General features: G+C 42.9%; 1 protein-coding gene across 2 annotated transcripts; it reads left to right on the top strand.

Moving 5' to 3' along the window:
* Nucleotides 1–41,292: 41,292 nt before the first annotated feature.
* Nucleotides 41,293–58,910, top strand: INSIG1 (insulin induced gene 1). 2 transcript variants are annotated; one of them, XM_049863171.1, is made up of 6 exons: nucleotides 41,293–41,475; nucleotides 42,385–42,829; nucleotides 46,694–46,818; nucleotides 48,434–48,600; nucleotides 49,009–49,108; nucleotides 57,079–58,910. In XM_049863171.1, the coding sequence occupies exons 2-6, from the start codon at nucleotides 42,415–42,417 to the stop codon at nucleotides 57,106–57,108; spliced, it is 837 nt and encodes a 278-aa protein (XP_049719128.1). In that variant the 5' UTR covers nucleotides 41,293–41,475; nucleotides 42,385–42,414; the 3' UTR covers nucleotides 57,109–58,910. The 2 variants fall into 2 exon arrangements, with proteins under 2 accessions (XP_049719128.1, XP_049719127.1); XM_049863170.1 differs by having other exon boundaries at nucleotides 41,295–41,471.
* The last annotated feature ends 13,179 nt before the right edge of the window (nucleotides 58,911–72,089 follow it).

The raw sequence follows: 72,089 nt of genomic DNA, 5'->3' as shown, positions 1-72,089 counted from the left end.
GTAGAACTGTGCTCCATAGGGTTTCCAATGGCTGATTTTTCAGACGTAGATCACCAGGCCTTTCTCAGGAGTCATTATTGCTGGAAACACAAGATCCCGCCCAGCGAGACACAGCCAGTAAACAAGAGGCCGAGGTGGGAGGTCAGAAATACAGCTTTATTTTTTGCTCAAGGAAAGGAACAGTTGGGGCTGGTGCCTCCAATACTGCTCAAGGATAGGGTTTAAGGAGGTCGATTTTATAGGGCTTACAGGCAAGGGAATCACGTAAATTACATCAGCAACATCATTAATCATTTTGTGAAAGTGAAGTAAGGGTAATATATAACTTCATACATCACATGTTCAAAAATGGCTGCCTGTCTCTGTACAAAAGGCAGGGAAGTTACTATGTATAAGGTACTTAATGAGCTAAAAGTTTACCTAGAATGTCAATATGGCACCTAAACCAGTTTCAGCCAGTTTTCCCCAGTTCTGGGCACCAGTTAAGGAAAGGGCAACCAGGATGTTAATGTAAATCTACTTGGGCTCCCTATGAAGTAAGCTGCTTGAGGCAGTGCGAGTTTCTGCGGCCTGGGGACCTCTGTCTTAGCATCTCTGGGTGGACTGGATTCTCCAACCTTATGGTTAGTAGCCGACCATGAAAATCACTATGAGATACCACTTCACTACCCCCAGATGGCCATCGTGATAAAAATAGAAAACAACAACAGAAATTGGAAACTTCATCCATTGTTGGTGGGATTGTAAAATGGTGTAGCCCCGATGGGAAACACTTTGGTGGTTGCTCAGAAAGTTAATCATAGAATTACCATGTGATCCAGCAATTCCACTCCTAGGTATATACCCAAAAGACTTGAAAGCATGGACTCAGACAGACAGTTGTACACTAATGATCATTGTGGCATTATTCACAATCATAAATTAAGTTCCAATATATGCTATGACATGAATGATTCTTGAAAATATTATATTATACTGAGTGAAATAAGTCAAATGCAAAATGACAAATATTGTATGATCCCACTTATATGAAATATCTAGAATAGACAAATCCATAGAATCAAAATTATATTAGTCGTTAGGGGGTGTGGTGAGGAGTTATTGCTGAAGGGGTACTGAATTTCTGTTTGAGGTAATGAAAAATTTTTAGAAACAGATAGTGGTGATGGTAGCACAACATGGTGAATGTAATTAATGTCATAAATGTTATACTTAAAAAGATTAAAATGGCAATCTTTGTTATATGTATTTTAAAGTAAACACATATACACACGCTTCCTTAGATGTGGACATATGGAATGTTCTAACAAGTAAGAGTAACATACTAAATATGACTCTTGAAAATATTCCAGTGAAAGCCTGAATACAGAGATGAATCTTGCTCTTCTTCCTAATTTCCTGCTCTGCTAAAAGAGAAAGGATGAGGACTAATTTATACCAAATATATTATTCTACTGCCTCTGCAAGAATCTCACAACTGAGATCCATTTATAAAAATATTTAGAGCTTTTCAAGGAATGCTATGGAAATAGAAATGTTTTTAAATAAACTAGAAATATAAACCATAATGCAATACTTACTATTTAAAATAGCATCCAGAGCCTACTAGTAGAAGATTGCAGAAGAATAATGTAACAGGCCCCATAAAGAAAACATCCCTAAGTGGTGGTCTCATGAAGTGGTTCTCAAAGTGTAACCTGTGGCCAGTAGCACCAACATCATCTATGCAAATTCCAGGATCCCACCCTGAACCTCTTGACTCAGAAAGCCTGGGGGTAGGGTCCAGTAATCTGCATTTAACAAGCCCTCTTTGTGATTCTCACACAGGTTAAAGTTTGAGAACCTCTGATCTGATCTAAGGTTTGTGACTTCTGTCTAAGGGAAGGCTAAGATAAGTGCCGTGACCGCAGTGGTTTGATTACATCCTTTACACTGGCATTTATGATGGTGATCTTCTTCACCCCTATGAAGAACAGTCTCCTCTCTGATTAAGAACATTGTTATTCAAATCAGTGACTGAAGTGTTAGTAACAAAATCAGATAATTTTACATCAACATGATTTATTATCATCAGTGTTATGTCTTAATAACAATTAAAAACATAACAAATACAGTCGTGAAATATTGCCTCACTCTGAGACAGGTAGCCTCAGAGTCCAACTCTTCTAAGAAACACCTGCTCTGGCTTATCCTCCTACCCAAAGCATAATAACCTGCACATTCTTCTGAAATGTCCTTGACAAGATAACCACAGAACGGGCCGTAGATGGCCTCAACCCACCTCTATCGTAGAGACTTAACATTTTATTGAAAGAAAATCAACCTTTTCCTCCATCCTGGGGATCCAACCATTGTCTAAAGAAAATGCATAGTCATCCCCAAGCTCTGAGCACCTAAGTGAAGGTCAATCCTGAATACTTGTGATGAATTTGCATTTCCTTGTCGGCTCTCTGTAAAAACCCACTTCCCCAAGCTGCCCGCAAGTAGTCTTGAAGGCAGCAGCCCCAGCTGTTTCCTTCCCTGTACAACGAAATAAGTGTGTCTTTCTGATCTCCTACCCTTACGGGCTGTGACAACCCATGCAGAACAAAACCTGGGGTTTCTGACCAGCGACAACTCCAAACCAAGAATCCAAAAATAAAGACCTAATAATAAACACTTAGATAATAATTCTCAGGTTCCCAGAGCACACAGGAAGAGGTTTAAGACACCAATAACTGAAAGGCTACTCCTTTGGGGCCCAGGCCCATTGAGTCAGAATCTGCATTTTAACCAGATTCCCCGGGACCTGTGTGCACATTCAAGTTTGAGAGGCACCCTTTACATGCAACTTGATGAGTATTTGTTGAAGCTGTTGAATCTCCTACCCTTTTGCCTTCTTTATGCAATGAAAACCAACTGCTGTCAAAAAGATTTATTAATATCAGTAACAGTATCTGGCAATTATTAAATACTTTCTGTATGCGTGCTATTGTAGTAGGTACTTTAAAAAAAAAAAAAAGGAAAATATTTTATCTTTCTAAGTTAAATAAAAATAACAATTGAAGACTTATGACTTATTTATACGTGGGAAGGAAATTTTGAAAAGCCTCTCGCAGAAAGACGTCTTCACCAAATTTAAGTTAAGGGGTATTTGAAATGTAGAAACTGGAGGAAAGGGAAATTTTGAAGGTACAAGAGGGAGTGGATTACTGAAAGAACAAGATGTTTTAGGAGAGAAGGGATGAAGTCACAGGTCTCTCCAGACCAAAAAGAAACCACAAAACCAGGGCGAGCTGGAGAAAAGTTGAGGAGGAAAGTAAGTAAACAGAAAACTCCAGTGTGCCAAATGGCCTCAAGCTGACCAAGTCGGTGCTGAGCTCATTTGCAAAGCCGAAGGGATTGGGCCCCTGTAGCGAGGGTCACGGGACCCGCCAGGGCTACGCGGGCGTGGGGCAGCGGGCTGGGCCGCGCTGACAGCGCGAACCTGAGACCAGAATCGGCCCAGGCGCTGATTCTCCCAGCGCTGCTCAGAACCGCAGCCCAGACAGCCGCGGGCTTTGCGAAAGATGCAAACCCTTGTTTTACTTTGTGAGGATTCAAAGGCGGTCCTGCTGAGAAGCCGAGTCTTCTCCGTTGGGTAGTTGTACTCTACTTCACAGTAAATGTACCTGTAATATTCTCTTTAGTGGGAAATGTGCTCAAACCCACTTTTTACATTTTTCATGGCTTTCCTGGGGACTTGCTTATTATTCTGATGTCTCTGATAGTTTCATCTTTTCATTTGCTTGCAGGTTGATGATTTTCGATTTCTGCCTTCGCGTTGGGGACACAGCGCCTTGCTTGTGAGTCAAAGACCGGTGGGTCCCTGGTTTAAGAATAAAATAACGTTCAGGCCCCCGCGCTCTCCTCCTGCACGTGTGTTTGTTTCAGAACCAGTTTGGATCAAGCACATCACCTTCGGAGAGAAGCTTCGCAAACCGTCTGTGACAGCTCCCCTTTCAACAACTGCTGACTGTGCTCAGCCGACAGGATTGTTAAGATTGCTATGAGGGTTCCATCCCCCTCACCGTGCTTCCAGGGCGCTAATTACCCAGCGCTGGGCGAGACTATAGGGTCGCTATGAGTTGGAATCGACTCGGTGACAACGGGTTTACAGGTGGGGGAGATTGAGGAGACCGGCTGGGAGCCCACACTGGAAGGCAGCAATGGAAGACCCAGAGACAGCTGTGTGCTTACATATGGCTGTGTTTGCTCTTAATTTCTTTATAACATATGTGACTATTGCGAAGTCCCTGGGTAATGCAAATGGTTGACACAGTGGGCTGATAAAGATTGGAGGTCTGAGTCCACCCTGAGGCACCGCTAAAGAAAGTCTGGGCAATCTATGTCCCAAAAAGCAGCCTAAAAACCCTACGGAACACAGTTCTACTCCGACACACATGGGGTCACCAGAGTCAGAGTCAACTCGACAGCGACTAGTTCTACGGCTGTTTAGATAAAAAAAATTATAACACTGTATTGGGTTTCTGCGTATGTAGATGTAATACAGGTGGCACCTATAGCATAAGGGAAGCTGTGGTAAATGGATGTTGTACGGTTGCAAAGTTCTAACATTTATATGAAGTGGTATAATATTAACTCTAGATTGTGATGAGTTAAAGGTGTGTAGTACAATCACTAGAGCAACCACTAAAAAAAAAAAAAGATATATCTTAAAAAGCTATATTAAATTAATATCGGAGTTAAATAAATTAAAAATGGACTTCTAGAAAAATCAATCAACCCAAAAGAAGGCAGGAAAGAAAGAGGAACAAAAACAAAAAAAAACCCGAGGAACAAACAGAAAACAAGTAGCAAAATAGTAGGCCTCAAGCATATCAATAATTACATTAAACGTAGTGGATTAAACTCTCCACAGAAAAGGCAGAAATATTCAGGGTGGACGAAAAAAGCAAGACGCTATGCTGTCTACAAGAGACACACTTTAAATATAAAGCCACAGATAGGCTAGAAGAAGACATGCCATATAAGCAGTTAAGTGTAAGAAGGCGAGAGGGGCTGCATTAATATCGGATGCAGGACCCTTGAAGACAAAGACTGTTATCAGAGAAAAGGAGGGATATTTCATAATAACAAAGAAGTAAATTTATCAGAAAGGCATAACAAACATAAATGTGTATGAACGCAGTAAGAGAGCTCCAAAACACGTCAAACAAGAATTGACAGAATTAACGGGAGAGGCAGACAGATCCAGCTGTAGCTTCCTCGGGATGCGGCCACACAAGGCACCGTGATGGTGCACACACAGTGCTCCACATCAGCGCCTAGCTGTGCATGTTCCTGCTTTTAATTGCCCACAGATCAAGAGAAAAACCCTTGTCCCCTGTTGTAATCGGAGATCCCAACCAGATCTGGGTAAACTCACCAAATCACAGGAAATTCTCCATTCTACCCATCATATTGTTTTTATCCAGAAGGAAAAATTGGCAGGTAGGTCCATTGTAATAAGCTTGTTCTTAAAGGTTTTAAGGTTTTTAAGCTTCTCACTGTACCACTGCTGAATGGGTCAGGCAGGTAAGCCGACACCTGACTCCAAGCTGTCCATGCTTGATCAGAGGTAAACCCTGTTCCTGTGGAGTCGACTCGGACTCATGGTGACCCCATGTGTATCTGAGTAAAACTGGGGTCCACAGGGTTTTTAATGGCTGATTTTTCAGAAGCACATCACCAGACCTTTCTCCCAAGGCACCTCTGGGTGGACTTGAATCCCCAAACTTTTGGTTAGCTGCCAAGTGTGTTAACCGTTTGCACTACCCAGGGACTCCTGCTTAGAGGTGGAGGTACTCTATTCCTTTGGCAAAGTCACATAACAGCCACACACTCCAACTCCTAACGGAGTTAGGTTTGGTTTTGGCCTTCTGGTCAGAGGATGACCAGAAGGATGGCTGAACTATTTCTGGGCAGGGCAAAGCCAAAGAAAACTCTGATGGAGGTCCGTAGCAGTCCTGATATGCAAATCTGTCATCCAACCTGGGTATGGGGTGACAGGCTAATCGAAACATCTAGTAGCTGGTTCCTTCCAAAGAAGCTTCCCTCAACTTCCAAAGAAGCTTCCCTCAGGGTAGCTGGCACTCGCACATTTTCAATCCACCCAGTTTTATTCAGTAAAGCCAATGATTAGAGGCCTTGGGGCTGAAATGATCTCATTCTCAACCTATTCTCAGACTTAAAAGGGTAAGAAACCCGGCTCCCTGGTGTGGAATGTGAGTGCCTAGGGGGCCACATTTGGTAAGCAAAAGCTGCCCTGCCAGATGGTTTCTCTTTGGTCTGGAGAGACCTGTGACTTCATCCCTTCTCTCCTAAAACATCTTGTTCTCTCGGTAATCCACTCTCTTTTGCACCTTTAAAGTTTCTCTTTCCTCTAGATTCTACATTGCAAATATCCCTTAACTTAAAGAGATTTGGTGAAGACATCTTTCTTCAAGAGGCTTTTCAAAGTCTCCTTCCCACATATAAGTGGCCAATTGTTATTTTTATTTAACTCAGTCTATTTAATTTTTTTTTTAGAAAGATAAAATGTTTTCTTTTTTTTTAAAAAAGTGCCTACTACAATACCATGTGTATAGAAAGTATTTAATAATTGGTGTTGATATTAATAAAACAGCAGTTAGTTTTTCATTGCATAAAAAAGGCAAAAGGGTAGGAAGTTCAACAAATACTCATCAAGTTTCATGTAAAGGGGTGCCTCTCAAACTTGAATGTGCACACAGATCTCAGGGGATCTGGTTAAAACACAGATTCTGATTCAATGGGCCTCGGCCCCAAGGGAGTAGCCTTTCAGTTAGTGGTATCATTAAACCTCTTCCTGTGTGCCCTGCGAACCTGAAAATTATTATCTAAGAGTTTATCGTTAGGTTCTTATTTTTGGATTCTTGGTTTGGAGTTGTTGCTGGTTGGAAATCCCAGGTTTTGTTCTGCATGACTTGTTACAGCCAGTAAGCAAGAGGCTGAGGTGGGAGATCAGAAGCCTTTATTTCATTGTACAAGGAAATGAGTGCAGGCAGCTTGGGAAGGTGGGTTTTTACAGAAAACAGACAAGGAAATATAAATTCATCATGAATGTTCAGTATTGACCTTCACTTAGAGCTCAGAGCTTGGGGATGACTACGCATTTTCTTTAGACGAGGGTTGGATCCCCCAGGATGGAGAAAGAGGTTGATTTTCTTTCACTAGAATGTTAAGTCTCCACCCAGAGGCAGAATGAGGCCATCAGTGGCCCATTCTGTGGTTATCTTGTCAAGGATAATTTCAGAAGAATGTGCAGCTTATTCTGTTCAGTGTTGGAGGATAAGCCAAAGCAGGCATTTCTTAGAAGGGTTGGACTCTGAGGCTGTTAGTACTAAGAGACGCCCTAAGAGATCTCCTGTATTCCAGACATACTCTTTTTTTACTTCCATTATGCAAGATCAATCCTATTCCTCATTGGTATTCAGGGTCAATCACACTGCCAATATGGTAACTCCCTTCTTTGCCTGTTGATCCAGAGGCGTGAGGAGCCCAAAGTGGTCAGGTGAGATTCTTAACTTCCTGTTCAATGGAATTAGTGTTGTGTCTCCAGGCAGGAGCATTTCTCCCTTTGGAAATAAGACCACCAGACCCACGGAGCATAGGGTTGCAGGATCAGGAAGCAAAAATTTTATGAATGGATCACCAGTGGTGGTAGTGAGTGGTGCCACTCCCATCTCCACACCTTGGTTCCTGGAACCATGAGTCCTGGCTATGGGAAAAAGAGCACCTTATATTGGATGCTGGTTTTGAGCATACACAACCTCCCAGAAAACATTGCCCCAACCCTGCAAGTGATGCCACCTAGTTGGCACCATAACTATGTCTTTAGAAGGCCATTCCATCATTCTACTTAGCCAGTTGCTTCAAGATGATGGGAAACATGGTAAGACAAGTGGATTTCATGAGCATGGGTCCATTGTCATACTTCATTTGTTGTTAAGAAAGTCCCTTGATTCAAAGTGATGCCATGTCAGATACCATGCCTTGGATAAGGCATTCTGTGAATCCACAGATGGTAGTTTTGGCAGAGGCATTGCATGCAGGGAAGGCAAATCTGTATCCAAAATAAGTGTCTGTCCCAGTAAGGATGAAAAGGTGCCCTTTCCGTGAAGGAAGAAGCCCAATATAATCAACCCGATACCATGTTGCTGGCTGATTGCCTGGAATTTGGTGTCATGTCCGGGACTCAGTGTTGGTCTCTGCTGCTGCCAGATTGAGCACTCAGCAGTAGCTGTAGCCAAGCTGGCATTGGTGAGTGGAAATCCATGTTGTTGAGCCTATGCATAACCTCCATCCCTACCACCATGGCCACTTTGTTCATGAGCCCATTGGACAAGGGTGAGAGTAGCTTGGGAAAGAGGATGACTGGTTTCCACAGAACACATCACCCTATCCACTTGATTATTAAAATCTTCCTCTACCAAGGTCACCCTTTGGTGAGCATTCACATAAGACACAAATATCTTCACTTCTTTGTCCCATTCAGAGAGGTCTATCCACATACCTCTCCCCCAAATCTCTTTGTCACCAATAATCCAATTATAATTTGTTATGGATTGAATCATGTACCCCAAAAATGTGTGTAAATTTGGCTAGGCCATGATTCCTAGTATTGTGTGATCATCCACTATTTTGTCATCTGATGCAATTTTCCTATATGTTGTAAATTCTACCTCTATGATGTTAATGAAGCAGGATTAGATGCAGTTATGTTAATGAGGCAAGACTCAATCTACAAGATTAGGTTGTGTCTAAAGTCAATCTCTTTTGAGATATAAACAAGACAAGCAAGCAGAGAGAAAAAGGACCTCATATCGCCAAGAAAGCAGCACTGGAAGCAAAGCGTGTCCTTTGGACCAAGAGTTCCTGTGCTGAGAAGTTCCTTCACCAGGAGAAGATCAAGGACCGTCCCCCAGAACCAACAGAAAGGGGAAGCCTTCCCCTAGAGCTGGTGCCCTGGATTTGGACTTGTAGCCTCCTAAATTGTAAGGGAATAAATTTATCTTTGTTAAAGCCATCCATCCACTTGTGGCATTTCTGTTATAGCAGCACTAGATGACTAAGAATTCTTCCAAGACCCTGACCATACAGCCAAGACATTGGCCACAGCCTAGGAATCATTATACAGTCACACATCTAGCCATTTCTCCTTCCAAGTGAAGTGTCAACCAGATGCGCTGCTCAAATTTCTGCCCACTGGGAAGATTTTCCTTCACCACTGTCCTCAGGGAGTTCCCAGAAAGGGTCCCCAGTGCTGCCACTGTCCACTTTTGAGTGGTGCCTGTGTATTTCACAGAACCATCTTTAAAGCAGGCACAATTTTTCTCTTCCTCAATCAACTGATCATAAGGAACTCCCTGTGAGGACACAGGTGCAGACTGAGAGAGGGCAGGTCATGTGGCAGGAGTGGAGACCATGGGCATTTGAGCCACTTCCTCACGCAACTTGTGCCTTCAGGTTCTACTCAAGCCCTGTCTCGTGTATATATCACTTCCATTTAATGATGGAGTGCTGCTGTGCACATCCGACTTCATGATTATGTCAGTCAGACAACATCCAGCTCATGATGGGTAGCTCAGGCTGTATGGTGAGTTGGTGGCCCATGGTCAGACGTTTAGTCTCTGCAATGGCCCAGTAACAAGCCAAAAGTTGTTTCTCAAAGGGAGAGTAGTTATCTATAGATAATGGGAGGGCTTTACTCCTAAATCCTAAGGGTCTGGGCTGTGATTAACCAATAAGGGCATACCAAAGACTCCAAACAGCATTTCTCTCTACCACTAACACTTCAAGCACCATTGGATCAGCTGAATCATATGGCGCCAGTGGCAGAGTTGTTTGCATGGCCACCTGAACCTGTTGCAGAGCCTTCTCTGGTTCGGGTCTCAAAACCAGCAGTTTTTTGTGTCACTTAGCAAAGAAGCCAGAGTAGCACACCCAAATGAGAAATATGTTGCCTCCAAAATCCAAAAAGTCCCACTAGGCATTGTGAGTCCTTTTTAGTTGTAGGAGTGGTTAAATGTAACAATTTATTTATTTTTTTAGAAGGAATATCTCAACATGCCCCACATTACTGGACTTCTAGATGTTTCACTGAGGTATAAACCAACTGAATTCTTGTGGGATTAATTTCTCACTTTCTAGTACACAAATGTTTTACCAATAAGTCCAGAGTCATTGATACTGCTTCCTTACTATGTCTAATCAGCATAATGTCATTAATGTAATGGACAAGTGTGACATCTTGAGGAAGAGAAAGGTGATCAAGTTTCTTCAGACTAAATTATGACATAGGGCTGAAGAGTTGATATACCTCTGTGGTAGGACACTGAAGGTGTACTGTGGCCTTGCCAGCTGAAGGTAAACTGTTTTTGGTTTTTCTTCAAAACACATTAGAAAAGTTGAGCAGTTCATTTGAAGTACAGTGTACCTCCTCCTGAGTCACACTTGTACTTCACCTTTGGGGCTCACTGGGACTTAAGTCTAGTTATGGGTCTAGAAGCAAGAATGTGTGGTGGGAGGGCCCTGGGAACATTCAGCAATGTCTTGTAAGGCATCTACCTCAGATAGTACCCCAGGCAATGCCCCAGGAACCGCCTTAGGCAATATCTCAGACAAAGCCTCTTCAGACACAGCCAGGTTAACATCATCAGATAGGGGCGGAAGGGATAATGATTTTACTGTGGAGGGTGGCTTAGCAGACAAAGATGGAGTGATCTTTTCAGGTTGGATTAAGAGGGCTAGTTCTGTTGGCAAGAATGATTCAGTGCAATTTTGTGGCTCAGTGCCCCCAGCTTCCTGATTATCTGCCCAAATATCCCCATCTAAAGTTTCAGAATCTTGTTTCTTCACAATCAATGCCCTTATTTTAAACTTCAGGCACAATTCGAGGTTGGGAATTCAGCTGTTGTTGTAATTCAGCCACTCTTACAATAAGACTCTGGGTTGGGTTTCCAGCAATATCAGCTCTGTTACTAGAAGAAATAAGGCTTTCTTTCAAGGCACAAGTGGACAGGACCACAAGAGCCTGTAGGACAATATCAAAAGGTCTAACATTTGGAGAGTCTCTTCAATAAAAGGTGTTGGGAAAATTGGATTCCCACATGCAGAAAAATGAAACAGGATCCATGCCTTACACCATACACAAAAAACAAATTCAAAATGGATTAAGAACCTAAATGTGAAAACTAATACCATAAAATTCTTAGAAGAAAATGCAGAGGCAATGCTATTGGGCCTAGCTTTTAGCAATGGGTTATCTAATAATATAACAAAAACACAAACAGCAGAAGACAAAATAAATAAGCAATATTTCATAAAAATTAAAACTTTTCTTAATCAAAAGACTACCAAAAAATGTGAAAAGACAAGCTATTGACTGGGAGAATATCTTTGGAAACCATATATTCCATAAGAATCTAATAACTGAAATATATATAAAATTTTTGACTCTTAACACCAAAAAGACAACCCAATCAAAAATGGGCAAAGGACTTGAATAGATATTTCACCCAAAAGGGCATTCAAAGGGCTACCAAATACATGAAAAGATGCTCAATGTCATTAGCCAACAGAGAGATGCTTATCAAAACCACAGTGAGGTACCATTTCACTCCCACTAGGATGGCTAAGATAAAAAAAAAAAAGAAAACATACAAAGAAAGAAAAACAGAAGATAAAGTGTTGGTATGGGCACCATGGTTTCAGTGGACGTCTAGGTCAATTGGCATAACAAAGTTTATTAAGAAAATGTTCTGCCTCTCACTTTGGTGAGTGGCATCTGGGATCTTAAAAGCTTGCAAGTGGCCATCTGAGATGCATCAATTGGTCCCAACCCACTTGGAGCAAAGGAGAATGGAGAACACCAAAGACACAAGGAAAATACTAGCCCAGGAGACAAAAGGTCCACATAAACCAGAGACTCCATCAGCCTGAGACCAGAACTAGATGGTGCCCAGCTGCCATCAATGACAGGGAACACAACAGAGAGTCCTGGACACAGTGGGAGAAAAGTATGGAGCAGAACTCAAATTCACATAAAAAGACCAGACTTAATGGTCTGACTGAGACTAGAGGAACCCCTGAAGCCATGACCTCTGGGTGCTCTGTTAAGCCACAACTAAAACCATTCCTGACGTCCACTCTTCAGAGAAAGATTAGAGTAGACTATAAAACATAAAATAATACTCGTGAAGAGTGTCCTTCTTAGTTTAATCAGATACACGAGACCAAATGGGCAGTTCCTGTCCAGAGGCAGGATGAGAAGGCAGGAAGGGACAGGAACTGATTGAATGGACACAAGGCCTGGGGTGGAAAGAAGGAATGTGCTATCACATTATAGGGATTGCACCCAATGTTACATAACAACGTATGTACAAATTTCTGTATGAGCTGTAAACTTTCACCTAAAGCACAATTTAAAAAAAAAATAGTTGGCTTGAATGTGGGGGAATAGGAACCCTTATCCTTTGCTGATGGGAATGGAAAAAACTAAAGATAGAACTACTGTAAAAACCAAAACCAAACCCGTTGCCATTGAATCGATTCCGACTCATAGCGACCCTATAGGACAAAGTAGAACTGCCCCATACAATTTCCAAGGAGTGGCTGGTGGATTTGAACTGTCACCCTTTTGATTAGCAGCCTGAATTCTTAACCACTGTACCACCAGGGCTCCAGAACTACCATATGACCCAGAAGTTGAAATCAGAGACTCAAACAGATACTTGTACACCAGCATTCCCTGCAGCACCGTTCACAATACCCAAAAGGTAGAAACACCCTAAATGCCCATTGTCTGAGTCATCCAGTGTTGTTATAAAAGAAATACCACCAGTGGGTGGCTTTAACAAAGAGAAATTTGTTCTCTCACAGCCTAGTAGGTTACAGGTCCAAATTTAGGCTGGCGGCTCCGGGGTAAGGTTTTCTCTCTCTGTCTGCTCTGGAGGAAAGTCCTTGTCCTCAGTCTTCCCATGGTCAAGGAGCTTCTCAGGCACAGGGACCCCGTGCCCAAAGGATGCACTCTGCTCCTGGTGCTGCTTTCTTGGTCGTATGAGGTCCCCAAATCTCTGCTTGCTTCCCTTTCCTATTATCTGTTGAGAGATAAAACGTCGTGCAGGCACCACCCCAGGAAAACTCCCTTTACATTGGATCAGGGAGGTGACCTGAGTAAGGGTGGTGTTACAATCCCACCCTAATCCTCTTTAGCATAAAATTACAAATCACAAAATGGAGGACAACCACAGAATACTGGGAATCATGCCCTAACCAAATTAACACATATCTTTGGGGGGACACAATTCAATCCATGGCACCCATCAATAGATGAACGGATAAACAAAATGTGGTACATACACGGAAACCCTGGTGGGCGTAGTGGTTAAATGCTATGGCTGCTAACCAAGGGGTCAGGAGTTTGAATCCGCCAGGTGCTCCTTGGAAACTCTATGGAGCAATTCTACTCTGCCCTATAGGGTCACTATGAGTCGGAATCGGCTCGAAGGCAGTGGGTTTGGTTCTGGTTTTTTGGTACATACATACAATGGAATGCTACTCGACCAGTAAGAGAAACGCAGTCTTTTGATACACGCTACAATATGGATGGAGCTGGAAGACATTATGCTAGTGAAATAAGTCAATCACAAAAGGATAAACTCTGTATTACCTCACTTATATAAAAAGACAAGACAAGGCAAATGGATAGAGTCCAAAGTTTCTTAGTGGTTACTAGGGCTGGGAAGGAGCGGGGGGAGTTATTGTTTATGAGGTACTGAGGTCTGGATTATGGTGATAGAAAAATCACATTGATTAAGAGTAGGGTTGCACAGTCAATTAATGTAATTGCTGTCAATAAATTGTAGCCATGTAAAAAGTTGAACTGGCAAAAGTTTGTAGGATACATTTACAATGATGACCAAAAAAACAAAAAAAGAGCAGTTTCTGAGGCTGCTCACAAACAAACACCTCATGAGATTTGGTATTTTGGTTTGGAGGTTTAGGATCATGGGTTCATGATAAATCCCAGTTATTTGGCCTAATAGCATGTTTAGTGCTTCTGTTCTACCTCCTAGTTCATTACATAATGCCTATGGTCTTTAAAGTTTGCAAGTGGCCATCCAAGGCACAACAATTCATCTCTATTTGCCTTCAGCAAGAGAGGAAAAAGGAGAGTTGCGAACAGGAGGGGGGATACAGAACGTGTGGCTATTTGCATCCATGAGGAACTGCCTCCTTTGCCGTGAAACCAAAACTGGATGGTGCCCAGCTATCATTACTGAACATTTTGACCAAAGGTTCCATAGAAGAATCCTGATCAAAAGGAGGAAAATGCAGAACAGAATTTCAAATTCTCATGGACTCCAGACTTTCTGGAGCCATGAAATTTGGATGAACCTCTGAAACTATTGCCCTGAGATAATCTTTAAACCTTAAACCAATAATATCCCCTGAAGTCTTCTTCAAACCAAACAATAGTTTAGCTTAACTAGTAAAAAATATCTGCCTTGAGCATTATGCTGTTTTAAGAACTGTCTATATGGGATCAAACTGATAGCAGCAACTCAAAAGATTAGATAGAAACCTTAGGGGGCAGTGAATTTATGTTAATAGTGGAGGAACAGCTCAGAAAAAGAGGGTGAGAATGGTTACACAACTCATAGAATGTAATCAACGTCATTAAGTGGTACATGTAGGAACTGTTGAGTTGATGTATGTTTTGTTGTGTATATTCTCAACGCAACAAGAAAATAAATATAATTATATTAAAAAAAAAAGAAGCTTTGTTGTTATCACTAGTGACCTAAACTGACAGCAACCAGGCTTATGTTGCTATCTTCTTAGCTCTTTCCGGAAGCCTCTTAGTAGAGGGGAAGAACAAGAAAAAGTAGGTGAGGGTGAAAGAGCCAGATCCAAACAGGAAGCAGAATTCTCCCCAATCATTTAATGAAAAAATCTTCAATGAAAAGACTATTTAAAGAGGTGTGGCCAAGGTTTCAAGAACAAATGAGGGAAGATGAGGCATCTGAAGACAAGTTGCACCACCCCCCGGGGTTGAATGGGTCAGGGAGGAGGCCAGAATTGGGGAGAGGGGCTGACCAAGGAAGGCGTACCTCTGACCTGCTGCCAGGGCTCTGCTGGCCAAGTCCCACCTGGAGGCAGAGGGCTGGCAGTCAGGGGGCACCTCTGAGCCCAGGTAGCAGAGAAGGCAGAGAAGCGTGGGGAGGATGAGAGCGGCAGAGGTGATAGCCAGCTCTGGAGAATCGTCCTTAGAGAACTCAACCGAGGGGACTGTCCCTAAAAAGTCATGGGACCACAGGTGACCCAGAGAGTAGACAGAGAATAAGACCCAAGGAGAATTATTGTCACAGCCCACCTTCCAGCAGTTGTTCATATTCAGTGTCCAGAGACAATTAAAGTGCAGAGCTGAACTTTGGGAGAGTAAGGAAGAAAAGCCAACGAATACCAAGGAAAAGAAGATACTTAATAAAGGCCTTCCTATCATTCTGATTATGCTCTAGTTTATAGCAACTGAAGGTATAAGCAGTGTTGCACAAGGTGGTAGGACTCCTCCCTCTCCCCTCTGTTTTTCTGGCCTTTCTTTGTTGCTTCCACACTCCAACCCCGGGAAGCTTGAATGTTAACTCTGGTGTAATCAAACACAAAAGGAAGAGTCAGGCCAAAGAAATTTCTGCCATCTTCCAACTTACACTTTTTTTTTTTACTTTAAAAAAAAATTATTGTGGTAAAATATATATAACAAAATATTTGCCATTTTAACCATTTTTAAGTGGACAATTCAGGGACATTAATTACGTTCACCACACCGTACAACCATCACCACTACCCATTTCAAAAAGTTTTCCATCACCTCAAACAGAAACTCAATACTCCTTCAGCAATAATCACCCATTCCTTCCTCCTGCCCCCCACCCCCAGCCCTTGGTAACCACTAACAAACTTTTGTTGCTGTTGTTGTAAAATACCTTCCAGTTGATTCCAACTCATAGCGACCCTATGTACAAAAGAACCCAACACTGCCTGGTCTTGCACCATCCTCACAATCCTTGCTACGCTGGAGCCCATTGGGCAGCCACTGTGTCAATCCATCTCACTGAGGGTCTTCTTCACCTTTGCTGACTCTCTACCCTATAAAACATGATGTCCTTCTCCAGGAACTGAGAGGGTCTATGTATTTGCCTATTCTGGATATTTATTTCATGTAAACGGGATCATATAATATTTGTCCCTTTATATCTGACTTATTTCACTCAGCATAATGTTTTCAAGGTTCCTTCATGTTGTAGCACATATTAGAACTTCATTTCTCTTTATGGTTGAATATTATTTCATTGTATTATACCACATTTTATTTCTCCTCTCATCTGTTTGTGAACACTTGAGATGTTTCCACCATTTGGCTGTTGTGAATAATGCTGTAATGGACACTGGTATATGTGTATCTGTTTGAGTCCCAGTTTTCAAGTTAGGGTATATACCTAGGAGTGAAATTGATCAGTCACATGGTAGTTTTATGTTTAACTTTTTGAGGAGTTGTCCACATGGCTGCACTGTCTTACATTCCCATCAGCAATGCACAAAGATACCAATTTCTCCACATGCTAGCCAATGCTTGTTATTTTCCGTTTTTCTGATAACAGTTATCCTAGTGGGGGTGAAGCAGCATCTCATTGTGGCTTTTATTTGCATTTCCCTAATGACTAATGAGCAACATCATGATAAACAGAGATAAGATTGAAGTTGTCATGGTTTTAATTTTACTTGGATCCACAATAAACAGCCATGGAAGCAGCAGCCAAGAAGTCAAATGACGCATTGCATTGGGTAAATCTGCTGCAAAGGACCTCTTTAAAGTGTTGAAAAGCAAAGATGTCACCTTGAAGACTAAGGTGCTCCTGACCCAAGCCATGGTATTTTCAATCGCATCATATGCATGTGAAAGCTGGACAATGAATAAGGAAGACCAAAGAAGAATTGATGCCTTTGAATTGTGGTGTTGGCAAAGAATATTGGATATACTATGGACTGCCAAAAGAACGAACAAATTTGTCTTAGAAGAAGTACAACCAGAATGCTCCTTAGAAGCACCGATGGCGAGGCTGCATCTTACATACTTTGGACATGTTGTCAGAAGGGATCAGTCCCTGGAGAAAGACATCACACTTGGCAAAGTACAGGGTCAGCAGAAAAGAGGAAGACCCTCAACAAGGTGGATTGACACAGTGGCTGCAACAATGAGCTGAAGCATAACAATGATTGTAAGGATGGCGCAGGACCAGGCAGTGTTTCGTTCTGTTGTGCATAGGGTCACTACGATTTGGAACTGACTCGACAGCACCTACCAACAACAACGACTAATGACATTAAACATCTTTACTTGTGATTATTGGCTGTTTATATACCTTCTTTAGAGAAATGTCTATTCCACTCTTTGCAATTTTTGTTGTCGAGTTGGAGTTCTTTTATTTTATTGTGCTTTAGGTGAAATTTACAGCACAAATTAGTTTCTCTTTAAAAAATTTATACACAAATTATTTTGTGACATTAGTTGCAATCCCTGCAACTTGTCAGCACTCTCCTTTCCACTCCAGGCTCCCCATTTCCATTTGTCCCATTTTCCTGTCCCTTCCTGCCTTCTTGTCCTTGTTTTTGGGTAGGTGTTGCCCATTTGGTCTTGTATACTTGATTGATCTATGAAGAATGTTTCCTACATGTGTTATTGTTTGTTTTATAGGCCTATCTAACCTTTAGCAAAAAGGTGGAATTTGGGAGTACCCACTTTAGGAGTACCCAGGGGTCATAGTCTCGGGGGTTCCTCCAGTCTCTGTCGTACCGATAACTCTGATCTTTTTTGTGAATTTGAATTTTGTTCTATATTTTCCTCCAGCTCTGTCCAAGACCCTCTATTGTGATACCCGTCAGAGCAGTTGGTAGTGGTAGCCGGGCACCATCTAGTTCTTCTGGGCTCAGGCTTGTGGAGGCTATGGCTCATGTAGTCCATTAGTCCTTTGGACTAGTATTTTCCTTGTGTCTTTGTTTTTCTTCATTCTCCTTTGTTCCAGATGGGATGGGACCAATAGATGTGTCTTAGATGACTACTTGCAAGGTTTTAAGACACGAGATGCTACTTACCAAAGTAAGAGGTAGGAAATTTTCTTTATAAACTACATTATGCCAACTGACCTTGCTATCCCCCAAGACCATGGTTCCCAGCCCTCAGCCCTGGTATTCACTTCCTTAAAGTGTTTTCATATGTGTAGGAAGCTTCTGTGACTGTGTGCCCTTTGTGCTCTATTAAATATATAAGTATACCTGCTGTTCATACAAATATGTATGTGAAAATATCCTCAGCCTAACCTATATATGTATGTGGGTATACTCCTATAAGTCCTCCTTCCTCTATTCAGCATATGTACCTGCCTATGTATCTGCTTCTAGTCATTACTTGCTTTTACTGCTGTTGTAGTGTTGTATATGCTGTAGTATTTACTGTGGCTGCCTCTTTTTTTTTTTCTTCTTATGTTCCTGTAAGTGTCATCTTTTCCCTTGGTCAAGTTGTACTGACTTCCCCTATATTGTTGTCTCAGATATCTAGTGCCGCTGTAACAGAAATACCACTGGTGGGTGGCTTTAACAAAAAGAAGTTTATTCTCTCACAGCTTAGGAAGCCAGAAGTCTGAACTCAGGGAACCAGCTACAGGAAAGGCTTTCTCTCTGTCGATTCTGAGGGAAGGTCCTTGTCATCAATCTTCCCTTGGTCTGGGAGCTTCTCTGCTCAGGGACCTCAAGTCCAAAGGAGGCACTCTGCTCCCAGAGCTTCTTTCTTGGTGGTATAAGGTCCCTTTCTCTGCGAGCTTGTCTCTCTTCTGTCTCTTGCAGGATAAAAGGTGATGCAAGCCATACCCAAGGGAAACTCCCTTCACATGGATCAGGGCTGAGACCTGAATAAGACTGTTGCATCCCACCCTAATCCTCTTTAACATAACCTAATCTTGCCTCATTATCAACAGACAAAGATGAGAATTTACAACACATTAGGAAAATTACATCAGGTTACAAAATGGAGGACAACCATACAATACTCAGAATTACGACCTAGCCAAGTTGACATATATTTTGGGGGGACACTATTCAATCCATGACAGTTGTGTATTGTCTTTCCCTTCACCAAAGTTAACACTTGTCTACTCTCTAGTTAGTGAATTCCCCTCCCCAGCTCTCCCCTCCCTCATAACCAAAGATTGTTTCTTTCTGTGTGTAAACTTTTTCTTGAGTTTTTATAATAGTGGTCCCATTTTATACATTTTCTTGTTGAAATCTGCTGTGGTCCACACCCCTAAATACCCAACTACCTTCTAGTCGTTAGTCCCTTAATAAGCATCTCAAATGCACGTGTCTTATAGCAGACTCATTCTTTCTTCCCCCACCTTCCCACAGCTCTAAGTGATCTTCCACCAGAAAGAGTTCATGAGGTTAATGGCAGCACCATCCACCCAAGCCCAGAGCTGGCAACCTCAACTCCCCCTTCTGCCCCTTTCCATTTTTAAGCATCCTGGGCCCCTTTCATGTCCCAGAAATATTGCCTGGCCTTCCTTGCTTGCCTCTCCTCTTTATCACTACTATCACCCACTTTGAGGTTCTGTCCCTTCCCCCCAAACCTGGCTGCAAAACAGGATGAGGTTTTTCCACTTTCCCTCCTTCCTGTTAATCCTGAACAAAGCCAGACAATGAAAGCCTGTTGTATTTTAAAGATGTCGTTGCCAATAACTACAGAGAAACTGACAAGAGATTAAGAAAAAAAAATCAGCAAACGAAAGGAAGTTACAAACATCCTACAATCTTTTAGAGTTCTTATAGTGGTTGTGCTTTGCCTCTAGTTCCTGTTCACTGCTGAGTTGCTAAGTGGAAGCCAAGACCCTTGCCATCTTCGGTTCTGAGAATGGAGCTCTCTGGCCCTGCCTGGTCTCCTGGGCTCAGTCTGGAAGACACAACCTGCTCAGAATGATCATCTGGTCATTTTCTGACCAAATCTGTAGGGATTCTTCTTTGCAATTCCGTGAGTTAAACACAGTTTTTTCTACTTTAGCCACCAATGAGTGTCTTACAACCAGGAAAAAAAAAAAGCTAAACAGATTTTTTGACTGAGAACAACTCTATAGGGAAACTTCCTCCCAACAAGGTGACTCAGACAGGGTTCTTTAACGTTTGTCCCTAAATAGTGTGTTACAAACAAGAAAAAGCACAGAACATTTTCTGTGACTGATAAAGCCCTATAAGGATATTCTTTTACTGCTTGAGTTAAACTCATTTTACTTCTTCCCAGACCCTTCCTGGACCTCAAAAGCCAGCAGCATGGACTATGAGCTGTGCATATGTGGAGAGCCTCCAGTGGTGTGGCCCTCAGCCTGGTGGTCACCACCTCTCACCACACTGGCACCTTTGTCTAGGTGGACTGTGGTGAGCAAAGGCATGTCCAATCACCATATCCTATCTCAGAGCTTTCAAATCAAGCACCTGCCCCCTCTCTGCCGCAGACTCCCCCAGCACAGTCTTCCTTCCCACAGCTATCACATCTCTCCCGGTCTCCTCGATCCTGATCTCGGCCATACAAATCTCCTCCCTATGGCTACTTATCTTCCAAAGCAAACATCACGAGCATTCCAGTCCTGTGCTTAAAAGACTTCCCACTGCCGACTGCAGCAGACTCCAAAGGGGGTGCAGGCACCTGAGGGTTTATACAATGTTTCCTTTTTTGTTGTTGTTATCTGCTTGGAGTTGGCATCCGACTCATGGCCACCACATGCACAACTGGATCAGACCATTGTGCACCATAGGGTTTTCACTGGCTGATTTTCAGAAGTAGACCCTCAGGCCTTTCCTCCTAGTCCACCTTAGTCTAGATGCTCCATTGAAACCTACTCAGCATCATAGCAACATGTAAGCCTCCACTGTCAGTGGCTGCCCTTGAGGTGCATAGACCTGGAATTGAACCCAGGTCTCCAGTATGGAAAGCAAGAATTCTACCACTGAACCACCACTGCCCCCAGTGTTTCCCCAGGGTGAGGAGAAAACCCAAAAAACCAAACTAAACCCACTACCACTGAGTCGATTCCAACTCATAATGACCCTATAGGACAGAACAGAACTGCCAGTTAGAGTTTCCAAGAAGTGCCTGGTGGATTCGAACTGCCGACCTCTTGGTTAGCAGCCGTAGCACTTAACCACTATGCCACCAGGGTTTCTAAGAGATGAAAACAGAATGCCTAAATATGCTTTGCATCTTAAAAAGAAATTCAGTTTTACTAATATCTCACATACATATTTACCGCCTGTGTACATCTTCTTGACAAAGTAAGAAGCATCCGAGGGGTGCAGGCTGGCACACTATGAGGGACACCACAGCCACTCTTGTGGGCTTTCTGTTTCAGGATATAGCTAAAGCATCGCAGTGCATAAATATTCTGTTAGGTGGCTTATAGGTCATGTTAACTTAAGTAGTAGCATCTTTATAATTCTTTGTAACGAGACGGAGATGGGACCATGAAAACCTCTGATACCCACAGATGATATGACCCTATACATGGAAAACCCCAAAGATTTCACAAGAGAACTACTGGAACTGATAGAAAGATTCAGCAAAGTAGCAGGATACATGATGAACATACAAAAATCAGTTGGATTCCTATACACCAACAAAGAGAACTTCAAAAAGGAAATCAAGAAAACAATACCATTTATAATAGTCCCTACAAAGACAAAATACTTAGGAATAAATCTAACTGGGGATGTAAAAGATCTCTACAAAGAAAACTACAAAAAACTATTGCAAGAAACCAAAAGTGACTTACACAAATGGGAAACATACATGTTAATGGATAGGAAGAGTCAACATTGTGAAAATGTTGATGCTATCCAAAGCAATCTACAGATATAACGCAACCCCGATCCAAATACCAACAACATCTTTAATGGGATGGAAAAGCTAACCACCAACTTTATGTGGAAAGGAAATAGGCCCTGGATAAGCAAAGTATTATTAAAGAAAAAGAACAAAGTAGGTGCCCTCACACTACCCAGTCTCAGACCTACTATACAAGTACTGGTACAACAACACACACATAGACCAATGGAACAGAATTAAGAACCCAGACATAAATCCATCCACCTGTGGTCAGCTGATCTTTGACAAAGGACCAAAGTCCATTAAATGGAGAAAACATAGCCTTCTTAACAAATGGCACTGGGAGAACTGGATGTCCATCTGCAAAAAATTGAAACAGGACCCATAACTCACACCATACACAAAAACTAACTCAAAATGGATCAAAGACCTAAATATAAAACCTAAAACAACAAAGATCATACAAGGAAAAAATAGGGACAAGGCTAGGGGCCCTAATACATGGCATAAATAGAATACAAACCATAACTAACAATGCACAAACACCAGACGATAAACTAGATAACTGGGAGCTCCTAAAAATTAAACACTTATGCTCATCAAAAGACTTCACCAAAAGAGTGAAAAAAGAACCTACAGACTAGGAAAAAATTTTGGCTACGACATATACAACAAGCGTCTAATCTCTAAAATCTGTAAGATACTTCAACTCCTCAATAACAAAAAGACAAATACGCCAATTAAAAAATGGGCAAAGGACATGAACAGAAACTTGGCCAAAAAAGACATTCAGGTGGCTAACAAACACATGAGAAAATGCTCACGATCATTAGTCATTAAAAAAAAAAACCAAATCCACTCCTGTCTAGTCATTCGGACTCATAGCGACCCTACAGGACAGAGTAGAACTGTCCCAGAGGGTTTCCAAGGAGCAACTGGTAGATTTGAATTGCCAACCTTTTGGTTAGCAGCCAAGCTCTTAAGCACTATGTCACCAGGGCTCCCATTAGATATTAGAGAAATGCAAATCAAAACTACAATGAGATATCATATCACCCTGACACTACTGGAACTAATCAGAAAATGACACATGTGGGGGAGGTTGCAGGGAGATTAGAACTCTTATGCAATGCTGGTGGGAATGTAAAATGGTACAACCACTGTGGAAAACTACATGGTGCCCCCTCAAAAAACTAAAAAGAGGAATACCATACAATCCAGCAATCCCCCTCCTAGGAATATATCCTAGAGAAATAAGAGCCATCACACACAAATAGACATATGCACTCCCATGTTCCTCACAGCATTACTCACAATAGCAAAAAGATGGAAACAACCTAAGTGCTCATCAACAGATGAATGAATAATATGGTACATACACACAATGGAATACCATAAAAAGATAAGGAACAATGACGAATCCACAAAACATCTCACAACATTGATGAATCTGGAGGGTATTATTTTGAGCAAAATAAGTCAATACAAAAGGACAGATATTGCATGAGACCACTATTATAAGAAGTCAAGAAGAGTGTTACACACAGAAAAAAACAATCTTGGATGTTTAAGAGGGAGAGGAAAGGTGGAAAGGGGAAATCACTAACTAGATAGTAGACAAGTGTTAACTTTGGTGCAGGGAAAAACAACACACAATATAGGGGAAATCAGCACAACCTGACCAAGGCAAAGCCATAGAAGCTTCCTAATCACATCCTAAAACCTTGAGGGGCAGAGTTAACGGTGCTGACGGCTGGGGATCATGGTCTTGGGGGAACATCTACAACAATTGGCATACCACAGTTCTAAAGAAAATGTTCAACATCCTACGTTGGTGTGTAGCATCTGGGGTCTTAAAAGCTTGCAAGTGGCCATCTAAGATACATCTATTGCTCCCATCACATTCAGAGCAAAAGAGAATGAAGAAAACCAAAGACACAGGAAAAATATTAGTCCAAAGGACTAATGGACCACACAAACCACAGCCACCACCAGCCTGAGCCCAGAACTAGATGGTGGCCGATTACCACCACCAACTGCTTTGACAGGGATCACAACAGAGAGTCCCAGACAGAGCCGGAGAAAAATGTAGAACAAAATTCAAATTAAAAAAAAAGCCCAGACTTACTGGTGTGACAGAGACTGGAGGAACACCCAAGTGATTAGATTTAGAACCCATCCTACTCAAGTATGGTTTAATTAACATAACAAAGAAAATCCTATTTCCATAGGTATAGGGGTTAGGATTCAAACACATTTTGAGGGGACACAATTTAATCCGTAACAGTGGGAGTCCATAGAAAGCAGCTTTGTCTTTAGAGAAATGGCCCAGAGGCTGTACACATTGTGCCTGCTCACATCTCATTGGCCCAGTTTTAGTCATATGGCCACACCTGACTCCAAGGGAGGCTGGGGAATGTAGTCTCTAGCTGGGTGGTCATGTGTTCAGCTAAAACTCAGGGTGTTCTATTACTAAATTTCCATTTTTTATATATCGATTTATGGACACAAGATATTAACGCAGCAATATATATACCAAACCCATTGCCATCGAGTTGATTCCAACTCATAGTGATCCAACAGGACAGAGTAGAACTGCCCCTTGGATTTCCAAGGAGTGGCTGGTGGATTCAAACTGCTGACCTTGTGGTCAGCAGCCATAGCTCTTAACCATCTGTACCAGGGATCCATACATACATACATACGTATATATATATATATATATATATATATATATATATATATATATGCACACACACACATATGTATGTATATATGTATACATATACATATATATGTTGTCACTGTTAGCTGCTGTTGAGTCAATCCCGACTCATAGCAGCCCCGTGTAACAGAGTAGAACTACCCCATAGGGTTTCTAGGCATAATCTTTACGGGAGCAGATGGACAGGTCTTTCTTCCTCAGAGCCACTTGGTGGATTTGAATCTCCAACCCTTCAGTTAGCAGCCAAACTCTTAACAATTGTGACACCAATTCTCCTTATTATATGTATGTGTGTGTGTGTGTGTGTGTGTGTGTGTGTTAAAACAAAAATCATACTAAGCCAATAATAGAAGTTGATTGAAGTTCTTTTAATTAATTAATTAATTAAACATTAATACACATTTGCTTTGTGACACCGGCTACCAACCCCACGACATGTCAACACCCTCCCCTTCTCCTCGCCGGGTTTTCTGTTATCAGCTTTCCTGTCCCCTCCTGCTTTTTTTCCTTGCCCATGGGCTGGTGTACCCATCTAGTCTTGTTTTGTTTTAAGGGGTAACATTTTGACTCTTATTGTTATGTGCTGTCCAGTTGGTTCCAAATCGTAGTGATCCCATGGACAACTGAATGAAACACCGCCCAGTCCTGCACCATCCTCACAATCATTGCTATGTTTGAGGCCATTGTTGCAGTGACTGTGTCAATGCAACTCGTTGAGAGTCTTCCTCTTTTATGATGACCGTCTACTTTACCAAGCATGATATCCTTCTCCAGAGACTGGTACTTTCTGATAATATGTCCAAAGTATACGAGATAAGTCTCACTATCCTCGCTTCTGAGGAGCATTCTGGCTATACTTCTTCCAAAACACATTTGTTTGTTCTTCTGGCAGTCCATGGTATATTCGACATTCTTCGCCAACACCATGATTTATATACATCAATTCTTCTCCCGTCTTCCTCATTCATTGTCCAACTTTTGCATGCATTTGAGGAGATTGAAAATACCATGGCTTGAGTCAAGCACACCGTAGTCCTCAAGGTGACATCTTTGCTTTTTAACACTTTAAAGAAATCTTTTGCAGCAGATTTGCCCAGTGCAATACATTATTTAATTTCTTGACTGCTGCTTCCATGGGCATTGATTGTGGATCCAAGCAAGACAAAATCCTTGACAACTTCAATATTTTCTCCATTTATCATTATGTTACTTGTTGGTTCAGATGTGAGGATTTATGCTTTCTTTACGTCAAGGTGTAATCCATACTGAAGACGATAGCCTTTGATCTTCATCAATAAGTACTTCAAAGTCCTCTTCACTTTCAGCAAGCAAGGTTGTGTCATCTGTATATTGCAGGTTGTTAATGAGTCTTCCTGCAATTCTGATCCTGTGTTCTCCATATAGTCCAGCTTCTCAGATTATTTGCTCAGCATGCAGATTGAGTAAATATGGTGAAAGGGTACAACCCTTACGCACACCTTTTCTGATTTTAAACCATGCAGTATCCCCTTGTTCTGTTTGAATGACTGCCTCTTCATCTATGTACAGGTTCTGAATGAGCACAATCAAGTGTTCTGGAATTCTCACTCTTTGCAATGTTACCCATAATTTGTTATGATCAGCACAGTCAAATCCTTCGCACAGTCAATAAAACACAAGTTAACATCTTTCTGGTATTCTCTGCTTCAGCCAGGATCCATCTGACATCAGCAATGATATACCTTGTTCCATGCCCTCTTCTGAATCCAGCTTGAATTTCTGGCAGTTCCCTGTTGATGTATTGCTGCAGCAGTTTTTAATTATCTTTAGCAAAATTTTACTTGCTTGTGATACTAATGATATTGTTCAATAATTTCTGTTCCCTGTTGGTACAACTTTCTTTGGAATGGATACAAATACGGATCCCTTCTAGTCAGTTGGCCTGGTAGCTGTCTTCCAAATGTCTTGGCATAGACAAGTGAGCACTTGCAGCACTGGATCTGTTTGCTGAAACAGTTCAGTTGGTATTCTGTCAGTTCCTGGAGACCTGTTTTTTGCCAATGCCTTCAGGGCAGCTTGGACTTTTTCCTTCAGTACCATCAGTTCTTGATCACACGCTGCCTCCTGAAATTGTTGAATGTCGACCAATTCTTTTTGGTACAGTGACTCTGTGTATCCCTTCCATATGCTTTTGATGCTTCCTGAGTCATTCAATTTTTGCCCAAGTTGTTGCTGTTGTTGCTATGTTCTGTTGAGTTGGCTCCAACTCATAGCGACCCTACATACAACAGAATGAAACACTTCCTGGTCCTTTGCCATCTGCACAATTGTTATGCTTGAGCCCATTGTTGCAGCCACTGTGTCAATCCATCCCGTTGAAGATCTTCCTCTTTTTCTATCACCCTCTACTTTACCAAGCATGATGTCCTTCTCTACGGACTGATCTCTCCTGATAACATGTCCAAAGTATGAGTCATAGTATCGCCATCCTTGCTTCTAAGGAACATTCTGGCTGGACTTCCTCCAAGACAGATTTGTTCGTTCTTTTGGCATTCGATGGTACGTTCAATATTCTTCCCCAACACCATAATTCAAAGTTGTCAATTCTTCTTCCGTCTTCCTTATTCATTGTCCAGCTTTCACGTGCATATGTGGCAATAGAAAGCACCATGGCTTGGGTCAGGTGCACCTTAGTTTTCAAGGTGATATCTTTGCTTTTTAACACTTTAAAGAGGTCTTTTGCAGCAGATTTGCCCAATGCAATGAGCCATTTGATTTCTTGAATGCTGCTTCCATGGGCGACTCATTAACAACATGAGTTACACAGATGATACAACCTTGCTTGCTGAAAATGAAGAGGGATTGAAGCGCTTACTGATGAAGAGCAAAGACTACAGCCTTCCATATGGATTACACCTGAACATAAAGGAAACAAAAATCCTCACACGTGGACAAATAAGCAACAGCATGATTAACGAAGAAAACACTGAAGTTGTCAAAGAGAAAAGATTTTGCCTGTAGGAAGCTTCAGTATTGCAACTCGAGGTTTGAAGGTTTCTGGCAATCCTGCATCAAGCAAGTTTATCAACACCATTTTTGAAACAGCACGTGCACACTTCATGTCTTTGTGTCACATTTCGGTAATTTTCACAATATTTCAAACATTCTTCTTATTATTATATCTGTTATTGTGATCTGTGGTCAGTGATCTTTGATGTTACTATTTGTTATGGATTGAATTGTGTCCCCCCAAAATATGTATCAACTGGGCTAGGCCATGATTCCCAGTACTGTGTAATTGTCCAGCACTTTGTCATATGATATGATTTTCCTATGTGTTGCAAATCCTATCTCTATGATGTTAATGAGGCAGGATTAGAGGCAGTCCAGTTAATGAAGCAGGACTCAATGTATAAGATTAGGTTGTGTCTCAAGTCAAGCTCGTTCGAGATTTAAAAGAGAAGCGAGCAGAGAGACATGGAGACATACCACGAAAAAACAAGAGGCAGGAGAACGGCACATCCTCTGGACCCCAGGTCCCTGTGATGAAAAGTTCCTAGATCAGGAGAAGATTGATGACAAGGACCTTTCCCCAAAGCCAACAGAGAGAGAAAGCCTTCCCCTGGAGCTGGCTCCCTGAATTCGGAATTCTAGCCTCCTAGACTGTGAGAGAATAAATTTAAGTTTGTTAAAGCCATTTGCTTGTGATATTTCTGTAGACCAGCACTAGATAGCTAAGACACTATTGTAATTGTTTTAGGGTGGCATGAACCGTGCCCATATAAAACAGCGAACATAATAAATGTTGTATGTATTCTGACTGCTCCACCAATCAGCCATTCCCCTGTCTCTCTCCCTCTTCTTGGGCCTCCCTATTCCCTGAGACAAGACAATACTGAAATTAGGCCAATTAATAACCCTACAATAGCTTCTAAGTATTCAAGAGAAAAAGAGTCGCAAGTCTGTCACTTTAAATGAAAACCTAGAAAAGATTAAGCTTAGTGAGAAAGGCTTGCCAAAAGCTGATATAGGCTGAAAACTAGGTCTGTTGCACAAAACGGTTAGCCAAGTTGTGAATGCTAAGAAAAAGTTCTTGAAGGAAATGAAAAGGGCTACTCCAGTGAACACATGGATGACAAGAAAGTGAAACAGCCTTATGGCTGATACAGAGGAAGTTTTAGTGGTCTGGATAGAAGATCAAGGCAGCCACAATATTCCCTTAAGACAAAGCCTAACCCAGAGAAGGCCCTAACTCTCTTCAATTCTATGAAGGCTGACAGAGATGAGGAAGCTGCAGAAGAAAATTTCGAAGCTAGCAGAGGTTAGTTCGCAAAGTTTAAGGGAAGAGGCCAACTCCACAACATAAAAGTTCAAAGTAAAGTAGCAAGTGCCGATGTGGTAGCTGCAGCAGGTTACCCAGAGATCTAACTAAGGTAGGTCACGAAGGCGGCTGCACTAAACAATGGGTTTTCAGTGTAGACAAAATGGCCTTATACTGGAGGAAGATGCCATCTGGGACTTTCACAGGTAGAGAGGAGAAGCCAATGCCTGGCTTCAAAGCTTCAAAGGACAGGCTGACTCTCCTTTTAGGGGCAAATGCAGCTGGTGACTTTAAGTTGAAGCCAATGCTCATTTACTGTTCCAAAAATCCTAGTGCCCTTATGCTAAATCTACTTTGCCCGCTCTCTATAAATGGAAACGACAAAGCCTGGATGACAGCACATCTGTTAAGAACATGGTTTGCTGAACATTTAAGCCCACTGTTGAGACCTACTGCTCAGAAAAAAAGATTCCTTTCAAAATATTACTGCTCATTGACAATTTGCATGGTTACCCAAGAGCTCTGCTGGAGATGCACAAGGAGATTAATGTTGTTTTCAAGCGTGCTAAAACAACATCCATCCTGCAGTCTGTGGATCAAGGAGTAATTTTGGCTTTCAAGTCTTATTATCTAAGAAATACAGTTTGCAAGACTATAGGTGCCATAGATAGTGATTCCTCTGATGGATCTGGGCAAAGTAAATTAAAAACCTTCTGGAAAGGATTCGCCATTCTAGATGCCATTAAGGTCACTTGTAATTCATGGGAGAAGGTCAAAATATCAATATTGATAGAAGCTTGGAAGAAGTTGATTACAACCCTTGTGAATGACTTTGAGGGGTTCAAGATTTCAGTGGGGGAAGTAACTCCAAATGTGGTGTAAATAGCAAGAGAATTAGAAGTAGAGCCTGAAGATGTGACTGAATTGTTGCAATCTCAAGATAAAGCCTTAAAGGATGAGAAGTTGTTTCTTATGGATGAGGAAAGAAAGTGGTTTCTTGAGATGAAATCTACCCCTGGTGAAGATGCTGTGAACATTATTGAAATGAAAACAAAGGAATTAGAATATTATATAAACTTAGTTGATAAAGTAGCAGTAGGATTTGAGAGGACTACACCAACTTTGAAAGAAGCTCTACTGTGGGTAAAATGCTATCAAACAGCACCTCATGCTGCTGAGAAATCTTTTGTGAAAGGAAGAGTCAATCAATGTGGCAAACTTCACCATTGTCTTATTTTAAGAAATTGCCACAGCCACCCCACGCTTCAGTAACCACCACCCTGATCAGTCTGCAGCTACCAACATCGAGGCAAGACCTTCCAGCAGCAAAAACATTACAACTCACTGAAGGCTCAGATGATGGTTAGCACTTTTTAGCAATAAAGTATTTTTTAATTAAGGTATATACATTGTTCTTTAAAAATATAATTCTATTTCACGCTTAAAAGATCACAGTATACTGTAAACATAACTTTTATATGTACTGGGAAATCAAAAAAAATCATGTGACTCACTTCATTGCAATATTCACTTAATTTTGCTGGTCTGGAACTGAACCCACAATATCTCCAAGGTATGCGTGTACGATTTACAAACACAGTAGTATACTTATTTAAGGTCTCTAGGTAGCACAGCTTGGTGTTTCTTTTTTTTATATTATTGTAGTTTAGGTGAAGGTTTACAGAACAAACTAGTTTCTTATTAAACAGTTCACATATTGTTTTATGACATTGGTTAACAAGCCTATGACATGTCAACACTTTCCCTTCTCAATCTTGGATTCACAATTACCAGCTTTCCTGTCCCCTCCTGCCTTCTAGTCCTTGCCCCTGGGCTGGCGTGCCACTTTAGTCTCATTTTGTTTTATGGGCTTGTCTACTCTTTGGCTGAAGGGTGAACCTCAGGAGTGACTTCATTACTGCGCTAAAAGGGTGACCAGGGGCCATATTCTCACGGTTTCTCCAGTCTCTGTCAGGCCAGCAAGTCTGATCTTTTTTTTTTTTTTTTTTTTGAGTTAGAATTTTGTTCTACATTTTTCTCCAGCTCTCTCTGGTACTCTCTATTTGGATCCCTGTCAGAGCAGTCAGTGGTGGTAGCTAGGTACTATCTAATTGTACTGGACTCAGTCTGGTGGAGGCCATGGTAGTTGTCCATTAGTCCTTTGGACTAATCTTTCCCTTGTATCTTTAGTTTTCTTCATTCTCCCTTGCTCCCAAAGGGGTGAGACCAGTGGAGTATCTTAGATAGCTGCTAACAGGCTTTTAAGACCCCAGATGCTACTCACCAAAGTAGAATGTACAACATTTTCTTTATAAACTATGTTGTGCCAGTTGAGCTAGATGTTCCCCAAGACCATGGTCCCCATGGCCCTCAGCCCAGCAATTCGGTCCCTTAGGGAGTTTGCATGTGTCTTTGGAGGTTCCATAACCTTGCCTTGTAGCACAAATGGTTTGCACTAGACTACAAACCTAAAGGTTGGTGGTTTGAATCCCCCAGTATCACCATGGAAGAAGGGCCTGACGATCTGCTTCTGTTAAGATTACAACCAAGAAAACCCTACAGAGCAGTTTTAATCTGTAATACTTAGGGTTGCCACGAGTCGGAATCAACTCAATGGCTATGGGTTTGGTTTTTTCCCATACTTGTTTAGGGTTTTTTTTCAATACTTATTTAACAAATGGGAATCAAAAAACATTGGAGACAGCAGCCCACAAGATGAAGGCTAAGCTACTTAACATGTCCCTCAAGCTCTTTCAGGATTTGGACCAACCAATGTCACGCTCTTCACCTCCACCCACTCTCCCAGCATACTCCAGTCATGCTCACAACTCCTTTGGACACTCCACACACCTCTAGAAGTTATTCCCTCTGTTCTGCCTGGAATGGCTCACCCACGTGTTCCACGACAAAGCCATCTTTCAAGACCCAGTTCAGCTTATATCTTCTGAGAAACTTCCAGTATCTAAGTATCCCTCTTCCATGTGTCCATAGCACTCTGTTTGAACTTTTATGATAATGCTTACCTTAATACGTTAAAATTATACATCTTCATGTTTGTGGTAGCAGAATAATGGTCTCCCCAAAATGTCCATCTTCTAATCCCTGGAATCTGAGAATATGTTACTCTATATGGCTAAAGAGGCTTTGCAGGTGTGATTAAATTAAGATATTAAAATACTTTGCAGGTGTGATTAAATTAAGGCTATTAAAATGAGGAGATTATCCTGGGTTATCTGAGTAGGCTCAGTATAATCACAAGGGTCCTTAGAAGTGAAAGAGGGAGGCAGGAAAGTCAAGTTAAGAGAAGACGTGGCAATGGAAGCAGAGGTCAGAGTGAAAGGAGTATTGGCTTGGAGTCAAGGAATGTGGGCAGCCTCTAGAAGCTGGAAAAGGTGAGAGAATGGATTCTCCCCTAGAGCCTCCAGAAGGAATGCAGCCCTGCCAACACTTTTCTTTTAACCCAGTGAGATGCATTTCAGACTTCTGACCTGCAGAACTCTAAGAACCTGTGTTGTTTTAAGACATTAAATTTGTGACAATTGGTTACAGCAGCCATAGGAATCTAGTACAATGTCCTTTTTCCCTGTTAGTTTGTGAGCTCCTTGAGGGCGTAGAGAAGCTCAAGTCCTCTCTACACAAAAGCAGTGGAGGGAGGGAGGGAAGGAGGGACAGGAGGGGAGCCTCACACCTGCGGACCCAGAAAGCTCTGGATTTGAATCCCTGATCTGCTATTCAACAGCTTTGAACAAACAACTTAATTCAGGCCTCGGCTTGTTCATTTACTAGATAGAGATGGCATCTTTCTTTCAGGTTTTTATGTAGATTAAATAAGACAGATGATACTGGGAGTTTATATGTTGGGTGATAACCAAAGAAACAGACTGTGCTCCATACTTCCTCTCCCCTGACCCTACACCCCTCCTCACTTCCACTTGATGCTCTAGACATCCAGTCTTATAATTAACTTACCTATAGCCTCACCCTCTCCCATATACTTCCCTATACCTCCTGGCCTTGTTGAAACCCAGCTCTTCCCACAGAAATCTGCACCTGTAGCCATCTCTTGTGGAAGGTCCCCCATGTCCCACATACCTCAGAGTCCATCCCTCTTTGCCCCTGCCATCTACCAGCCTCAGAGTTACCTCCCTCATTTCCTGAGGACTTGGGCACCAGGCACACAGCCTAGCTCTGCATCCTAAACCCTGCTACCAGTCTAAGGAACTTCCTCATACTCGAGCATGACTCACCCAAAACACTGGCTTCTCAGTTCCCTGACTTCCCCAAGCTGGTGACTTGCTTCACACCACTTCAGTCACCCAATCCTATGGCTGCTCTCTGGATTTTTCCACTATCTGCAGCTGCTCTACCTCTGAAACCATGCATTCACATAACCTCCTATCTGACTGGAATCTCTTTTCTTCCATCCAGATTGACTCATTCAATAACAAATTTGTAGATGCTTGGGTTATATCGGAAACCCTGGTGGTGTAGTGGTTAAGTGCTACGGCTGCTAACCAAAGGGTCGGCAGTTCAAATCCGCCAGATGCTCCTTGGAAACTCTATGGGGCAGGGTCGCTATGAGTCGAAATCGACTCGACAGCACTGGGTTTGGTTTTTGGTTTTGGGTTATATCAGTTGACAAAAAAAGATCCTTGCCCTCATGGAGCAAACATCTAGTTTTCACACAAGTACTCTCTTTCCACCAATTCCTCCTCCACAGGTGTCATGGATTGAACTATATTCCCCCAAAATATTTGTCAACTTGGATAGACCATGATTCCCAGTATTCTGTGATTGTCCACCATTTTTTCATATGATATGATTTTCCTATGTGTTGTAAATCCTGCCTCTATGATGTTAATGAGGCAGAATTAGAGGCAGTGACATTAATGAGGCAGGACTCAACCTACAAGATTAGATTGTGCCTAAAATCAATCTCTTTTGAAATATAAAAGAAAAAAGTGAGCAGAGAGACATGGCGACCTCATACCACCAAGAAACAAGAGCCAGGAGAATAATGCATCCCTTGGACTTGGGGTTCCTCTGGTAAGAAACTCCTAGTCCAGGCGAAGATTGATGACAAGGACCTTCTTCCAGAGCCAACAGAGAAAGAAAGCCTTCCCCTGGAGCTGATGCCCTGAATTTGGACTTCTAGCCTACTAGATTGTGAGAGAATAAATTTTGGTTTGTTAAAGCCATTTACTTGTGGTATTTCTGTTATAGCAGCACTAGATAACTAAGACACCAGTAGACCTCTGGGAGAAGTCAGCTTTCTGTCTACCTACTGGCATCCTCCTGCTTCTGATTTTTTCTTACCTTCCTTAGATTCAATAATGCCGCAACTGCTTTCTTGTCAGTATCTTAAATTTCCTTGCTCCGTTGCCCTTCCATTGCACCACCTGGAAAAACCCAAGTCGGGATTCAGTTACCTGTCTGCCTTCTCTATTTCTGCACCCAGCCTGGAGATTGGTACAAAAGAATATTCACACCACCCTGCAGAACAGGGCCCTTGTGAAATCATGGTCATGAACCTCAACCAGGCCCTCCCTCAACACTGCTAGAAATCCTAGTATAATTTTCTAGTCAGCTCTCTATTTCTCCCACTCTCTTTAAATCTTTACAACTCCCACCTTCCTCTCTCACTCTTAACCAATGTCCTCTCCTCCTTCAGAAAAAACTGAAACCACCAGAAGGGAATGCCCTTGAGCCCACTCCAAACCTACTGATCAAGCTGCATTCACATCCTTTCCTCAGCAGAGGAAGTACCTTCCTAGTAATTACAGTAAATCCCTGTTCTCAGGCTCTGATGCCAGACACTCTCTCAATTACCCAGTCTTTCTCCCTCACCTTCAATTTCTCTCCTCCTGCTGGATCTTCCCACCAGCATTTACATTTTCCAAGCCTCTTCCATTTTTAAAACAAAATAAAACCCCCTCCATATCACATTGTCTTCTAGCTTTCATTATCTTTCACCTCCCTTTCATAGTCAGCCCTCCAAAGAGTTGTCTGCACTTGCTGAACCACTTTGTCTCCAACTACTCCTTATCTCATAGCAGCCTGACTTCTGCCATGTTTCTCAAATAATTCTCACCAAGGTTACCAGTGACCCCACATAACTGGACACGATTCAATCTTTGTTCTGCTTCACACTGCCAATTCTTCTCCATCCTGGAACACACTGTGCTCACATGTGTTCTTCCTATCTTTTTGGACCTTCCATCTTGGTGCTCTTTGTGGCCTCTTTTCCTCTTCTCAAGCCCCAGGCTGTCCTAGCTCTTCGATTTCGCATCCTACCCTCTCCCTTGGGAAACCCTCGACTCCAATGGCCTCAGTCATCATTTGCAGGGTTCCCTATGGTTGATTCTCCAGCAACCTTCCACATGAAGGGGTTAGTCTCAGCTAAGCATGACAATTCTATTCCCCTTGTCAGGGATTGATACAGGCATGGACAGTCTGGCCCAACTGGACCTACAGAAGCAATTCTGAGCTCTTCCTACTAATTCAGATTCTTATGGTGTTGGCTGTGGAACCTGTTGACTATGGGACCTGGCTGTCTTCACAGCTGGTTTGAGAGGTTGGGTATTAGAACCAGGATGAGTGGAGGAATTAGAGATCATGGGGTAAACTTGGACCAATTGAAGACATGAGGCAGAGAGCTGACACATACACTGCTTTCTTCCTTTCCTCCAAAGGATTGTTCTTGCAAAGCACACTGTATCTGCCTAGCCTGTCTGGCAGACATCCTGCATGACTAAGCAACTATTTTCTTGTATAGCTGTGGTGAGTTCCATAGTACACAACCTTGAATTTGCTTCTCCTTCTTTACTGCCTCACTTTCCTTTTTCTTTCACTTTTGTTACATTGGGATTACATTTACCAATAAAATCTTAGCAAGTAAGTTATGACGTTCCCGAACACACATATTATTCTGCTATTCAAAAATGATGATGTCACCACCACATTCAAAAATGATGATGTAGTCTGTATTTATTAACTTTGAAATATGTTCACCACCTCTTAAGTAAGAAGAATTGGTTTTACTATGTGTGAATTATGATCCTGCTTGTGGTTTTAAGTAAGCACGCACATTTGGGCATAGGGAAAACGTCTGGAAATATACTCCCAAAATATTAACAGATATTATCGCTAGGGTAGGAATGATTTTTAAAAATATATTTTTCCATATTTTCTGGATGTTTTACAATGAGTGTGTGATGCTTTGATAGTAAAAAATATATTTAATCATCTATCCTATTTTTAAAGATATTTACTATAGTTATTGATGTTATAAGAGTCCCTGGGTGGTGCAAATGGTTAAGCGCTGCACTACTAACTGAAAGGTTGGTGGTTCAAACCTAGCCAGAAGCCACTGGGAAGTAAAGCTTGGAAATCTGCATCGGAAAGGTCATAACCTCGAAAACCCTATGGGAGCAGTTCTACTCTGCACACAATAAATTTAAATCATTCAAATATCATTATTCTCAACTGACTTCATTCATGGGACTAGACAACATAGACACTCAGGCAAACTATATACACTGGTACATAAAATCTCAAACTCTATTTAAGATTAAAGATTAAAAAAGGCCAAGCTAGCGGTACTGCGAAGGACCCAACAGAACGAAGCCCACTGATATCCCTCCATACTCCCCCAGTACATCTTGCTCTCTGTCTATAGAGCAGCCACAGCTCCACAGGTTCCCTTTATGGCTCTCAGAGGCCTCCTGGTTCATAACGTCCCAGTACAGATGAAAGGCGAGGACAGAGAGGCAGAGAGTCTGGGTTCGTTGATATCGGTTTGGGTAGACAGAAAAAGGTAACAAAGTGAAAGGAAAGGACCTTAACATGCCAGTTAGCTAAAGGAACTGATGGTTTGTCTTAACTATCTAGGGCTGCTATAACAGAAATACTACAAATGGATGGCTTTAACAAAGAGAAATTTATTCTCTTTCAGTCTAGCAGCCTATAAGTTCGAATTCAGGGTGCCAGCTCTAGGGGAAGACTTTCTCCCTCTGTTGGCTCTGGGGGAAGGTCCTTGTTATCAATGTTCCCCTGGTTTAGGGGCTTCTCCATGCACAAACCCTGGGTCCAAAGGAGGTACTCTGCTCCCGGTGCCTCGTTCTTGGTGGTATGAGGTCCCCATGTCTCTCCGCTCTCTTCTCTTTTATATCTCAAAAGAGATTGGTTTAAGACACAACCTAGTCTTGTAGACTGAGTCCTGCTTCATCAACATGACTGCCACTAATCCCATCTCATTAACATGATGTTGTCGTTGTTAGGTGCCATCGAGTCAGTTCCGACTCACAGTGACCCTAGGTACAACAGACCAAAACACTGCCCAGTCCCGCACCATCCTCATAATCCTTGTTATGCTTGAGCCCATTGTTGTTGCCACTAAGTCAATCCATCCGTTGAGGGTCTTCCTCTTTTTCGCTGACTATTTTACCAAGCGTGATGTCCTCCATAGACTGCTGCCTCCTGATAACATGTCCAAAGTATGTGAGTGTAGTCTCACCTTCCTTGCTTCTAAGGAGCATTCTGGTTACACTTCTTCCAAGACAGATTTATAAAATCACATCAGATGACAAAATGATGGACAAACACACAATACTGGGAATTATGGCCTAGCCAGTTGACATATATTTTGGGAGGACACAATTCATTCCATGAAATGGCCCCTTTCCCTGGGTGGCGCAAACAGTTAAGCGCTTGGCTACTAACTGAAACGTTGGAGGTTTGAACCCACCCAGAGGAACCTCAGAAGAAAGTCCTGGCGATTGACTTCCGAAAGGTCATAGCCATCGAAAACCCCATGGAGTACAGGTCTACGCTGACACACGTGGGGTCCCCATGAGTCAGAACTGACTCAGTGGCAACTGGTTATGTTTTGTTTGCTTTTTTTTTTTTTTTTCCCACACAAGAGACAAGTAACTCAAGAATCCATAAAATATTTTGATAAGGTATGTGCTGGGTAGCTATGAGTCGGAATCGACTCGGTGGCACTGGGTTTTGGTTGGTATGTACTTGTACATAAGGAGGATCACAAGTTAAAGAGATATTGGGATAGTCTGCATGGCCAAGCAGAACGGCAGGAGAAAAAAAGATGATGAAAACCATATACATCTTAGACCCCAGAAGACAGATCAACTGATTTCTGTGATAAGGAATCTACGGATACAGCAGCTTGATAGGCATGCAAAGGGCTTTTACCTCTGCTTATTGGGTCTCATATACTGGAATAAACCAGTTATTGAAAACTGATGTACTGAAGAGATGATTTTTGCATTTGCTGGTGTTTCATAATTGAACTCATCATGTGGCTACATCTCAAGGTCAAGGGGCTATAATGTGGATGTATCTCCATCAGGTTAACAGCTTGATTTACATCAGTGATTCTTAAAGCGTGTACACTGTATGTATAGGAACTGAGGCTGATGACAGGGTGGGGAAGACATAGCACACCTGATAGATGAAAAAGCAATGATTCTCAGTTATATAACATCCCATTGTATTGATGTAACATCATTTATCTAACCAGTTTCCTGTTGGTTGACAACTGGGCTTTCTTCTTTTTTTTGCTATTACAAGCAAAGCTTCAATGTTTCGCTCCAGTGTGATATATCTTTGTGCACTCACATGACATGGAGCAGAAATAAGGGCCAAGACGCCTCGAAGTCAAAAAGACTGATTCTTTGAGAATGAAGTATATAACAGTGAACAAGGCTTAGAGAGGAACATACAGAGAGAATTTGAAAGCCCTGATTCTGCCTTACCCCAACCAAAGGGACAAGTGAAGATCAGGGCTTGGAACCGGTTCATTCTGGTTCAAACCCTTGCTGATAATTTGCATTTCTAACAAATTCCCAGGCCATGCTAATGCTGCTGGTTAGGGATCAATTCTGAGAACCACTAATAGTGTAGTGGTCCTCAAAATTTATTATACACCACTAATAGAGCAGCACAAGCCCTGGTGACACAGTGGTTAGGAGCTCAGCTGCTAACCAAAAGGTCAGCAGTTTGAATTCACCAGCAGCTTCCTGGAAACCCTGTGGGGCAGTTCTACTCTGTCCTATAGGGTCGATCTGACTCGGGATCAACCCGACCGAAACAGGTTTGGGTAATAGAGCAGTGGTTCTCGAATCTGATTATACATAAGAACCACCTGGGAATCTGGTTAAAATGTAGATTCTGATTCATTATATCTGGGTGGAAATGCAAATTCTCAGCAGAGGTTCGAATCAGAATGAACAGGTTCAAAGTCCTGGTGAAGATCTAAACCTTCCATTCCACCCGCTCCCACACTGTGTCAGGGTCCAGAAATGAAAAGAGGTCACATTATTAGCAAAGACTAATTGAGCATAAGACTTCGAGAGCAATTTTTAATTATAATCCATAATGACCACATTGTTTCACAGAAGTAGAAAAGATTAGGTTAAGTTCATGTCAGGATGACATCATAGACTTCATATAGGACATCTACATTTACCCACAATCAGGCTGTGTTTCTGCAGTTAAGTTAGAGATGGCAGGAAAGAGGAATCAGTAATGGCTCTGGAGCAATAGTAAAAAACTAACAAATGGCAAATGTCATTACACAGCACTTCTCAGAACTTTCCAAGTGAAACACCCATTAGAGTCAAGGCATGCAAGCACAGCCAATGCAAACACTATTTCCTCCTGAGGTCTCCTGTTTTATCATTAAAAATTTCTGTGAGTGCCCCCCCAACCCAGGAAAAAAAGACCTTTGAGAAATATTGATACCTCAGTAAAATATTACTTTTTTAAGAAAAATCTTCTGGAATATAACCACAATCTTAATGCCGAAGATGCCCGACATAACGGTATTTTCTGTGACTCAAGTTTTCTAAGCCTGGAAGGTCTCTTGGCCATGTGAGGAGTTGCTGTTTAGAGCACTAACAACCTCTCTCAACCTCTGCTTATCTGCAGATAGAACAAAAGAACACAAACTATTACTGGTGAAGAATATTTAAAATAATATGGCTCTTGCTCAACACGATGTGGGTTTTCAATTGGCAGGGTGCCTGCCCTCTGGGCTTATTCTTAGATGAAGTGACACATGTGGTAAACAGGGTCTAGATACACTACACATGTCAACAAGATAGAACAATCTACTTTTTAAGATGGGAGCCCTGGAGGCCTCGTGGTTAAGAGTTGGCTGCCTAACAAAATGTCGGCAGTTGGAATCCACCAGGTGCTTCTTGGGAACCCAATAGGGTAGTTCTACCCTGTCCTATAGGTCGTTGAGTGGGAAGTACTCAACGGCAGCGGGTTTGGTTTTAAGATTATCTTTTATATTTTATTATTTTTCTTAGTAGTTTTGAGGGTTTGTTTTCCACATGCGAGGAAAGACAGAAACTAGAGGAAATTTTTGTATAAATGAAATTATTTACTTTTTTTTCGTAAAGGATTTTGTTTAAAAAAAAAAAATTGTAGAAAAGTACCTGTAACAACACATACATATTTAGAAACATACGCAATTAACAATACTGACCAAGCCCTTCCTACGTACCAGGCACGGCCGTCATCCCTGCATACATGAATTCATTTTAAATTAGTAGGTACGGTAAACATGAGCCTCACTGAGGGCTACAAAGGGGTCCCGTACAGGGAACAGGCGGGCGCCGTCATGAGGCGGGTCTGCAGCGCTTTTTAAAAAGTATGGCAGGTGAACCGAGGGCACCTGTGCAGACTCAGGGCCAAGCTGCTCTCCACGTCGAAGGGAAGATGGCCAGGGCAGAAGGGGCGGCTTATCCCACATCCGGGGAATCCCAGTCGCCTAGCCAGGTGATTCAGAGCCTGCGTGCGGCTGGGGACGCAGGTGCGGGGCTGTGTGCAGGGGTCGCGCCCCCGGACAGGAAGCTCGGGCGCCCCCGCAGCCCTTCCGCTTTTCCTGCGGCCCCGAGCGCCCAACCGCGCGGCCCGCCCGCCCCGGCCGGCTCCATCCTCTGCCGACTGCCCGCCCGCCCGCCCGCGGGCCGCGCCGCTGCGCCCCGCCAGCCCCGAGGCCGCCCGGTTTCCGGGGGCTGCCCGCCCGGCCCCGCCGCGGCCGCCAGAACCAGGCCCGGACCCCCGGCAGGCGCCCGCCTCGCGCCCGCCTCGCGCCCGCCCCTGCCGTCCCAGCAGTCGGGAGGGAAGGCGGGTGGTGTGTCGGCACGTCATATGGGCCGCCCGCCTCCCATTGGCTGCGGCGGCCTCACCCGACCGAATGTTTACCTGGCGCGCCGAGTGGGCGGGGCGGCGGCAGGCCGAGGCTCCGCCTCCCCGGGGCCGGGCGCGCGGGGCGGGCGCGCGGGGCGCTGCGGTAGGCTGCGCCCGGGTGACGTGACCGGGGCTCGGCGGCCCGCGATATAAGCTTTTACCGCCCGCCGGCGCTGCGGGGAAACTCGGGTCGTTCCCGCCGCGGCGCCTCCTCCTCCGCGAGCCCGCCTCCCGCGTCTCGGGCCGCCGGGCGCCTCGGGCAGGTAGGTAGGTAGGACGGGCCGGCGGGGTGCGCTCCCGGGGGACCCCGCGCCCGGCCGCCCGCCCGCAGGCTCCGTGTCCCTGCCCCCGGGGCTCCGAGCGTGCACTCGTGGCCGGGGTCGCGGCGGCCGCCCTGGAGGCCCGGCCGCCCACGGCCCCCGACCGAGGGGAGCGGGCGCCCCCAGCGCCCCTGCGGGTGGGACGTGCCGCCTTGCGCGCAAACGCTCGGGCGGAGCGGCCGGGGGTCCCCGCGGGCCGAGCGCTCAGGGGCGCCGCCGTCTCTGCCGCGGTCTCTCTGCTGCTGCTTCCCGGGCAGACCCGCCGCCTCCCGGGCCGCCTCCCGGGCAGACCCCGGTCTGTAACTTCTGCTGCCGGACGCCGACGGAGGGGCCGGGCTGCGGGGACGCGCTCGTGGCGCTGCTTCTCCAAGTTTGGCGCCGCGTGTAAGTCGTGTCTGGGAAACTTTTTGGCTCAACCAGCCAGCACTGCATGCTTTATATAAAGTAGGGGCGCTTGGCAGGCGGGCAGTTTTAAAGGGTTCTGCTTTGCTTTTAAGAGAAACAGTTATATTTATCTGTCCCTTCGCTTCTGCGTGCCTTGAGGCCACGTATGCATCACCGAGTTGGAGTATGTGGGTAGGTTTTTTTTTTTTTTAATATGTTTTGAGATGAGGTAACAGGCGCAAGTACAGTAAGTCAATTGTGGTGGTTAGGCAGCGTCTGCCACAGTAGTTACTCCCAACTCCCCTGAGGAACTTCTGTTTTTACTGTGTGAGTTGGCGATGCGGACAGGTAGAACGTTCAGCATCTGGCTTGGGCCACAAGACTTGAAGTGTAGCCTTCCCTGACTTCTTTGTCTCATTGAAATTGTACGATTTCATCTCCCCCCTCCTCTTTTTCTTTTCTTTTCTTCTAGGACACCCATCTCAGACTCTGGTGGGCACTGATGCCCAGGTTAGACGACCACTTCTGGAGTTGTTCCTGTCCTGCCAGTGAGAGGCATAAAAAACACCTGAGAGCCGGCGCTGGAGGGCTGGCAGCCAAAGTGGAAGCCATGCTCAGTCCCTCTGTGTCCAGCCCCTCTTTGCTGGTGGACCACGGTGCCCCACACAGCAGCCCCTCGCCCAGGCGTCACAGCGCTAGTGTGAGTGGCCACCATTGCAGCAGCAGCCGCCACGCGAACAGTTGGCATCATCACTTGGTACAGAGGAGCCTTGTGCTATTTTCAGTTGGAGTTGTCCTAGCTCTGGTGCTCAACCTGCTACAGATTCAGAGGAATGTCACTCTTTTCCCTGACGAAGTGATTGCCACCATCTTCTCTTCTGCCTGGTGGGTTCCTCCCTGTTGTGGGACAGCAGCTGGTAAGTAAACCGTTCCTTGTTTAGTGGAAATAAAAGATGCCTGTTTTGTTTTTTCTTACTGTTTTTTTTTTTTTAAGCTAACCTTCAGGAAACATTTATTTGAAAATGAAATCATCCACAAGTTAAAACTGAGTATCTGCAGTTTTTATATTTAGATAGAGGAGTGGGGCAGCAAGGATCTCAGACCCCCAAATCGTAGTCCACACCATAGCTCTCTCTTAACGTTTGAGGAGGCCCAGTGATGGAGATGAGGCAGGGAGATAACTAGCTGTTTAAGCAAATGCTTGTGCCAGACTGATTGCGATCTGGTCCCTCTTAGTGTCTGGGCAGGCTGAGGACAACCTCTCCTAGAGCACAGCGCTGTCATCTAGAGCTAGTGCCATGTGATTGGTTGCTGGCAGAACTGGTGAGTGGCAGTACCGCCTTGCTATTGGCTGTGTCGGTGAACATGCTACACTCTGGATAACTGAAAACAAATCGGTCACGTGTTCAGGAGGTGGTTGCCAAGGGAGCAACTCCTCAGCACTTCCTTTTGCCAGCATAGCTGAGTAAACTGTGGCCAGAAGCCAAGTCTTTTCCCCTAGACTTGTTAAAGCTGTATAGATTAAGTACTTAAGGAAAAGAGTAAACCCCTTGTTAAGAGTTTAGATTGTGGTAGACCTAACCAGTCACAAAAATGCTTAACATAGCACAGGATAAGTCTACTTGTGGACAGGAGGACTGTTTTAAGTAGAATTTCCTAGTTATCATTTAGCCAGTTTTATAAAAATACTAAATTGATCTTCAGATCACTGAATACTTCTCTAGTCACACAGCTTTCATTTATTTAACAAACATTTGCCAAGTCCTTTCTGTAGGCTCAACTCTGGGAATTGTTGGAATACAAAAGTGAGTACTACAAGCCCGTCTCCGTCAGCATCCCATAGTCTGATGGGGAGAACAAACGTGTCTAAGTAACCACAACGCACTGTGACAAGTGCTTAGTTTTCTTTGTAGCCGGCACTTGCAGACTGCTTACTCGGTTTTAAATGCTTTACTTCTTTTAATCTGTTCGACAATACTGTGCTATAACTCCATTTTACAAATGTGGAAACTGAATCATGGAGAGGTTAATGTAATGATGTGTCCAAGGGTACATAGCTAGTACGTCGCTTGAGCGGCCTGATTCCAGACCCAGCGTTCTTGACCCTGTGGCTGTGTGCGCTGCCTCCCTATAATGCAGGTGTGTAGCCACACGTGTAGTCTTAATAAAAAAATGGGCTCACTTAAAACAGTAAGAAGCAAAAAGCCTTGTAATAGATACAGAGCACTGTGTGTCATCTTTGCTGGAACGTCTATATTTAGGGGAGACTGTAATTATAAAGTACTGGGTAGAATGGTTTCATCTTTGTGAGAAATACATCTAGATTTGAAGTACCATTTTCACACACGCTTGGCACAGTAGTTTCCTTTTTTTGAACGGAAAACTTACCTCAAATGAAAAATAGTTTAGCCTTTAATGTTTATAATTGAAGCTTCCAGGAAACCCTGGTTGCGTGGTGGTTAAGTGCTACAGCTGTTAACCAAAAGGTCAGCAGTTTGAATCCGCCAGGGGCTCCTTGGAAACTCTACCGGGCAGTTCTACTCTGCCCTATAGGGTAGCTATGAGTCGGAATCGACTCAATGGCAGCGGGTTTGCTTTTTGGTTTTCTTCCAGGGATATCTGAAGCCTAATTCCTCATACCTTGCATATTTAACTAACAATCTGAGAACAAAAGGAAAAATTATTCCCTGATGACATTTTGACCTATTTAGCTTTTAACCTGAAAAGGTAAGATGAAGTTACAGTGATGAACATTATAGAATTACTTGGGTTCCATTTTTCAAAACTCCAAAATTAGAACTTGGTTAAACCTAATATGAAAATGAGAACTGAGAATCTTTCATCTGTTTGGCTGAAACAGGCTCTTTCTGTGTTTGTTGTTTCTTTTTCAGGAACCTAAAGTGGCACTGTCTCCCCACCTTATCAGGGTGAAGCTGTGCCTGCCTTAGGAGCCTCAGTGCTTTGGGTGCAATTTACACAGCTAATCTTTTTTTTACATAGTTCAGTCCCATTAGATCTGTATTGTCACTGTTCACCTCCATCTTGTTCATTCTTGTCTTTATTTTTAGCATTTTGTATCTCTTTTGGGATGCTATACCTTCCCACCAATCCAGATTCTCTTTGTATTCTATCACTTTTTAAAATTCTGCAGCTTCTTAATTATTCCAGACCGCGAAGATCTCTTCCTTCTCTGTCTTCCAGTCACATAACCCCCACAATTTTACACATGAGAAAACAAACGTAAAGAGCCACCACCCATTAGAGGGCAAATTAGGATTAGATGCTGGATATCCTATTCCTGGTCCAGTGCTCTTTCACAGCTTGGGCTTCACACATAGAAAAGATGAAGAATCATAAAAAGCTGTATATGGTAGTCTGTCTCCCCCATTTCTCTTGTGTGCCCGTCTTAGTTTCTTAGTGCTTCTATAACAGAAATACCACAAGTGGGTGGCTTTAACAATCAAATTTATTTTCTCACAGTTCAGGAGGCTGGAAGTATGAATTCAGAGCATCAGCTCTAATGGAAGGCTCTCTGTCTGTCTGCCCTGTGGGAAAAGCCTTGTCTCAGGTTCTCTAGCCAGCAGTCCTTGGAGTTGCTGGGCTTGTGGACTGGTCTCCCTCATTTGTCTCCCTAAAGCCTGGGTCTTCCCCTGTGTCTAGTTTTCTTCTATGCCTTATCTGCTCTTTTATGTCTCAAAAGTGATTGGCTTAAGACATACCCTGCAGTGATACAGACTAAAGAAAATCCTGTTCCCAGACGGGATCATATCCACAGGTATAAGGGTTAGGATTTATAACACATATTTTTGAGGGACACAATTCAATCCATAACAGCCCTGTAGCACTTAACCCCAGGCTTGTCTACACAGTAGGTGCCCGGGGTCTCCTAAATGCTTTAAGTCCCTTGAAAATTAAGTCCAGTCTCACCCTGTGGCGTGTGAAAGGAGTGTCCTGTTTGACCCGGCCCATCACATTCAGCACAAATGTGGTCATCGTTTGTCCGGCATCAGCTCAGGGTGGTATGAGGAAGGTAAGAACTTGTGATGTGACTTGTAGCCTCAAGGATATTCATGGAAGTTTACCTTTTCATTGTAAAATGGAAGTCACACTTGATAAAAATAGAAGGTTAATTAGGCAGGCATGTACTTCAGGCCTATCTAGAAAATTAAACCCCCTGCTTGATTCATTTCTCTGTTTATTGAGACATGTTTAACTAAACCAGGTATCAGTGATATTTATTAAACTTCTCAAAAGTTTGTTACTCAAAGAAGAAGATATAAAAGGAGTCCTAGTTTGAATATTAGAGCAGATTAACTCTCTAGGAAAAGGGCTTGTTTGAGTCCTTCATTAGTTGCCGTTAGTTACCATGGAGTTGGCCCCAACTCATGGCGACCCCACATACAGCAGAAGGAAACGTTGCCCTGTGCTGTACCGTCATGATCATCGGCATGTTTGAGTCCGTCGTGGACGGCTGTTTTGTCAGTTTATCTCATTGTGTCAGTTTGTCGAGGGTTTCCCTTTGCTTTTGACGGCCCTGTACTTTACCAAGCATAGTGTCCTTCTGTAGACGTCAGTCTTTCCTGATGATGTGCCCAAAGTAAGCAAATCAGAGTCTTGATATCCTCGCTTCTAAGGAATATTCTGATTGTATTTCCTCCAAGACCAGTTTGTTGTCTTTTTGGCAGTCTACACCATATGTGATTTTAATAACTACCACATCGAAGTCATTTCCTTTTAAGCTGCTGTGTTTTAATACTGTTTTCTTTTTCTTTTTGTAACAGCTGTCGTAGGCTTACTCTACCCCTGCATCGACAGTCATCTTGGAGAGCCCCACAAGTTTAAGAGAGAGTGGGCCAGTGTAATGCGCTGTATCGCAGTTTTTGTTGGCATCAACCATGCAAGTGCTGTATCCTTCAACCAGTGTGTTACGTACAGAAGGTGTTCGTAGATATGCTGAAGCATTTTGTTACTTTTTAAGAGTATATATTACATCATAGGTTAATTGAAAATTGTTTTTACACGTGTTTTATTCTAAAGCATATTACTTTAGTTTGCACTTAACAGGATTTTTAGGTATGGTTCCTGGAGTCCTTCCAGTTTATCTCAGGAAACAGAATAGTCCCAGATGGAGAACGAACATATGTCCTCTCCCCTTTCTCAGACAGTATCTTCTGGTTCTTAGGAATTAATTTTATAAATTCGCTTCTCTCCTTTCAGTGCAGGGAGATCTGACAGGAGTGTGACTGGGCCTGTTAGATGAGCTGGAGGAGCCTGTCTCTGCTTCTCTGCCCACAGAAGTCCAGTGGCCGGTCAAATACTGTCATCCTCCAGGATAAGGGTTCCTAATACAAGATCCAAAACTTCTGGTGTCCGTAGATGGAATTTGTTATAGGGAATAGTTTGTGTCTCTGTACGTAAGTGCCCTTTTCAGGAAGATGGTCTGTGGTTTACCAGGTCTCGAGTGATAGAGAGTTTCTGTAGAGCGACTAGACTCTATTTTAAAATCTTAGAGAACTATGTTTTTAGAGTTTTAAGTCCTTAAATCTGCTGTACTCTATTTTAATAAAAATATCAGAAGGATTCTATAAGGTATCTTCTTGTTAGCTGTCGTCGAGTCAGTTCTGCCTCAAGGTAACCTTATGTACAACAGAACGAAAGATTGCTTGGTCCTGTGTAATCCTTCAGTCACCACTGTGTTCGAGTCTGTTGTTGCGGCTGTTGTGCCAGTCCCTCTGACCAAGGGTCTCCATCACCCTCGTTGGCCCTCTTCTTCACCAAACGTGATGTTCTCTAGCAGTTGATCCCTCCCACTGATGTGTGTAAAGCAGGCAAGTTGGACAGTGTTGTGTTGTGATCTGTAAGGTTTTCATTGACTTATTTTTGGAAGTAGATTGCCAGGTCTTTCTTTTTAGTCTGTCTTAGTCTGGAAGCCCTGCTAAAACCTGTCCATTGTGGGTGACCCTGCTGGTATTTGAAATACCAGTGGCATAACTTCCAGCATCACAGCAACACACAAGCCACCGCAGTGCGACAGACCAACAGATGAGTGTTAGATATCAGCCCTGACCAGATTTGTTTTGTCACCAATGGATAAGTAGTGTGATGAAAACCAGCCGTGGGTCTCAGTGTACTGGCATGCCATCCTGACTAGGTTGTAATGCAGCCATGCAGATAATGGTTGTTCCCTTCAAATTATAAATAAAAAGAAATAGGAATGGGACTATAGATGACTTAATACCAGAAAGTTAACAGGGTTTAAATACCAGTAGAATTTTTTATATAGCTTTCAGAAAATTTACTCAACTTTTATTACTCAGTGATCCCAGAGAAATTTCAGATAATTCTAGTCATCCCAGTAACCCTGAATCCAGCAAACCCATCAGCTCACCAGGTAGTTTTTATGGGTTGTGAATTATTTGGTACACGGTAATAAAAACCCATGTGTAGTTGTTGTTTTAAAAGAAAATGTTTTTGATCTTACTAAAAACCTTAAAACTTTTCCTTAACTTCTGCCTCACCAGAAATTGGATTTTGCCAATAATGTTCAGTTGTCCTTGACTTTAGCAGCCCTGTCTTTGGGCCTCTGGTGGACATTTGATCGTTCAAGAAGTGGTCTTGGGCTTGGAATTACCATAGCTTTTCTAGCCACTCTGATCACTCAGTTTCTCGTATATAATGGTGTTTATCAGTGAGTATATGTTTTCGAATATTGATGTTTTATATCCTCAGCATAGAACTGCTACTTTTATTAAAAAGACCCATTAAGCTTTTGGTTTGTTTTTATATTTTATTTAGCTTTTATAAAATACATGACATACATGTATTAGATTTAGATAAGAAATTCTCAAACATGCTGGTTTTTCTTGACTCAGGTTTTAAAAATGCACTGTCTATAATTTAATGTAGAAGAAAATCAAGCAGTAGCATTAAAATGTACCATTCAGATACTAACATTTTGTCGTATTTCATGATTAATATGTATTCTGTATAGTCCCATTAAAGAAAGCTTTTAACGCCAAATTGGCGCACACTTGGTGAAATTGCCTGCTAAGACATAAAAGTATTGTGATTTTACACATGTATCTTGTTGTTTTAGGTATACATCCCCGGATTTTCTCTATATTCGTTCTTGGCTCCCGTGCATATTTTTCTCAGGAGGTGTAACAGTAGGAAACATAGGACGACAGCTGGCTATGGTGAGTAAAATTGTATTATTTCTTAAAGCTTTGGGGTTTTTAGTGTGATAGAATTGCTTTACATAAAAAACCAAACCCATTGCCGTCGAGTCAGTTCCGACTCATAGTGACCCAAGAGGGCAGAGTAGAACTGCCTCACAGGGTTTCTGAGGCTGCAGTCTTTGAGGAAGCAGACAGCCACATCTTTCTGCTACAGAGCAGCTGGTGGATTCAAACCCCCGACCCTTCAGTTAGCAGCAGAGCACTTAACCACTGCACCACTAGTGCTCCTTTGCTTTACATATTATAATTTGCATTGATATATATCTAAATCACTCTCAAAAGCAACAGGTTTTTTTTTGTTTTTTGACTTTTTTTTGTGTGCTTTAAGTGAAAGTCTACAGCTCAAGTTATTTTCTCATACCAAAATTTATACATACATTGTTAATGTGACCCTAGTTGTTCTCTCTATAATGTGACAGCACACTCTTCCTTTCCACCCCAGGTTTCCCATGTCCATTCAAACAGCTCCTGTCCCTTTCTTCCTTCTCATCTTTCTGCCTTATCCTCTGGACAGGAGCTGCCCATTTAGTCTCACGTATCTACTTGAACTAAGAAGCACACTCTTCACGAGTATCATTTTATGTCTTATCATCCAGTCTAATCTTTGTCTGAAGAGTTGGTTTCAGGAATGGTTTTAGTTCTGAGTTAACAAGAGAGTCCAGGGGCCATGTCTTCCGAGGTTCCTTGGTTCCAGTCTTAGTCAGACCATTAAGTCTGGTCTTTTTACTAGAATTTGAATTCCTCACCCCACTTCTCTCCTGCTCCGTCAGGGACTCTGTGTTGTATTCCCTGTCAGGGCAGGCATTGGTGGTGTCCGGGCACCACCTAGTTCCTCTGGTATCAGGCTGATGCTCAGAGCAATAATGCTTGAGAAAAGCATACATGAAGAAAAATAATGATGTTGGGTAATCCTTTGTTAAATTAGCAAGACTCATAGATTTGTAAGCTTACGATATTAGAGCCAAAAAGGAACTAGAGTTCCAGCGCACCCTTTATTTTACAGGGGTGTTCAGTGGCTTTTCTGAATCCATGTAACCGCTCTAGTCACAACAGAAAAAAAGTTGTATTGAAGTGGCTAAAGCGAATGGTTTATAATGGATGAGCTTCTTCTCCTTCAGTATCAGAAACAAGTTTGGATGCTTGTATGCAGTGACGCTTTGGTCCCCGAGGATCTGTAGATCAACATTTCTTTTTAACACAAAGTGGGTTTCATGATGCTAAGGAAGATAGTGACCTCTTCAGCTGGATGTCAGCCTGGGGATGCAGAGGCCTGTTGCAGGTGCAGGGCACAGGCTGGGTAAAGAACCACGGGTGCTCCAAGGGCACAGTGCACCCGTGCACAGGAGGAGACAAGTCACTCAGCATGGCCATCTGTGGCCTCTGTCACTGGTGAGGTGGACAGGTGGATGGTGGCTCAGACCTGAGCACTACCCCTGTTCTTACTGGAGGAGAAAGCAGTAGTACCCTGACAAAGACAGAGCGACACGTGAATTCAAGGGCAATTGTAAAAGTTCTTTTTGGTAGTTAAAAATTGGCGCTTAAACACTTTAATAAAAGAAGATTAATTGTGGACATTCAAATGCTATTTTATTTTGAATTGACTTGGACTCGAGGGCTTAAGTAAAATAAACTTAAAAAAAAAAAGTAGAGTTATTATGAGGGCCATTGGTCTCAGGGATGAACTCTGGGGCTTTCTCAGGAACTTATCTTGGCACCTCATGCTATTTTTAATAATGGCACTTTTATTTGTGCCAGGCGATACCCACTTGTGAGGAGTTGAATTTGAAGTCTGCTTGGCTGTTCCACAAAAATCTTAACTACTCACAAAAAGATAGAATCTGTGAAGTATTCCACTAGTTACTGAGTCTAAAACATCTTTCTCTTTTTTGTAATTCATCTTCGCCGCTGCTAAAACAGAGAAAACTCAGTTGTAAAAACTTTTGTTTCTCATGTCCCTTAGTGGAGAAACAAAGGATTTTGCTTTTTTTTTTTTAATACCAAAATCTGGTCAAAAAGTTCCACATGAAAATCTTGTGCTTCTTCCTCCATGCACTCAACTCCCCCCTTATGACCTACCTTCTGAGTTTTCCAAGAGGAACGAGGCAGCCCCATAATTGTTTTTATTACTTTGGGATTTTTTATTCTAATACCTTTTAACAGAGAATTCGTAATTAAGGCTTTTGGAATAAAACTGTCTTCAACCCAGGTTGATGACTTGTAAAATTAAAATGTGTGCTATGAATAACATTCAAGGAGTGAGTTAACTTTTTCATGACGATGGATTGATGCTGTTATGCGTTCATGATGAAGGAGTTTTAGAACCAGTTTTAGGGGGAAGTGTTTTGGTGAGTTAGAGAGAGGAATTTTACAACATGCCCAAGTTCTGAACATCTAGAAATACTTTTAAAAATGTGAAAATCATACCTTTTGAAAATAATACTGTTTGAAGATAGTTGTATTACATAATCTTCCCTGTGCTCCTTTGATACCAGAGCAAAAATTTTTAAGATAACTTAGGATGTTGTCATTGTGTGCCGTGGAGTTGATTCCAGTTCATAGCGGCCCTATATAACAGAGCAGAACTGCCCGTTGAGATTTTCTTGGCTGTGACCTTTAGGGGACGTGGAGCCGCTGGGTGGCTTGGAACCACCTCCTTCTGGTTAGCAGCAGAGCCTTCAACCATTGCGCCACCAGGGCGCCTTTAAAACAGCATGGTTGGCATAATCATAGTTCCCCTTACTTAAGCTTCTCTTTTTACTCTTTAAAATGGAGGGAGAACTGATACTTGGATGTTAAGTTGTATCTTGAAACTGGAGGAGAGAATTAATCACCTTCCCTACTGGGCCATCAAAATGAAACAAACTTCTCAGATCTCTCAGTCCCATCCCCAGCCCCACCTACTATATGTTCTATCTATGAAAATTTAAATCCTTACCCCTGGATCCCAGCTAATGAGAAAATTGGCAGACTTCTCAAAAGTTTGAAGCTTAGGTACAGTCTAAGTAGGTCCTCCACAACCAGATGGATAATCATAGCCGGTTTTACCTATCCTGCCGCAGACTATACGCACCTAGCATTAATCCCTGAAGTGAACTGATGGTTTTGGGGCCACTGCAGGCTGCTGCAAAGGAAGAAGAAAGCCTGGTCCTATTCTCAATATTTTCAAACTCAATAAAGAACGTAATGGGAAGTGTGAATAAGTGGAAAGCTTCTGTTACGTGTATAGCAGTATTTCTGCCGTAAGAAATCAGGAGAGTGACTAGAATGATGGCATGTAACTGCTGTTAGAGTTACTCAGGTGAGTTTGCAGAGGCCTTAAAGAGCCAACTCTTAAGTGATTTTAAAGCCTTGTTCAGTCTGATTTGGCCAAGAACAGTGGTGTGAGATACTCTTACATGGTACGGAAAGACTGATGTGTGTTGGGCAATAAAGAAGAGTAAGACTGTAAAGGAATTAAAAGTGGTTATTTCTGGGAAGTATATTTGCAAGTGGTTTTTAAGGTTTGTTTTTTGTTTCTATTCTGCATCTAAAAAATTTTTATAATGAAAACATTACTTGTATAGTCAGAAAGAAGTAAGATGTGTATAGGAAATTGTAATTATTGTGTCCGTTTAGAGGCTAAGTATTTATAAGGCTAATAGGATGACTCGTTGATGAGCTTTATTTTCAGTGCGTGGACTTGGAGGTCATAGCAAGACCCTCAGCTTTGTCCTTGTGCCTTCACCACCACCAAAACACCTCTGTCTCTACTTCTGACCTCCTGTTTCCGTAAATGACACTGTCATTTTATTGGGAGCAAAACGTTGGAGTTAAGTTGTGGATAAGGAGGAAAGGCGGGGATGAGTCACTAAGCCCTGGCAGCTCCCTTCCCCTTGGCCTGGTGTCTCACTACTCACAATGCTGCTGCCCTCATCCACACCTTAGACCCCATGCTTCTCAGTACCCCCAAGCCCGGGCCCTGAGAAGAGCCTCCACCTTTGCCTCTTTGTTTCTCGTTTCCCGTCCCTCAGAATAAATGAAGTTGTCCTGAAAGCAGTAGAGAGGCATAGAAAAGCACTGCTGTGGGGGAAATCCACAGTTAGTTCTCCAGCAGGCATTAAACGCCTTCACGTTTTAATTCACTTGACTCTTAGACCTTACATCTTCTTCCTCCCCCAAGCAAATGCTCTATCCACTGCAGCCTGAAATATGAATACTGCCCTTCAGAATACAGGGAGTGGATCCAAAATTCATGTTATTACATCAGCTAAAAGATAACAGAAGATGAAGCCAACATTGTATTCTTCATGGCAATAGAATTTGAAGTATAACCCATTGCTGTTAATTCAATTCCAACTTCTAGTGACCCTGTAAGACAGAGCAGAACTGCCCCATAGGGTTTCCAAGGAGCAGTTGGTGGACTCGAACTGCCAGCCTTTTGGTTAGCAGCCACCAGGGCTCCAATATTTGCTTCAGAGTATGTCAGAGACATGAAAAATACATTTATAATAGGGCGTGTTTTAGAAAACTGATTTCCTGAGGCATTGATTGTCCCTGTCTAGAGCCCCACCCCACCGCCACATAAACAAACTACCAGAAGATGGTTGTAATGAGCAGGGGTGAGAGAATTGTTCTTAAAGGACCCAGCCAGGTGCAGCCTGAAGCCCTAGTTCACAGGGCCAGACTAGGGCACTGATTGCCAGCTGCCCAGATAGGAATTCTGCCCAGTTAGCAAAAGATCCATCAGCCGTGGGAGAACTAAGTCTTCATGGCATCTTCTCAACAAATCAGGAGACAGCGTGACTTGTTCTGCAAGTTTTTGTGTTTGTGCCCTAACATGGTCAACTTTTAAATGTTTAATCTCTTAATATGCTTTTGTGGAGCCTTGAAAATTTAGGCTGTGATATAAATTACCTCCTAACCAGAATCTTTATTATCCAAGAGTCACAATTACAACATCTTTAGAAGAGCAGCTTCAACATTTTCTCTCTTAAAGAGGGAGTTAGACTACTTAAGCCTATAAAAAAAACCTCATAGATTTCTTGCTTCATTGTATTTGTAAAAGTAGGTTTACTCTTTTTCTACTCAAAATTTAAAAACACATTTCTACCTTAAAACTCAGGAAAGCGCTCAGCATCTTAAAAATGGAATTAATCGGCACAGCTTGTTGTCATTTACGTGGACTGAGCCAGCTGAAGTTGTATACGTGGCTGCCGTCTTCCCCACATCCCATTGCATTCGTGCTGTTTAGACAAAGAGTGGCGCTGACTTGATGTTTTCGGGACAGTGTTTAAGAACCAACTTTTGGTTTAAAATCAGCACATACACCAAGGGTGGTTGTGAGGGGCTGTGACTCCCTGAGAAGATGAACAGTGAAGGTGAAGAGGTTAGGTGCTCCAGCAGTTGGTGAGCCCAGCAGTGTGCTGCAACTGGGCCAGATCCGTGTCCCCCAAGGTTCATGTTTGATGCCAAGGGTACTTTGCCCAGAGCCCCCAGCTTCCATCTCCCTCATTCTCTGTCAGCATAGCTCCTAACACACATTTTCGGTTCTAACGACTTTGGTTCGTCTTTCTCAAAAAGAAATGTAACTATTTTCAAGGAGAACCATGCTCAGAAGCTACAGTTGGTCTTGCTTACAGTCAGGTGGTTCTAGTAGCTTTTCCGATGCGGTATTTCTTTGTCTTGCCTCCATGCCATTGTCATTTGTGTCCAAACATACAGCTTTTGCATGTGTTACCAGCCTGTATGTTTAAAAGAAAATAATGAGTCTGTGGCCATCATTTTATGGACTTCTGCATTTATTGCTATTTGTCATTTGAAGCCTTTCCTCCTCAAAAAAGTAAAGCTTCAAACTACCAACAGCCATAAATGCTGGATCCACTTCCCGTTGTCCAGCATTCCACAGCAATACTTGGCCGCAAAAAGTTGTGCCTCAGTGTCAGCATAAAATTTGCTTTGCTTTTCCTGTGTTGGGCTGACCCAGTTAGCTGCTAACGGTCATAACACCACCACCAATATTGTTATTGAGGGCGAACATTTACTGAGCACCTATAATACATGAAGCATTGTGCTAGACATTTTCATTGTTATCTAATGTAGTCCTCATAACGCATGAAGTGGGAACTCAGAGCCTGTTTTCAAGATGAGGAAATTGAAGCTTAGGACTTTGAACCCTATCTTCATCGTGTGCCCTACTGCTCTTTTCAGCATAGTTAGTTCGTGTCTTGCCATTCATCCTCTACATGTGGTTTTTTCCTGGATTTGCTGCAGGATCCCTCTTGCCATTTAATACATGTTGCTATAGGCAGTTCTAGTGAAGCCTAGTGTGCTGACCGGTGGCAGTCTCGGGCTGACCACACTAATCGCTGCAGTTGTTTGTAATCTCTCACAAATGCCAGCCTAAGTGTAGCCTCCCCAGACCAGGGCTTCTGAAATTCTGTTTTCTACTTGTTTAGCAGCACGTTCGTGAACATGTAGTAAAATTGGATGACAGCGTTGGTGCTCTCTGCTTTCTCCAGCTGAAGTTGGTTTAGAGTCCTCCTCAGGTCCTGTGTAACAATTCCTAATGCCTTTTTTTTTTTCCAAGACCAATTTTTGAAAGTGTACACTCCCTAGAATGTCTCATTGTGTCTGCGTCCCCAGGGAAGTAATTAGCAAACCAAAACTCCTGGGTGACTTAACCAAGAGTCTTGGGGTTTCCTGCGTATCTGTTTAAATGGGAAGATCTTATGGTCTTCGAGGTAAGTGATGTTAAAGTTCCGCTCCTTCATCTTAATGCAGGATTGCCTCGAAGGGGGAAAGTTGAGTAAAATAGAAAGACATTAGGTTCAGAGAAAAATATTTGTTCCCTGAAGTTCCTCTTCTGTGCTCTAGTATTTCTGTGACCTTAGGAAAGTCATTATAATCTCTTTGGATCTGTTTCTTCAGCAACGAAATATCCATTCTATCCTGAGAGTTTATCATGCAGTGCCTGGCGTATGGTACTAACCGCAGTATCGACCTCACAGGGTTTTTGAGAGGATCTAATGAGAAAGAATTGGTAGAAAGGATTCCTAAACTGTAGATAAAGCTCTATGTTAATTTAAGGTTGAGTTGTTATTATTATTCGGTATTATAAAACATGACCTATTTCAAATACCTGTTTCACCACACTGCCGGTAGAGTATAATGGAAGCATCAGATACTAATAATGGCAGGCATCAGCTACTGATAATTTATGGCAGATACTGCCCTTTCTTCACATAAACAAACTTAAATTACAGGAAGTTAGAACTAGGAGCACCTAGAATAAGCATCATCTTATACTTTGATTTTGGAGACCTGGTGGCGCCATGGTTGAGCGTTTGGCTGCTAACCAGAAGGTTGGCAGTTGGAATCCACCAGCTGCTCCTTGGAAGCCCTATGGGGAAGTTCTACTCTGTCATATAGGGTCACTCTGAGTCAGAATCAGTGGCAGTTGGTTTTGTTTTGTTTTTTTAGGTTTTATATGCTTTAATTAAATTGAATATTTCTTTTGTATAGATATTAAATTAGTCATACTTTCAATAATATCTTACACTTACATAACAGTTTATCTGAACAGTTTCAAAGTAAGTTCATTTAAGAGAAGTAATTACGCTAATTTTATAGATAAAAGAACCACGGTCCTACAGCCCCAGTAACTATAAGATCACACAGTGAATAGTTAGTAGAACGCCAGTCTTTGGCTCCAGTTCTTTCCACTTTTCTAATATGTCTCAATCTCTTACTGCAATCACGTGCATTTTTAATCCTTTACCTTTTACGACATGTTTAATTGATAATTAAAATATATATTTACTGCTGATTTTTTTTTTTTTTTATATTATTAAGGGAAAGATAGGCAGTTGTGTGGTAGCAGTCATATGGAAGTTAAATTACATTTTTGAAATGCTCATTGAAGTCTCTCTTTTTCTTCTTTTTATATGTAGGGTGCTCCTGAAAAGCCACATAGTGATTGAGTCTTCAGACCCACTGATTCTGAAGAATAAACACGATCTAGGAAGAAAATCTGTGTGACTGGACTATGACAAAGATGATCTTTTTCCTAAATAATCTATTTAGATTGGGCTGATTGTATAAATGACTCCTAGAAAAGTATTCACTATTTTAGAATGATGAAGTGGAAACAATAACCACTTATCTTGAAATCTGACCTGAATTCACTGCGCTGGTACCTGTCTGTGCTCTGGGACCTGTGATACAGCCTGTGGGTGGGAATTCAGGCCAGAGGCAGTTCCCCAAGTATTAGATTTCATTTATGTTATTAAAACAAGTTGCCATATTTCAAAGCCTTGAACTAAAACTTAATGACCAACTCTTGGTTTTATATCAGTGCCCAAAGGAGACAGGTTGATGGTGCTTAACAAAGACAAGTATGGTATAATAAGAATAATATTTATCCAAAAGTTTTTTAAAATAGGGTTGTGTTGAAAAAAAAAAAAAAAATCCTGCGTGGGGAGATTGTTCTCCGAGTGGGGTCACGGCACTGCGGGGTCTGTGGAGCCCCTCCCCCAGCGCTGCCGAGCTGAGCACGCACACTCACGCACGGGGGGGGGGCCTGCGCCCTCGCGCTAGTGGGCACACTGAGGCACGCAGCATCGGTGGGAGCTAGGCTTCCCCTACCCATGGAGTTTTGTGTAGACAATCTTACTGAAAGTAAAAGGCTTTGAAAAGTCATAGTTCTACACTGGTCTGTTGAAATTTCCACCTCAGTTTATGAAATTGTATCCAAAATCCATAATCACCTAAAAGTGAATACACCTTTGCTATGTATTTCAGTCTTAGTGAGCCAAAATGATTTCTCTGATACTCCAGAATAGAGATGACTTTTTTTTTTCACAGCCCTATAGAATTTGCAATCTGTGATTGCCTTGTAAAAAGAAGAGTGCGTTTGTCACTACATTACACATTTGGTGTTTCTAAATAGTCAATTATATTGGTGAGCACAATGTATTCATCTAATGGCCTAGACCATTCAGACCCAATTTGCAAGCGTTGGGTCGTAAACTTCAAGTGCAATGTATATGAAAACCAATCTGAGCCTTCTATTCTCTTAAAATATTTATTTTTTTTTTAACGTATGGGATGTTGAAGAGAGGGGTTCTGCATTCATTTCAGCGCTGCGTGAAGGCAAAATTCAGCAATAATTTCTTTCAGCTGCAGAGTGACTTTATTGTTGCACTTCTACTGAACGCTGTCCGTTGAGATACTCCAGTTTTGTAGTTTTAGTATACTTTTAATTTTTACTTACAAATTTACCTTTTCGTATTATGCAATTTAAATGTTTTTGGCTTGTTTTAAATTCTGTTACAGTGGCTTAATTAAAAGACTTTCCTTTTAAATAGAAGTCACCAGTCAGCAGAATGGAAATTTAGACTAACTTGCCTGTGAGCGTTGATGTATGCATTTGATTTTGTTTATGTGATGATCCTTGCTGGGTTGTTTTGACAAAGATATCTTGGGGGTAAATCTTAGGTTACTATAGCTAATTTGTTTTAGAGGAAATTTGTTTAAAAGAAAATGGATCGTTCTGAACTTTGGAATGACCCCTTATAAATTTTCTGAAATAGAAAATGAGTAGTTATGTAAAAAATTTTTCAATGAACATGTCAGCATTTTATGAAAAACCAGAAGTTATTAGAAGAAAGCAGTGGATGAATCTTTAAAATATACTTGATAATGCACAAACAAGAAGTATTTTTTTCTCTTCAGCTGGAAATCTCTGTTAGAAATAATGTAGCCAAAAAAAAAAAAAAAAATGTGAATCTGAAGGATTTCTTTGCCAATAATTAATAGCAAGCGTATGAACCAAAGTGATTTGAGTTTGTGAAATAGTATGAACAAACTTTGCACTCTACCAGATTCAAACATCTAGTGAGATTCACATTCAGACTAAGTTTGTGTTCTTTTTGCATTCATTTTTTACTTTTATTAAAGATTGAAAACCAACAGTAGTATTTTTGGGATTTTCTTTAAAGGGTATTTTCCGTGTATTATGTTGGCCTTTGAAATCAAAGAATATTTTATAGCTCTTCAAATTTACTGAAAATGTTACTGAATTTCAACACAACCTCTTGGGAAAAGAGAATATAATTTGAGTACATTTTTTCCTTATGGTGAAAGTTAAGTGCCATAAAAGCTAACCTGAACTTCCCACTTGTCCACCACCTCCCCACTGATAGATTGAATCGCGGCACCTCCTTAGCATACTCTGTCCTCTTCAGGGATACTGGTCCACGCTATGAGTGAGGGTCTTTTCCTCTCCAGGCTACGATATAGACCCCAGGAAGAGGTATGGAGCATCACGGGTACCAGCCAGGAAGCTTGATGGGTAGCATGGATGACTACATTCTCCTCAATTCTTACTGGGTTGAAAGTAGCCTCATATGACTCTAAAAAGCTATACTTTTTAACAGTTGGTATATTCTGCCATTTTTTATGTGATCATTTCACAAATACTTGTTGACTGCCCACCGAATGATATGCGCTATGCTGGGTCTGAGATTAAGAGACACTCACCGTAAAGCACAATAAAAATTATTTAAAAAAAAAACAGACACTCACCAGACAACATAACCTCTTGTCTTAAAGTGCTTTCATTCTACCAGGGGAGTCAGGAAAAAAAAAAAAAGAACTAGGCAGAAAAATCCAAAGCTTAGAGGAGTAGTAAGTGAAGGAAACAAGATACCTAGAAAAGGACTGGGGTGGGGGGGGAGGGTGGTGTGTATTTAAGATAATTCATGAAAAAGATAACCAATACGTGTCATTTTGGCACATTCAGTAGCCAAGAAGCAGTAGCCATTTGAGTTGGAATACTGGTCACACAAACTCTTAAGGAGGGGTAGTAGTTTTCTCAGTTTGACGACCCCTGGTAGCTAGAGGTCTGTGCATCTTAAAAGGCTTGGCTCTACTGCCAAATAAGAGCTTCAGGAAGCAGTTTGGGATTTGCCCAACTCTTAGGACCTTCTTGCCCCTGGGGTGATAATGACAGGAAAGCTTAAGAAAAAAGATATTGGGGAGGAAAAACAAGTGTATCATCCCATCTAGAGGGACAATGGTGAGCTCTTTTCAATACTGGGTGATAATTTCAGGAGCCCTGGTGGTGTAGTGGTTAAGAACTCTGCCATTAACAGAAAGGTTGGCAGTTCCAATCCACCAGCTGTCCTTAGAAACCATATGGGGCAAGTACTCTATCCTATACAGTCGCTGTGAGTTGGAATTGACTCAATGGCAATGGGGTTTTTTTGTTTGGTTGGTTGATTTTTGGATACATTTCAATCAGTGTCTTAGTTTCCTAGGGCTGCCGTAACAAGATATTACAAAGAATTGGAAATTTATTTTCTCACAGTCCTGGAGTCTGAATTCAGGGCGTTGGCAGGGCCATGCTCTCAGCTGGTTCGAGGGAGTCCCTGGCGCTTCTTGGGGTTCCTTTGCCTGTAGACTAGTCTCACATGCTGTCTTCCCCCTTTATGGGATTGTTTCCGTGTTGTCTTTATAAGACATAACAAATACCACAAGTGGGTGGCTTTAACAAATTTATTTTCTCACAGGAGGCTAGAAGTCTGAATTCAATGCCCAGCTCTAGAAGGCTTTCTCTGTGTTGGCTCTTGGGGAAGGGCCTTGTCTCTCCCGCTTCTGTTCTTTGGCTCCTTTTTGGTCTTCATGTGGCAGGGCATCTCTCTTCCTCCTTCTCTGCTTGCTTGCTTTCTTGCTCTTCTGTATCTCAAAAGAGACTGAATTAAGACACACCCTACACTAATACCGCCTCAATAACATAACAAAGAAACCCCATTCCCAAATGGGATTATAACCACAGGTGTATGGGTTAGATTTACAACACATTTTGAGGGAGACACAATTCAGTCTTTAACAGACACCATTCACAAGGGTGTCCTCACTTCGGTATGACGGCAAAGGTCATATTCACCGGTGCAGGGGTTAGGATTTCAACATATCTTTTTGAGGGACATAATTCAACCTGTAACAGGCAAGTACACTGTGAGGCGGTTAACACCCACAATGTGTTCACGCAGGATGAGCAGGTGAGCCTGACAAATAGCAAGAGCACCTCTTCTCCAGCAAGCAGCGCTGGCTACCTGTTTCAGGTGATTTGCTCTCAGGGGCGCTGATTATCGTGAACCGGATGTCGCTCCTGTGGTGAACTTTGCCGAGGCGGCCGCTTGAACTGAAAAGACGCCTGAGCTCCCAAAACTCGAATGCCGTGTTTAACACAAGTTTTTTTTTTTTTTACTTTATTTTTAGTTGTGAAATAGCGTTTCAATGCTAGTAGGAAAAGACCTCACCTTTTTCTTCAGCCTATTACATTTATTAATACAGGTCCAACAAAGAAACTGCTCATCCAGGAACGGAACGATCTTAGTAGAGCTAATGAGGCAAACATTCCTTTATCACGGCAGCTCCAAGGCTGGCCTGAGAGTAACCCAATCTACATGGCTCTGACATGGTAGTAAGGTCCCTGGGTGGAGCAAACAATTTGCAGTCAACTACTAACCTAAAAGTCGGCAGTTTGAACCCACTCAGCGGCACCACAGAGGGAAGACCTGGCAACCCGCTTCCGTAAACGTTACAGCCAGGAAGACCCTACGGAGCACAGCCGCACCACAGAAGAAAGACCTGGCAACCTGCTTCTGTAAACGTTACAGCCAGGAAGACCCTACGGAGCACGGCGGCACCACAGAAGAAAGACCTGGCAACCTGCTTCTGTAAACGTTACAGCCAGGAAGACCCTACGGAGCACGGCGGCACCACAGAAGGAAGACCTGGCAACCTGCTTCTGTAAACGTTACAGCCAGGAAGACCCTACGGAGCACAGCGGCACCACAGAAGAAAGACCTGGCAACCTGCTTCTGTAAACGTTACAGCCAGCAAGACCCTACGGAGCACAGCGGCACCACAGAGGGAAGACCTGGCAACCTGCTTCTGTAAACGTTACAGCCAGCAAGACCCTACGGAGCACAGCGGCACCACAGAGGGAAGACCTGGCAACCTGCTTCTGTAAACGTTACAGCCAGCAAGACCCTATGGAGCACAGTGGCACCACAGAGGGAAGACCTGGCAACCTGCTTCTGTAAACGTTACAGCCAGGAAGACCCTACCGAGCACAGCGGCACCACAGAGGGAAGACCTGGCAACCTGCTTCTGTAAACGTCACAGCCAGGAAAACCCTAAGGAGCACAGCAGCACCACAGAAGAAAGACCTGGCAACCCGCTTCTGTAAACGTTACAGCCAGGAAGACCCTATGGAGCACAGCAGCACCACAGGAGGAAGACCTGGCAACCTGCTTCTGTAAACATCACAGCCAGGAAGACCCTACGGAGCACAGCGGCACCACAGAAGAAAGACCTGGCAACTTGCTTCTGTAAACGTTACAGCCAGGAAGACCCTATGGAGCACAGCGGCACCACAGAAGGAAGACCTGGCAACCCGCTTCTGTAAACATCACAGCCAGGAAGACCCTACGGAGCACAGCGGCACCACAGAAGAAGGACCTGGCAACCCGCTTCTGTAAACGTTACAGCCAGGAAGACCCTATGGAGCAGTTCTGCTCTGTAACACATGGGGTCGCCTTGAGTCAAAATCAACTCAGCAACAGGTTTGGTTTTTACGGTAACATAGCAATCCCTGTTGTGAACTAGTCTTAATCCATGTTTTACAATACGACTTACGTGGAAGGTTTCCTGGAATTTTCAGATGTGTGAGCAAGTAATTATAACATTTCATTAAAGGTGAAGTATGTGATTCACAGAAGATTTCCTCTTTCACGTCCGTTGCGTGACAAGGTTGAGTAAATACGAGCTAAGGACTGAGACGGGGCGTTTTGTTTATTTATCCATCACCCGAACCCACTGCTAAAGAGTTGATTCCAACCCATATTGACCGTATAGGCAGAGTAGAGCTGCCCCATAGGGTTTCCAAAGCTGTAATCTGTACAAAACCAGACTGCCACATTTTTCTCCCATGGAGCGGCTGGTGGGTTTGAACTGCTGATCTTTCAATTAGCAGCCAAGCACTTAACCACAGCACCGTCACACATAAGGAAAGTTTCTGGCAGAATTGTCTAAAGACAAACCCACCCTTGAATTACAGACGTCCCCTTTATCTTGGTGGTGAAAAGGAACTAGGGAAGGGAACCAATTTAAATCTACATTTGCCTTTCTACTTCATATATTAAACAACCTTTTGCTAAGGATGTTCACCTTCTGAGTTTCAGATGATCTCTTCGTAATAATGTAACTATTTAGCAGATAAAGCCTTAAAGTAGGTTATACTCTTTGAAGAGTATTAATATTATAAGATACTGACATTAAAATTCAGCCTCAGCGTATCTCATGCAATGAGAAGCTGACCCACCACCCACTAATCTACCCTCCGGCTTACTCCCGGAGTGGAGGTGGGTTTATAGACAAGAAAATAGCCACTAGAGGAATTTCCTACTGATTCCTCAATGTAGTCAAATATGCAAAGAAAGCAACAAAAAAGAAAGTGCATGAAATATATTCAAGTCCTAATACCCAAATGCGGTGCTCTCAGGATTTTCACTACACATGCCTGATAAGATTCACACCTGAAGAATTTTATCTTAAGTAACATTTACACACACACCTAATAGCACCTGGCACAGGATCTGCTCTCTATAAATGAGAATTTCCTTTCTTCCCTACTTTTCTTTGGAAAGAATAATTGAATTGAGGTAGTGCCATATGTATGGTAGTTGTAGTCTAGATCTGTGATTTTAAGAATAAAATGGAAGCACATGAAAAGTGGCATCTCTTGACTGCTTCCGTTCATTAGACACTGTTTTTCTCAGTGCTTTGTCATCCTTTTTAATAGCTGTGCTCTGCATTTGTTTTGTTCCATGTTATACGCTTTCTCAAGTTCAGAAATATGAAGAGGGCAGTAAGAGAGGTGAAGTTAAAACGCCACAACTGAGTGTGCCCACTTGATTTTCTTGTTAGAGCCTAGCTCTTCACATGTTTTGTGTGTCTCAAGTTTTTCATTGAAACTTGCTCAGTGTATTCCTGTTGATCCTTCAGACCTCCGCCCAAAGGCCGTTGTCTTACTCTCCTCATGACACCAAAACTCCCAGGAGTTTCTTAACGCTACAGAGCCCATGGCACGGTGGCATTTGAGTGTGGGAATTACTTGATTAATGCTCTTCCCACCAGGCTGTAAACCCCCTGAGAGGAGGAGTCACTTCTTTCTGCTCCTCTGCATACTCCAGGCTAGCCTTAGGGCCTGCCTAATACCCTACACTCAATAAATGCTCGTTGAAAGAATACTGAATAAATGAATTCATTCACTCATTCATCAGCCATTCAGCACATATTTTTTGAGTGCCTGTTGCATGACAGACCTACCACCTGTTTGTCATACTGTGGTGACTTGCATGTTGTTATCATGTTGGAAGCTATGCCACCAGTATTTCAAATACCAGCAGGGTCACCCATGTGGTCAGGTTTCAGCGGAGCTTCCAGACTGAGAGGGACTAGGAAGAAGGGCCTGGCAATCTGCCTCCAAAAATCAACCAGTGAAAACCTTATGGCCACATCATCAGCAGGGATCAGTCACTGGAGGAGGACATCACATTTGTTGAAGTAGAGAGCCAGGAAGGGCGAGAGAGACCCTTGGTGAGATGGACTGGCACAACTGCCACAGCGATGGACTTGAACATGACGCAGGACCAGGCAACGTTCCCTCCTGTTGTACATAGGTGGCCCTGAGCCAGAGCCGACTCGACAGCAACTATCTGTCTATACCTGTATGACAGACAGAGGCAGGCATCCCGACTGTCAGCCGTCATATCTCCCTGCCCCTTTAGTCTCCTACCAATTTGTTATCTCCAATCTGCTGTGGCTGAGAAACTAAACAAAGTTGTTAGCCTCACCCATAAAAGGAGAGATCTGAGTCAAGCTTCCAGGAGGATTCTTCCAAGTTCAGTGAGTTTTCGTGCACGGTTTGTTTCAAACAACAGTAACACCGGTTTGCGCTGATTTGAGCTTCTTGCCTCCCTCGCCTCTGGGCTCCCTGCCCTTAAGTGTAGGTATTTATTGTCCTGGATTATAGTGTGGCTCAGTGAAGGATCTGCACTCAGGGGAGCTGCTACAGGGTTTTAGATTGCTTTTTCCAGAAATGGAGTTGGATTTGCATTGAGCCATCTTGTCCTCCTTCCTGATGCCCCTTGTGGCCAGCATCTGTTGGATAAGGCCATCGGAACTGTAGGGCTGCCTGCATGTCAGAAGAGGGTGTTGCCCAGAGTGGTGTCCTGGTTGCAATGGGTCCTGACCCCATTAATGTCACTACAGCCTTCGCCGACCCCTAACTGCTCACTTGCCATCTCAGTGTACATGTATGCCCTTAGAATTTCAGTCTTTTCAAGGGGGAAGGCTGCTTACCTTGCTAGGTGATACAGTATACCTTTTGCTGCCCTTCAGATTTTGTCTTACTTGCCATCTGCCAGCTTTCAAATCCATCCTAATTTTCTTCTGTGCCCAGGGGCCTACTGACCCTTGCCAGTTTGCACAGTTGGCAGCAGTACTCTTTCCCCTAATTTAGTGTCAATCATGTTAGTTGCAAAGACCCAACTAAGGTGGGGTGAGAGTGAACGGATTAGCCATGAGAAAATTCCAAGGTGAGGGAGGGCCAGCCAGGCATGGACTCTCTCAAGTCAGCAGGTGCTCCAGTGACTTCCCTCCTAACTCCTCGTTTGGCCATCAGCCTGCAGGGGAGAGGGGAGCTCTGCACCCTGAGAGCCTGTGTGTATCATATTTTTATGCAAACAACATGTGCCTTCTACGTTTGTTTGCCAACCATGCCCCGCCCATCAGGTATTTTCCTAAGTGCCACTGTGACAATATTTTTTTTACAAGTTGCTGTAAAAAAATTAACATGCCATGCTTATGAAAATACCTGGGGGGGTGGGAGGGGGGAGTGGTTGGCAAACAAACTTAGAAGGCATGCATTATTCACGTAAAAATACAGTAATCACTAGCTCCCTGAGCCCAGTAAACGTTGGGTCAGTTCTGGGGCTTCCCTTCTGCCTGCTCTCATCACACACGGCTAGTCACGGCTTCTTCCAGCATCCAGCGGGCTGCATCCAGAGTCTCCTGAAAAAAGGTCAGCATGCCAACACATGATCTGAAAGATCATTTCAAAGCTTCATCCACCCAAAAGGAGGAAGAGCCTGCACTTTACTGCATCTCGCCAGGATTAGAAACACAGGGCTTCTAGTGCGTTAGTCAGATGGGCACATGGAAAGCCCTTTCCTAAGGTCCGTGGCATCACCAGGGGTGTGTGGGGGGTGTGGACAGCACCGGGTGACACTGTCAGAGGGAGTGACACCAAAATGACTGTCCATAAAATTTTTATGTAGTGTTTTGGCAGAAATTATTTTTAAAAAAATACCAGTGTAGTTAGTTATAACAACAAACACATTTTTTATAAGCCCACCTTATATGCATCAATGTACCTACAAGGCTAAAACTCTGTGCTAATTTACTTTTTGAACCTTCTAATGTGCCCAGGTCAGAGCTGTCGTCATTACCCAATCACAGTGACGCTCCGAATCCCGTGGTTGTGTCTACATGCACTACGAGCATGCGCTGTTGTTTTCCTTGGGCTGGGGATTTTATAGTGGCTGATTTTGTCAGATTTTCCGGTGTTTAAGCTTCAATATTATGGTAAATAGTATCTGTGAACCTATATCAATACTTTTTTTGAGAATGAAGTAGTAATTGAAGGAAAAGAAAGAGTGATATATGGGAATTATGACCTATAAGTAACATTAGCACAAAAAGCGTAACTAAGGATTCTGTATGGTCTGGTAGGGAAGGAGGTCTCTGGGGGTGCTGACACCAACTCTGGTGACGTCACTGCCTAAGGTTTCTCATAAAGAAACTTCAATTTCCTAAGATTCATATACAGCTATTTGTAATTATTCAATTTTTATTTACAATTGTCTTAGTTACCAATTGCTGCCATAATTAAGTATACCACAAGTGGGAATTTACTGTCTCACAGTTTTGGAGGCTAGAAGTCCAAATTCAGGGCATCAGCTTTAGGGCAGGGTCCTTCCATATCAGTAGCCCCAGGACCTCCTTGGCATCTGACTTGCCCCTATGTGTGTCTCTGTGCCAGTCTGTTCTTTTTATAAGATGCTTCTCAGAAGATATCAGGCTTAGGACCCACCCTACTCTGGTATGAGCTCCTTAACATAACAAAAAACCAAACCCGTTGCCATCGGTGGATTCAGACTCATAGGGACCCTGTAGAACTGGCACTACAGACCCTGTAGGACTGCCCCCGTGAGGTTTCCAAGGCTATAATCTTTAAGAAAGCAAACTGCCTCATCTTTCTCCCATGGAGTGGCTGGTAGGTTTGAACCACCAACCTTTGGTTAGCAGCTGAGTGCTTAACCACTGTGCCACCAGCACTCCCAACATAACAAAAGAAAATTCCTATTTCCAAACAGGTACAGGGGCAAGAACACCGACATATATTTGGTGGGGGGAGGCACAATTCAATCCATAACAAACACCATTACAAAAAATGTTGGCACTGTGAGCTGTGCATTGGGCACACAACACTGTGCAAAGTAGGTCCCTGCCTGGTATTAGCTGTTAAAAGTCCTCCAGTTCTCCAACGAGGTATAGCTTATGCTTCTGGAGATCTAAGCTCCTTAGAAGCACTGTTATGGATTGAATTGTGCCCCCACAATTCAATATGTTGAAGTCCTAACCCCTATACCTGTGACTGCGACCTTGTTGGAAAATAGGGTCTTTGAAGATGCTATCAGTTAAATTGTTGTTGTTGTTGTTAGGTGCCGTCGAGTTGGTCACGACCCATAGCAACCCTGTGCACAACAGAACGAAACACTGCCCGGTCCTGCGCCATCCTTACAATCGTTGTTATGCTTGAGCCCATTGTAGCAGCCACTGTGTCAGTTCACCTCATTGAGGCTCTTCCTCTTTTCCGCTGACCCTGTACTTTGCCAAGCATCATGTCCTTCTCCAGGGACTGATCCCTCCTGACAACATACCCAAAGTATGTAAGACGTAGCCTCGCCATCCTTGCACCTAAGGAGCATTCTGGTTGTACTTCTTCCAAGACAGATTTGTTCATTGTTTTGGCAGTCCATGGTAAGAGATCATACTAGGGTAGGGCGGGCCCTAATCCAATCTGAGCAGGTACTTATAAAAGAGGAGAAGACACAGACAGATAGAGGGAAGACTGCCCTGTAATGACAAAGTTATGCTGTGGCCACTAGCCAAGGAACACCTGGGACTACCAGAAGCTGGGAGAGACAAGAAGAGACCCTTCCCTAGACCCTTTGGAGAGATCACGGCCCTGCTGACACCCCAGCACTGAAAGACAATAAATTTCTGTTGTTTAAAGTCCCTCCTTTGTGGTAATTTGTTAAGGCCACTCTAGGAGATGAATACAGGGCACCGTTTCTGGTCCATCTTAGTGAGAAGTCCTGGAATCCAGATTTCTCGGTTACAGGGAGTTGGAATGACCCACCCAGGTCACTGCCCTTGAGATCTTCTTTTGAACCTTCAGCCTTGAGCAAACTGGTTTCCTAAAGTCACCTTTAAGTCAAAAGATAGCCTAGTAAGCGCTTAGTGGAGATGGTTTTCCCTCAGGCATTGTGCTCTTTAGAAGAAACATCTATATGCAGCCAGTTTCTGGAAGCAGAAGCTCCAGGCTGGAAGCTGTGTTTGACGGCAAATTGTTGTGACACAAACACTGTTCCCAGGCATTTTTCCATGGCAACCCCCATAAGATGGGATGTAAGAGTCTTTAGATCTCTCATCTTCAGAACATTTTGACCCCCTAGTCAAAATGTTACCCCGATTTAAAAATAACACATTAAGTAAACTTCGATCAATTTCTATTATTGGCTTAATATAACTTTTGTTTTAACGTTAACAACCTTCATCCATGCCTATAATATGGATTCAAAAAAAGTAATGAATCAAGACAGAAAACAGGAAGGAAAGAAGTTATCAAACATCACTCAGGTGCCTAAAGAGTTGTTAAAAGGAATAATTATATTGTGCAGCATTATAAAACCAACATTTAACTTAAAATGGTCCGTAGTTCTAAATCTAAAATCTGAACTTAGTCCTTGGTTGTTGGTTAAGAGCATCAGAGAGTAGCTGTCCTTGAGGATCTTGCCTCTCCATGAACTGAAAATGGAGGAAAGAGCTGCCCAGTTCCAAAACAATTTGCCTCCTATTTCTCATCCAGCAGCTGGGAGTCATCCACATGGAGCGAACTTTCTTTGAGAATCACTGCTCTTTCCGATGACTCCAGACCTAGCTGCAGGATACAGTGTGTTAAGGAGGCATCAAGGCTGCTCAGGTTCCAAGCTTCAAGTAGGAAGAAAGTGCAGCTGCACCACCTCATTCATCTGGAGAAGCCTGGGGACGATCCCAGGCCTTGGTTGATTGTGTTGTGGAGCATCCTCAGTAGAGACAGCTGAGCACCCCGAACCACGCCTGAATGCTGGTGCAGAAAGTGTAAAAGTGAAACCCAGTGGACTCTGACGTAACATACAATACGGCAAGCTAAGTTAGATGGTGCTACAGACTGAATTTGCAACGGGTTTGGTTTTTTTTTAATGAATTGAATTATGACCCACCAAAATATGTGTTGAATTCCTGGCCCTTGAACATGCGGATGTGATCCTGTTTGGAAATAGGGGTTCTTGCTTGTTATGTTACTGATGTCATACCAGCGTAGGGTAGATTCTAAACCTAATCACTTCTGACTTATAAAAAGACTAGAATAGGCACAGATGCACACACTGGGAAAGACAGATGCCAAGCAAGAATCGTCTGCAAGCCAAGAACACCAAGGAGCCAAGGACCACCCAGGGCTACCAACAAAGAAGGAATCAGCACGGCTGAGACCTTAATTTAGACTTCTAGCCTCCAGAACTGTGAAAAAATAAATTTGTGTTTTTTGAAGTCATCCACTTGTGGTATTTGTGTCACAGCAGCACTAGGAGACTAACCAAAACTCAAACCAAACCCGTTGCCATGGAGTTCATTCCGACTCATAGCAACCCTATAGGACAGAGTAGAACTGCCCCATAGTGTTTCCAAGGACAGCCTGGTGGATTCGAACTTCCGACCTTTTGGTTAGCAGCTGTAGCTCTTAACCACTATGCCACCAGGGTTTGGCAGAAGGCTATCCAACTGGGAGTGTCAGATTATAAAGAGATGGCAAGAGTTTGAGGAGTAGATCCAGTGATGCCGGAAAAAGATGAGATAGGCTTGAGAAGGAGACATCTCCTTAGTGAGGGAGATGCATGATCATGGCCCGGCATCCTCAGTAGAGAGATTGAATTATGTTCCACCTGTTCTATTTATAGCAGTAAGAAAGTATGTAAAACATGTGAGAAATATTCCATTAAAAATGATTAAAATAAAAGCACTCTACCACTTGAAGCAAAAGCTTGTGATCTTTTGAAGATTCAATTATGTGGAACCATGGTATTTCCCAGGCAGGGCGAGAGATGGGTAAGAATGAAAGGGAAAGCTGCCACACTTCAGATGGAATGGGAAACTAGAAGCTGAACTATGGAAGCCAGATACTTAAAAGGCTCTACTTAGCAAATAAGGAAGTTTGCTGGTCATTGTGTAAATGTAATTGGCTCAGATTAATATCAGCACTCACCAGATAGAATTTCAACATCCAGTGTCCGTTCTGCCAAGAAAAATTAGCTAATTTCCTTTCTGCAGCTTGATCTGGAGGACAACTGACTCGAGAAAACAAGCAAAATAGTAAAAGCAGGAGGTAGAGAGGCCTCCCCACCTTGGATCTGACTTCAAGCCGAGACTCAGTCAACTTCCTCCCTGTGGCTTTTCACTCCAAGGGGACTCAAAGGAAGTGTCCCCAGTAAAAGTGAATGGCTGGAATCCTCTGCTACTATTGAGAATACAATCCCACTTGACCTGGGAATATTTTTGGCTTGTCCACATTCACTCCTTCTTCTCCAGTCTGCAGCACAGGAACAGGACACCAGAGGGGGACAGGTCTGCTCAAGGCCTCATAGTAAGTGACACCCCATCTCCGTCCCACCTGCGGCCCCCAGCTCCTATGACCAAATCCAAGCAGCACCCATGCTTGAGCCATCCTTCCTACTGGTGTGGCCCAGGATTACTCAGTGCCAGTGCTGACCTCGGTTCCCAGCGAAACCCCAGGCAGTGGCATGAGCCAAGATGCAGGGATTGCAGCTGCCCCTGGGAGTCCACACTGTTCTCTGCACACTGCCCTGAGCAGCCTTCGTGATTCTCATATGTGCTTCCCTCTGACTCCTCCATCTATCCAAATTCTGCTAGTTCTCAAGGCCCATTCAAGTCCTCCCTCCTCTTTCTATAGACCTTACACACCTACTCCACTATACATTTCAGTCTCTTTTCCTTCTCTTTACTCCTCTTACCCATTGGCATTGACAATTAAAATCCAAATGCCAAAACAAGACGGGATACAATGGTTTTATATGGGATAGGTTGCCTTCCTAGGTAGAGTGCAAATCCTGCAAGTAAATAATGTCTCTATTCCACATTGGATCGCCTACATTACTTGAAGAGACAATCAACAAATGCTACCATATTAACGAACGAATGAGTAGAGGAACCATGCAATAAGGGCATTTCTGCTGGATTCAGAGTTTTTTAGTTGAAATAGTGGAAATACACCAAAGAAAAATTGCATCTGAGCATGAATTTGGAATGAAGCGGGACAGCTCCATCTAATCTCCTCTTCTGGTGCCTCTAGTCCTCCTAATGGTTCTGAAGGATAGTACCTTATGCCACACATTATGCTATATAGCCTCAGCCATATACGCTGTCATGGAATCAACGATTTCAGAAAAAGCCATTTAGAAAGTGGAAAAGTCTTTGAGTGGGTAGC

The sequence above is a fragment of the Elephas maximus genome, chromosome 20, assembly GCF_024166365.1.
Source record: "Elephas maximus indicus isolate mEleMax1 chromosome 20, mEleMax1 primary haplotype, whole genome shotgun sequence".
Lineage (NCBI taxonomy): Eukaryota > Metazoa > Chordata > Mammalia > Proboscidea > Elephantidae > Elephas > Elephas maximus.
Note: the sequence above shows the minus strand (reverse complement) of the source record. Positions and strands in the feature narration are given on the sequence as shown.

Bases quoted from the DNA above. Each gene is read 5' to 3' on its own strand.
- INSIG1 (XM_049863171.1), top strand. From the start codon at position 42,415: ATGCCCAGGTTAGACGACCACTTCTGGAGTTGTTCCTGTCCTGCCAGT. The intron at 46,819-48,433 runs GTATCCTTCAAC...CTGCCTCACCAG, and splicing joins GCATCAACCATGCAAGTGCT to AAATTGGATTTTGCCAATAA. The intron at 48,601-49,008 runs GTGAGTATATGT...TTGTTGTTTTAG, and splicing joins GTATATAATGGTGTTTATCA to GTATACATCCCCGGATTTTC.